We start from the raw sequence: 72,089 nt of genomic DNA, 5'->3' as shown, positions 1-72,089 counted from the left end.
GCCCCTTTGAATCACTATGTTTGTATCCTTTGGATAAATACCTGGTAGTGCAATTGCTGGGTCATAAGGTAATTCTATTTTTCATTTTTGGAGGCACCTCCATACTGTTTTCCAGAGTGCCTGCACCAGTTTGCACTCCCACCAACAGTGTAGGAGGGTTCCCCTTTCTCTGCATCCTCGCCAACACCTGTTGTTTCCTGTGTTCTTAATTTTAGTGATTCTGACAAGTATGAGGTGGTATCATGGTTTTGATTTGTATTTCCATGATGAGTGATGTTGAGCATCTTTCCATGTGTCTGTTAGCCATCTGGATGTCTTCTTTGGAAGAATGTCTATTCATGTCTTCTGCCCATTTCTTAACTGGATTATTTGTTTTTTGGGTGTTGAGTTTGATAAGTTCTTTGTAGATTTTGGACATTAACTCTATCTGATATGTCATTTGCAAATATCTTCTCCCATTCCATAGGCTGACCTTTAGTTTTGTTAATTGTTTCCTTCACTTTGTAGAACTTTTTATCTTAATGAATTCCCAATAATTCATTTTTGCTTTTGTTTCCCTTGCCTCCATAGATGTGTCTTGTAAGAAGTTGCTGCAGCCAAGGTAAAAGAGGTTGCTGCCTATGTTCTCCTCCAGGATTCTGATGGATTCTTGTCTCACATGTAGGTCTTTCAGCCGTTTTGGATTTATTTTTGTGTATGGTGTAAGAAAGTGGTTCAGTTTCATTCTTCTGCATGTTACTGTCCCATTTTCCCAACACCATATGTTGGAGAGATTGCTTTTTTTCCATTGGATATTCTTTCCTGCTTTGTTGAAGATTAGTTGACCATATAGTTATGGGTCCATTTCTGGATTCTGGATTCTATTTCATTGAAATATGTGTCTGTTTTTGTGTCAGTACCATAACATCTTGATGATTATGGCTTTGTAATAGAACTTGAAGTCTGGAATTGTGATGCCTCCAACTTTGGTTTTCCTTTTCAACATTACTTTGGCTATTTGGGGTCATTCCTGGTTCCATACAAATATTAGAACTGACTCACTTTATTTAGCATAATACTCCCTAGTTCCATCCATGTCACTGCATATAGCAAGATTTCATTCTTTTTGATGGTTGGGTAATATTCCATTGTATACACACACATATAAAATAAAATGATAAATAATAACAATAAGAATATTTCCATATCTGATATATAAACATACCACATCTTCTTTATGCTTTATCCATATATATAGATATATAATAGATATATATAATAATATATATACTTTATATATACACATATATAATAATGTATACACAAATTTATAATATATACACATTTATATATACACACACATATGTATATATATCTATATATATAGATGTAGATATCTATTCATGTCTGCTGCCCATTACTTAACTGGGTTATTTTGTTTTTTGGGTATTGAGTGTGGTAAGTTCTTTCTAGATTTTGGAAACTAGCCCTTTATCAGATATGTCATTTGTAAATATGTTCTCCCACCCTGAAGGTTGCCTTTTAGTTTTTTTGATTGTTTCCTTTGCTGTGCAGAAGTTTTTTATCTTGATGAAGTCCCAATAATTCATTTTTTAAAAAATTTGTATTTAAATTCAATTAGCTAACATATAGTACATCATTAGTTTCAGATGTAGTGTTCAATAATTTATCAGTTTCATTGTAACGCCCAGGGATTATCACATCATGTGCCCTCCTTAATTCCCATCACCCAATTACCCCATTCCCCCACCCATCTCCCCTCCAGCAACCTGTTTGTTTCCTATAAGAATCTCTCATGGTTTGTATCCCACTAATGACTTCCATTCAGTTTTCCTTCCCCTCCCCTATGAACCTCTGCATTATTTCTTCTTTCCACATATGAGTGAAACCATATGATAATTGTCATTCTCTATATGACTTATTTTGTTCAACATAATACCCTCCAGTTCCAACCACGTTGATGTAAATGGTAAATATTCATCCATTCGGATGGTGAGTAATAGTCCATTGTAAAAATGAACCACATCTTCTTTATCCATTCATCTGTTGATGGACATCTTGGCTTTTTCCACAGTTTGGCTCTTGTCAACATTGCTGCTATGAACATTGGAGTGCAGAGGCTCCTTCGAATTTTTTCATGTGTCTGTTGGCCATTTGTATGTCTTCTTTGGAGAAATGCCTGTTCATGTCTTCTGCCCATTTCTTGACTGGATTATTTGTTTTTTGGATGTTGAGTTTGGTAACTTCTTTATAGATCCTGGATACCAGCCCTTTATCTGTAACGTCATTTGCAAATATCTTCTCCCATTCCATGGATTGCCTCTTAGTTTTGTTGACTGTTTCCTTTGCTGTGCAGAAGCTTTTTATCTTGATGAAGTCCCAATGGTTCATTTTTGGTTTTGTTTCCCTTGCCTTTGGAGATGTATCTAGCAAGAAGTTGCTGCAGCTGAGGTTGAAGAGGTTGCTGCCTGTGTTTTCTTCAAGGATTTTGATGGATTCCTGTCTCACATTGAGAGCTTTCATCCATTTTGAGTCTATTTTTGTGTGTGGTGTAAGGAAATGGTCCAGTTTCATTCTTCTGCATGTGGCTGTCCAATTTTCCCAACACCATTTGTTGAAAAACCTGTCCTTTTTCCATTAGATATTCTTTCCTGCACAGTTGAAGATTAGTTGACAATACAGTTGAGGGTTCATTTCTGGGTTCTCTATTCTGTTCCATTGATCTATGTGTCTGTTGTTGTGCCAGGGCCATAGTGTCTTGATGATTACAGCTTTGTAATATAGCTTGGAGTCTGGCCTTGTGATGACACCAGCATTGTTTTTCTTTTTCAACTTTCCTTTGACCATTTGGGGTGTTTTCTGGTTCCATACAAATTTTAGGATTATTTGTTCTAGCTCTGTGAAAAATGTCCAATGGTATTTTGATTGGGATTCCATTGAATGTGTAGATTGCTCTAGGTAGCATAAACATTTTAACGATATTTATTCTTTCAATCCATGAGCATGGAATGTTTTTCCATTTCTTTGTGTCTTCCTCATTTTCTTTCATAAGTGTTCTATAGTTTTGTGAGTACAGATCCTTTACCTATTTGTTAGGTTTATTACTAGGTATGTTATGGAGAAAAGGAAATATAAATGAATCATGAGAAAAAAATCTTGAGTTCTATAAACTATTTTCCCCTAGAGCTAGAGTTTTGCAGTGCTGTTTGTTCCGTAAACTCGGTGTTCCCTGTTCTTCCAGCTGATCTTCTGGGGGAGGATTCTGTTGCATTGATTCTCAGGTGTCTTTGCCAGGGAGGAGTTGTATCACCCCTTGCCAGAGGGCTGCGCTCAGCCTAAGCTGTTTTTGACTTTTCTATGTGGAGTTTGTTCCCTGAAGGCTTTCTGGAACTCTTTAGAGGATGAAAATAAAAATGGCCGACCCAGATCTCCATCCCAGGAACTGAAAGACTGTGGTCCCCTCTCTTCAGTAAAATTCAGGGATACTGAGTTTTTACTTTTGTGTGTGCCACGCTGTGCAGACTCCTGTGGTGCTCGCCTGCACTGATCCTTCTGGGGAAAGGCGGAGGTTGTGCATTTCTGTTCTTTGCAGCAACCCCCCCCCCGCCCCGCCCCGAGAGTTACCAGGTCATGTGCGTGTCTGTGCCGCCCCTACTGCCCCTACTCGGGGAAGGCAGAGGGTCTCTGCATTTCTATCCTTTGCAGGACCCCCAAGGAAAGCGGTCATCTGGTCATGCCTGTACCCACAATGTCCCTACCTGGGGAAGGCAGAGGGCCGCCACTTTTTTGTCCTCTGCAAGACCCCACCCCCCCACAACGTGATGAGGGTGCAGAAGGCTAGCTGAAGACAAAGCCTAAGCTGACACCTGTAACCTACTCCTTCGGTGGGACATGTGTGACATTCTTCCAGGAAGCTCCCAACTATCTTAATGTTAATACCTTGCTAGAGGGGAAAACAACCTTAACTTGACAATGGCAAGGCCTCCAGTATCTTGTAGGTCAGTCCTCTTTAGCATATGAAAGTTCTTTTGAAACCTCCCTTTTCCTTACTTCCCCCACCTCCCGAGTATATAATCACTCCTCAAGCCCCCAGTGCAGTGCTCTTTCTGCTCACGGTTCCTGTCCCCTTGCTTTAATAAAACCACTGTTTTGCACCAAAGACTTCTCAAGAATTCATTCTTGGTCGTCAGCTCTGGACTGAACCTCAGCTACACTCTAAAAACCACATCACACGCACTGAGAGCTGTCACTGGATTGTGCAGGGTTTGCGGTTTATGGGCGAATTCAACTGAGAGCCCCCTCCCGGGCTCACAGGCTGTAACTGGTTTCCCTGCTCCAATGTTGTGGAAGAATAAAAATCAGACCTGTGAGAAACCAAGCGACGCTCGGAGAAGTAGAACTCAGGTTTATTTTATGCCAACAGACCCAGAGGAGCTCACGCTCGAAATTCTGGGCCCCGGGGCAGCGGGGATTATACAGCTTTTTTATAGGGGAGTGCAGGGGGTCAGGTTACAAGGACTGTGCTGACTGCTGATAGGTGGGTTTAAACTGGGGCGGGGGGTGGTGCTTTATGCAGGAACAGTGGTTAGAGCAGACAGGGAGCTTGTGGCGGGAAGCCTGTTCACCGAAGCAGAATCAGCTGGTTTACCTCTTGCTCCCAGTGGGGCTTCTGGTTATCTCAAGCCATTGTTAGTAACTTCCCGTTTTGGGGGGCCTGCCGGCCCAGGCCTGCTCTGGGTAATTTTCCTCTTCACTAATGCTTGGGAAATCTGCCACACTCAGGCACCTTGTTCTTTCTGTGACCCTGGGGATCCTGCAAAGTTATGTAGCCATTTGGGTATTGTGCTGCTTCCTGCAGATGGCTCTGTGTTCATGCTGAGGGGTGGCAGAGTAAAGGTGCTGGCCAGCTCCTTTGTTCCGGGTGAAGCATCTCTTGTGGATGCTGCCTCTCAGGGATGTGCTCCAAGAAGAGTGACTAATCTCCCTGCTGTGTGCCCCAGGTGTTCTTCCAATCATGCTGTCTATCTCTGGGTTGTTTACCTGCCTTCTCTCTAGGAGCAGGGCAGTGCCCTTTAGGGTTCTAACGCAGTCAAGCCCACAGACCATTAAAACTTCAGACTTAAGCCCCACTGGTTGCAAGAACTCACAAAAATCAGCCCTTCCCAGCCAATGGTTTTGGAGAAATGTTCTTATCCATTCCCCTGTGTGCTCCACTTTCTCCCACCCTTCTTTGCAACCACAGCTCCCTCCCCTTCAGGGCACTTATGACCTCTCCCCTAAAACATGTCTCCGCACTTCCTACCTTCTTTGATGTGGCCTCTTCTTTCCCTGTAGTTGTGGAGTTTTTCTGTCAGTCTTCAGATTGATTCCTGTGGTATTTAGAATGATTTGATAGTTATCTAGTGTCTGGGACAAGATGAGCCTAGGGTCCTCCTACTCTGCTGCATTCTTCTACACTCTCCACCCAAGCTTCTGTTCTTAGCTTACCTTGGAGATAGATCTCTTCCTGACAACCTTTCCTATCCTGTATGTGCACTTCAATGTACAACATGTCCCTTTAATAATCTGTCTTAATGCATTTTGTGCAAACTATTGTTGCTAAAGGACTTGCTGAATTCACCTCCAGTTTGCACTAACTTGCTTCCCATCCAAACTGGCAAAGTAATGAAGACAGAGTTCTTAGTGGCTGCTATATGTCAGGTTTCTTGAGGAATACTTATTTTATTAGCATAAAGATAGAGGATAAAATTGTCAATAATATGCATGTATGAATTATTGCTATTACTATCACTGCTTGATAGTTGAGTATACTTCCAGTAATAGAAAGAAATAGTGTTGTTTGTATTAATCCTAATGTGATCACTGAAATGAGCTCTCACCTTAGCGACTAATTACTCTCTTGTGCTAAGAAATGAGGGTGATTTTTGATTTGGTACCAAGGGATTTGTTACCGTCAGGACTCCTTTAGGAATAATTTTTGCTCCAAGGTTGATCTTCTTTTATTCAAATTATAGACTCAGGTATGGAACAAATAGTACAACTGAAGAGGAAAAAAATCTTCCTAAATGGTTGGGATGGGAGATGGTGTTTGGAGGGTTTGATTTCTATGTTGGAGAAGTATATTTATGGAGTTAAAAAAATCCCCGCTCCCTGCAATCCCATACTGATCTCTTACCACTTGCTTCCTTGCTTCCCCAAGAGGGAGGCAGCATGTATGTCTGTGTGGCCCAAGCCTGGCCTTTTGGGGAAAAGGAATGTTGGCAGAAGCCAAAGGACCATCATAATAAATGCTCATTAATCAGTGCCACTTGGGATCTTCCCTGGAGTGTTCAATAGGAAACTTTTTAAGAAAACAATGCTTACTTTTCTGTGATAATGAAGGCCATCAATAGGGAACTATAGTGGAAGAATCATAATTTTTCAAACAGTAGGCTAATAAAAAAATCTCAGGAGGGTAAAATGCAGTGGCTTCTTGCCGCCAATACACTCAACATAGATCATATTTACATATGTTTATGGGCATATATACATGTGTATGTATATACAACATACATGTTTATATTTATTTAAAAAATATTTTAGACATACAGAAAAATTACAAAAATAGCCAAAAGAATATAGCCCCTCCTAATGCTAATATTTCATGTAAGCATAGCACTGTTGTCAAAACCAGGAAGCTAACTAAACTGTTGGCCTTATTCACATTTCACAAGCTTTTTCACTAGCGTCCAACCAGAATCTTGTATTGCATGTGATTGGCATGTGCTCTTAGTCTCTTTCTAAATGTTTTACATTTGATATTTTTCATTTAATTCTTATGACATCATGAAGTAGGTACTGTCATTATGTCCCTAATTCTTGGATAAAAAAAAAAAATTGAGATCCAATGTGACCAAGAAATTCATCCAAGGTTACTAAGCTTCTAAGAGGCAGGGCCAAGATTCAAGTTCAGGCCTCCAGGTCCTCAAGTGTGACCCTTTACCACACATCACACTGTCTGCAACTAGCCTAAGGGCCATAGGAATGATCCATTTTGTGAGTGGACCCAGTTCACTCATGCATACAGCACATATCACACGCACACCACATGCAAACCACCCACTCTCACGTACATAAATACAATCACACACAGTTATACATACTCAGTCAAAACTGAAATAAAATTTGTGTAGAATTTATCTCTACCAGATGTGATGCTCTGAAATTTTGTCTTCTATTTCATTTTTTAAAATGCTGGACTTTGCCAGTTTCATTAATGGTCTATAAAGAGTGGGAAAACCCTGCCTGTCGTCTGTTTGCTTGAGAGATGCCCACAGGAGCCTCTCCTCCATGTCTTAACCGCAGGGCTAGATGGCAGTGGGCCCAGAGGTAAGGACAGAGTGTAACTGCAGGGCTAGATGGCAGTGGGCCCAGAGGTAAGGACAGCATGTACTGGTTATGCTGTAGGCATTTTTGAGAAAATCTTTAATTATGAGTGTGGAATATGGGTTACACTTTTTGAACTTTCCCATGCAAATTTTGCAGATGTTGGATTCAATGAGTTGTTATCTCTTTTATTCGATAAGAAATACATACTTTGATGGAGAGTCACAAGAAAATGGTTTAAAACACTTTTTAAAAATGTTTCAAAGAAAAGTCCAGTCCCTTGTAACCAAAGTCTGTATAGCTAATTTGTACTTTTCTAGGCAAAGTCCAAGAAAATGAAAACTCTTTGCGTGGTCTTTGCAGTAAAGAGTTGACTCAGAAGTGCCTAAACCTTGTACCTTCCAAAGAAGGCCTTGTGTGGCTCCTGGAAGTTAATCTGTAAGCCCTTGGAATATCCTGCCTGATAAAAGTGTCTTTGTTTCACTGGGGCGCGGGCCATCCAACATAGTCTGTGCCAACAACTTGACTTGTGTTGGGGCCCTTGAGACACGTGGTATCACTTGACCTTGGCAGGGGCTAGAGACAGGTCAGCTGCACAGGCAGGCAATCATGATGAACGTGACTAACTCCCACTAGAAACCCTGGACACCAAGGCTCAGGTAAGCTTCTCTGGTTGACAGTACTCTGTTGTGCTGTCATCTACCATTGCTAGGAGAACTAAGCACTGTCGATATGACTCAACCAGAAGAGGATAACTGGAAGCCTGCACCTGGTCTTTCCTGGACCCTATATGTTTTATCTTTGCCAACTTTAATCTGTTATTCTTTCACTGAATAAACTACAACCATGAATATAACAGCTTTTCTCAGTTCTATAAGTCCTTCTATTGAAACTGAGGGTGGTCTTGAGGATCCCCAAAGGTCTGGACACACACAGGGGTGGTGAGGGTGTGGGTGTGACCAGTGAGGGGTCTGCTGCTCAAGGGAGTGTGCTTGCGGCAAGGCTGACTTTTGAGGACATTTGTGACTGAGTGACTGACTCAGAAAGCAGCTGAGGGAGAGGCAGGAGCATGGGGACAAAAGTGGGGAGAGGTTCCTGTGTGCCTTTGGTGGACCAGGAGAAACAAAGTCAAGGTTCTCCTTTTCAGAGCCCCATTAATTGGAACGCTCATTTAATTGGAGAACTGCTTTTCTGATACTGCTTTAGATGAAAGGTAGTTAAACTATAAGAAATGGGTTCTCTTAGGGATTCGGGAACTGCAGCGTGGGACATCCTGGCTTCCACTTCCACTGGGGAGGTCCGAGTTCAGGGGGCCTGTTTTACTTAAAGTGAATGATTTGAAGTAAGAATAAAGAGAATGATTTGAGAGTCATTTAGTGATGGTCACCATACTGTGAGCAGATAAATACATTTCAGGAAGAGTTCAACCCAAAATTTCTGTTTTATCTCCACATAACTGAAACTTGAGTTGGATACAGAAATTTATGCTCCTTCCTTGGGAATTGTTTAAATTGCCTGGGCTTCCTGACTGGGTCTGGGGGGCCAGTGTCCTTTCCTTTCCACCTCGGCAGTGGAGATCTTGCCTACATGCATGGGCAAGCATTGAGACTGGCTCAGGGACCCAAGCTTACCCGGCTCAGCTTCCCTGGTCAGGAGGACAGATGGCCTGGAAGGGGCCCTGCTTCTACCCGGCATCCCCATTCACTCACTCTCATGACTGATGTTTTCACTCAGACTTGTGTAGCTTTATTTATTTATTTTTATTTATATTCAATTAGCCAACATATAGTACATCACTAGTTTTTGATGTAATGTTCAATGATTCATTAGTTGTATATAACACCCAGTGACTTGTAGCGTTACATACCATTCATACTCTCCAGCCAATTTATCTCTCCATCTGGGAGTTCCTCCTTGAACTGCAGATGTGTAACAGGCGGCTGACACGGAACAGGTCAAACTGAACTCCTGATCTCTGCCCACCCCAGGCCCAACCTGCTCCTCTCACTGCCATATTTCTGATCTTAACTAATGGCCCTTCCACACTTATAGCAGTTCAACACAAAACCTAGGAGGGGGGGTCAGCCCAGACTCCTCTCTTACACTCACATTAGCAAGTTCCATCCACTCCACCTTCAAATATAACCCACCATTTTGTAGCAACTTCGTTGCTTCCACTCTGGCCCCACTCAACTTCATCTCCTGTCTAGAAAACTCAGTAGTCTCCCAGCCTCCTTCCTTCCCTCCCTACATCTGCTGTGCCCCCCTTTGTCTAACTGTCAATACAGCAGCTGGAAACCTCAACTCCTTCATGTCTTTACTAAAGATAAGGGTGATACATACTATGAGTTGTAGGGCTCACAATTTTTTTCATAATTTTTTATTGTTATGTTAATCACCATACATTCCATCATTAGTTTTTGATGTAGTGTTCCATGATTCATTGTTTGTGCATAACACCCAGTGCTCCACGCAGAATGTGCCCTCTTTAATACCCGTCACCAGGCTAACCCATCCCCCCACCCCCCTCCCCTCTAGAACCCTCAGTTTGTTTTTCAGAGTCCATCGTCTCTCATGGTTCGTCTCCCCCTCCAACTTACTCCCCTTCATTTTTCCCCTCCTGCTATCTTCTTCTTCTTCTTTTTTTCTTAACATATATTGCATTATTTGTTTCAGAAGTACAGATCTGTGATTCATCAGTCTTGTACAATTCACAGTGCTCACCATAGCACATACCCTCCCCAATGTCCATCACCCAGTCACCCCATCCCTCCCACCCCCCACCACTCCAGCAACCCTCAGTTTGTTTCCTGAGATTAAGAATTCCTCATATAAGTGAGGTCATATGATACATGTCTTTCTCTGATTGACTTATTTCGTTCAGCATAACACTGTCCAGTTCCATCCACGTTGTTGAAAATGGCAAGATCTCATTCCTTTTTATGGCTGCATAATATTCCATTGTGTATATATACCACATCTTCTTTATCCATTCATCTGTCGATGGACATCTTGGCTCTTTCCACAGTTTGGCTATGGTGGACATTGCTGCTATAAACATTGGGGTGCACGTACCCCTTCGGATCCCTACATTTGTATCTTTGTGGTAAATACCCAATAGTGCAATTGCTGGATTGTATGGTAGCTCTATTTTCAACTGTTTGAGGAACAACCATACTGTTTTCCAGAGGGGCTGCACCAGCTTGCATTCCCACCAACAGTGTAGGAGGGTTCCCCTTTCTCCGCATCCCCGCCAACATCTGTCGTTTCCTGACTTGTTTAATTTTAGCCATTCTGACTGGTGTGAGGTGGTATCTCATGGAGGTTTTGATTTGGATTTCCCTGATGCCAAGCGATGTTGGACACTTTTTCATGTGTCTGTTGGCCATTTGGATGTCTTCTTTGGAAAAATGTCTGTTCAGGTCTTCTGCCCATTTCTTGATTGGATTATTTGTTCTTTGGGTGTTGAGTTTGATAAGTTCTTTATAGATTTTGGATACTAGCCCTTTATCGATATGTCATTTGCAAATATTTTCTCCCATTCTGTCGGTTGTCTTTTGGTTTTGTGGACTGTTTCTTCTGCTGTGCAAAAGCTTTTTATCTTGATGAAGTCCCAAGAGTTCATTTTTGCCCTTGCTTCCCTTGCCTTTGGCGACGTTTCTAGGAAGAAGTTGCTGCGGCTGAGGTCGAAGAGGTTGCTACCTGTGTTCTCCTTTAGGATTTTGATGGACTCCTGTCTCACGTTTAGGCCTTTCAACCATTTGCAGTCTACTTTTGTGTGTGGTGTAAGGAAATGGTCCAGTTTCATTCTTCTAAATGTGGCTGTCCAATTTTCCCAACACCATTTGTTGAAGAGACTGTCTTTTTTCCATTGGACATTCTTTCCTGCTTTGTCAAAGATGAGTTGACTGTAGAGTTGAGGGTCCATTTCTGGGCTCTCTATTTTGTTCCATTGATCTATGTGTCTGTTTTTGTGCCAGTACCATACTGTCTTGATGATGACAGCTTTGTAATAGAGCTGGAAGTCTGGAATTGTGATGCCACCAGCTTTGCTTTTCTTTTTCAATATTCCTCTGGCTATTCGGGGTCTCTTCTGGTTCCATACAAATTTTAGGATTATTTGTTCCATTTCTTTGAAAAAAGGGGATGGTATTTTGATGGGGATTGCATTGAATGTGTAGATTGCTCTAGGCAGCATTGACATCTTCACAATGTTTGTTCTTCCAATCCATGAACATGGAACGTTTTTCGATTTCTTTGTGTCTTCTTCAGTTTCTTTCATGAGTATTTTATAGTTTTCTGAGTACAGATCCTTTGCCTCTTTGGTTAAATTTATTCCTAGGTATCTTATGGTTTTGGGTGAAATTGTAAATGGGATCGACTCCTTGATTTGTCTCTCTTCTGTCTTGTTGTTGGTGTATAGGAATGCCACTGATTTCTATGCATTGATTTTATATCCTGCTACTTTACTGAATTCCTATATGAGTTCTAGCAGTTTTGGGGTGGAGTCTATTGGGTTTTCCACATACAGTATCATATCATCTGCAAAGAGTGAGAGTTTGACTTCCTCTTTGCCGATTTGGATGCCTTTGATTTCTTTTTGTTGTCTGATTGCTGTGGCTAGGACTTCTAATACTATGTTGAATAGCAGTGGTGATAGTGGACATCCCTGCCGCGTTCCTGACCTTAGGGGAAAAGCTCTCAGCTTTTCCCCATTGAGAATGATATTCACTATAGGTTTTTCATAGATGGCTTTTATGATATTGAGGTATGTACCCTCTATCCCTATACTCTGAAGAGTTTTGATCAAGAAAGGATGCTGTACTTGTAGGGCTCACAATTAAATTTGAATTTCAGATAAATAAATGCTTGTTTATTTATTTGTTCATGTATTAATACTCTTCTTAAGTTTTTATTTTCATTCCAGTTGCTAACATACAATGTTATATTAGTCCCCTTTATTTTAAATTGAAGCCCTCTCCCATCTTCCTAGCAGATTTATGATTAACATACCACATATTTTATTTGTTTCTACAAATTTTGTTAAGGTGAAGTTCACATTACATAAAATCATTCATTTTAAAGTGAACAATTCAGTGGCATTCAGTACATTTACAACGTCCTGCAACCACCACCTCTATCTAATTTCAAAACATTCCCACCACTTCAAAGTAAAACCCTATATTAAACAGTTTCTCCTTATTTCCAGCTTCTGCCCCCACCCCCATGCCCTTGGCTTTGGTCGCCACCAATATGCATTCTATTTCTATGGATTTACCTATTCTGTGTATTGCATATAAATGGAATAGAATAGAATACTTGGCCTTTTTGTATTTGGCTTCTTTCACTTAACATAATGTTTCCAAATGTATCAGTGGTAATATGTAACACTATTTCATTCCTTTTCATGGCTAACTAATATTTTTCACACACACACACACCAATATGTTCATCAATTTAACCATTAATTAACCTTTGAATTGTTTCTACATTCAGGCTATTGTAAATAGTGCTGCTATGAATATTTGTGTACAATATTTGTTTGAGCCCCTATTCTCAGTTCTATTGGGTATATACCTGAGAGTGGAATTGCTGACTCATATAGTAATTTTTTTTTAAAGATTTTATTTGTTTATTCATAAGAGACAGAGAGAGAGAGAGGCAGAGGGAGAAGCAGGCTCCCTGCTCAGCAGGGAGCCCGATGCAGGACTTGATCCCAGGACTCTGAGATCATGACCTGAGGTGAAGGCAGATGCTTAACGACTGAGCCACCCAGGCGCCCTCATATAGTAATTTTATGTGTAACATTTTGAGACTGCTATTTTCCACCGCAGCTTAGCCATTTCACCTTCCCAACAGATATATATTTTCCAGTTTCTCCAGGTCCTCACCAACACTTACTATTCTCCATTTTTTATTGGTTCGTTGGTTTATTACAGCCAATCTTAAAGGTGTGAAGTGGTATCTCATTGTGTTTTTGATTTTCATTTCCCTAATGATTAGTGGTGTTGAGCATCTTTTCACATGCTTATTGGCCATTTGTACATCGTCTTTGGAGAAATGGCTGCTCAAGTCCTTTGCCCATTTTTTTAAAAGTTTTTATTTAAATTATGGTTATTAAGGGTGCCTGGGTGGCTCAGTCAGTTAATTGTCTGCCTTTGGCTCAGGTCATGAATCCCAGGGTGCTGGGATCAAGCCGTGCACCTGTCTCACTGATCACTGGGGAGTCTGCTTCTCCCTCTCCCCGCCCCCCACTCATGCTCTCTTTGACTCTTTCTCTCAAATAAATAAATCAAACCTTGAAAAATAAATAAATAAATAAATAAATAAATAAATAAATAAATAATTATGGTTTTTTAACATACAGTGTAATATTAGCTTCAGGTGTACAATATACTGATTCAAAACTTCCATTCCTTCACCGATTTTTAAATTGTGTTGTTTGTTTCTTATGTTATAAGAGTTTTTTTAATTTATTCTGGAAATATAGATACTGAGACATATGATTTGAAAATATTTTCCCCTTTCTGTACGTTGCCTCTTTGCTCTCATGATAATGCTAAATGTAAGACAGGAATCTGTCAAAATCCTAGAGAACATAGTCAGTAACCTCTTCCACATCGGCCACAGCAACTTCTTGCAAGACACATCTCCAAAGACAAGGGAAACAAAAGCAAAAATGAACTTTTGGGACTTCATCAAGATAAAAAGCTTCTGCACAGCAAAGGAAAGAGTCAATAAAACTAAAAGGCAACACACGGAATGGGAGAAGATATTTGCAAATGACATATCAGATAAAGGGCTGGTATCTAAGATCTATAAAGAACTTAGCAAACTCAACACCCAAAAAAGAAAGAATCCAGTCAAGAAATGGGCAGAAGACTATGAACAGACACTTCTCCAAAGAAGACATACAAATGTCTAACAGACCCATAAAACAATGTTCCACATCCCTAGCCATCAGGGAAATACAAATCAAAACCACAATGAGTTACCACCTTACACCAGTTAGAATGACTAAAATTAACAAGACAGGGAGAAACAAATGTTGGCCAGGATGTGGAGAAAGGGGAACCCTCTTACACTATTGGTGGGGATGCAAGATGGTACAGTGACTCTGGAAAACAGTATGAAGGTGCCTCAAGATGTTAAAAATAGAGCTACTCTATGATCCAGCAATTGCACTACTGGGTATTTACCCCAAAGATACAGATGTAGTGAAAAGAAGGGGCACATCCACTCCAATGTTCATAGCAGCAAAGTCCACAATAGCCAGACTGGAAGGAGCCGAGATGTCCTTCAACAGATGAATGGATAAAGAAGATGTGGTTCAGAGGCACCTGGGTGGCTCAGTTGGTTAAGCGACTGCCTTTGGCTCAGGTCATGATCCTGGAGTCCCAGAATCGAGTCCTGGATCCAGCTCACTGCTCAGCAGGGAATCTGCTTCTCCCTCTGACCCTCCCTACTCTAATGCGCGTGCTCTCTCTCTCTCATTTTCTATCTCAAATAAATAAATAAAATCTTAAAAAAAAAATTTGGTTCATATATACAATGGAATATTACTCAGCCATCAAAAAGGATGAATACCCACCATTTGCATTGACATGGATGGAACTGGAGGGGGTTATGCTAAGTGAAATAAGTCAAGCAGAGAAAGACAATTATCATATGGTTTCACTCATATGTGGAATATAAGGAATAGTGCAGAGGACAATAGGGGAAGTGAGGGAAACTTGAATGGGAAGATATCAGAGAGGGAGACAAACCATGTGAGACTCACTATAGGAAACACTTCATTCATTTTTCTTCATAGCACTCTCTAATATATATTTTACTTGCTTGTTTATTGTTTTTCTCACTATAATGTAAACACCATGAAGACAAGAGGCTTTTTTGGTCTTTTTTTTCCCTCACTGTTCTAACAACAGTGCTTAGAGTAGAGCAGTGACTTACAGAGTAGGTATTCATTAGACATTTGTTGAATGAAGGAATAAATGAGACACAGGTTCTGGGGAACAAAGCAGTCTAAGAAACACTGCCTCTACCTTACTTAAAATAGCACCCCACCCTTCTAGGGCTCATCGTTTATCCCTTTAACTGGCTTTATTTTTCACAGTGCCTATCACATTTTGGCACATTACATATTACTTGATTCTTGAGTACCTCGTCTATTAGAAAGCGAGTTCCATGAGAGCAAGCACGTTTTGTCCTCTGCTGTTCCTGGTGTCTAGGGCCTCAGTGCATATATGTGGAATGAACAATGACAAACTTGAGTGCACCATTGGCTGCAGAATCTCACAAATTGGCATAACTTATTTTTCTGACCCGGGTGTTTTGGAACACACTTTACAATGTTAAATAACCAAAATTCAGACAAGTAAATTTTAAAGATCTCTTTGGCTTCATTAATTTATTCGTGAATCAGGCAGCATCCCATCTAGCAAATAGAGGTGAGCTCCAAAAGGCTGCAGAAAAAGGTTTTAAAGGTAGAGGAGTAGAAAAACTAAAATTATTACCAAAGAATTCATTGTTTTAGGCAAGGTTGCTCTCCTAAGGGGATTAGAGGGTGTCTATCATTAAATTTCCTAATGCTGACCAAGAAATCCCCACAGTGACTGGTTAAATATCTTGGGGGGGTCAAAACTGTACTCAAGTCCTCCAAGCATGCATTGTATATCTGCTTGGTAAATGAGTAGGAAAACTACCTTGTCCTTAGGACAATGCTTCTTATTCCTGCATTCTTTGATGTTACAACTTTTATTCCTGCCTATATGTTAATCTTTAATCTTTTGAGCTTTTACAAGAGGTAAAAAAGCATATAACCCTATAAAACCGGTTCATTCTCCAGAGCACTCCCTTCTTTGTGAAGATCATGTTTCCTGGGCAGCTGTCCTAACTTAGGCTCAAATAAAACCTTCTTTCTTTCTTTTAGAGATTCTAAAAGGTTTGTTCATTTTGCAGCTCACTTTTATGTCCTGTCTTATTCGGGGGCTCCCAACCTGATGGTTATCAACCCAAATTCCTCAGGACACAAAACAAGCTTAGTAAGATTTTGTTGTTTTTGCTAGATATCTGCAACTTTCAGGACTATAGTTCTTGGACATAAAATAAGAAAATGTGCTGGAAGGTGGCATGCTTGGCTCTAGAATTTAAGGATCCCATTAGCTAAGCCTTTGGGTTCTCAGACCTGAACTAATACCTGGAAGGGATGGGCCACAGGGTTGATGTTTGTGCATGTTTTACAGTGTACCTTGTTGCATGGAAGTTTTCTTGATGTTGGTGGGTGACCTAGTATCAATCTAACCCATTCCACGACCCACCTATCCTAACCCAGGAGTCTTCTTGAAGTGGCAAGTGCTCTAATAGCCTTTAAGTGCTCGACCTATGCCCACCAATTTTTGTAGCTTTTTGGCTTCTGAGATCCCCACTAGCAATAGCCCTTATCTACATCAAACAAGACAAACAAATACGTGCACCTTAGTGTATTGGCAGTAACCAAGAGATATTAGTGGTCACAAGAAGGCCTTGTTGCACACCATTGCCAATTCCCATGGAACCTGCTGAGATTGTCCATCCAGGGAATTGTGGTCTGAAAGGCTAGGTGCTTGGACCTGGGCTGACCCTCTGCCAGCTCAGTTGTGCTCCAGGCAAATATACAAGCTCAGTTGGCTCTGGGAATGACTGTCTAGCAACTCAAGTTGATGTTCCCTATAAAAGAATGCCAATTAGATTGGGAGCTCAAATGCAAAAGGAGTGGAACTCAGAACTCAGAAGAACTAACCTACAGCCCTTGCAAATGTGAGAAAGACAGTGACATCAAAGTGGTCATAGAGAGCATGCCCATTTTTCTTATTGTCCCTGAAAGCTGCCAGAGGCTTGCTTCGAATCCCACCGCTGCTACCAAATCTGTTAAATAACAAAAACTTAAGTAAATTTAAAAAATCTAATTGGCTTTATTAATTGATTTATGAACCAGGCAGCATCCCATCTAGCAAGCAGTGGGGAGCTCCAAAGGGCTACACAAAAGGAAATGTTTTTAAAGATAATGAGGGAATGGGGAAAAAAGGAAATTAGCCAAGAACCCATTGTTTTAAGCAAAGTTGTCCTTCTAAGGAGAATTGAAGGGATCTATCAGTATATTTCCTCTTGCTGACCAGGAAATCTCCATGTTGACTGGTTGAAGGCTATTATTTCTGTGTGGTTGAAACTGCAGTTAGGTTAGGCATTAAGCATTGCTTTACTGATTTGAGGTCTTAACCTAAGTGACACCATTTTGAGCCTGATTTTCTTTTTAACAACGATAAAAACAAAAAATAAACGCCTTGTGGAGAAAAGCAAATGCAAAAGCTCTTCTACTTAGCTGTCTTAGATGTTTAGCATAGTTTGTTCCCAAGAATATTTGTGTTTAGACAAACTCTTTGAAGCCAAGTCACCCTTTTCTGTGAAGTACACTGCCCCATGTATCTTATAAAGCAGTGATCCTCAAGGTGTGAAGGTAAGGGTGGGTTGGGGTGAAGGGGGTATTTTGCTTCTCCAATGTTAAAAAGAAAACCACAGCCCCAAAATGGTGTCACTTAGGTTGAATCCCTAAATTGAGGATTAACACTAATCTAATTGCAGTTTAGGGGCATCTCGCTAACTCAGGCAATAGAGAATGCGATTCTTGATATTAGGGTTGTGGGTTCAAGCCCTATGTTGGGTGTGGAGATTACTTTAAAAAATACAATCTTTTAAAAAAAGGAAAAAAAGAAATTGTAAACGAAAAAATACATAAAAAATATAATAATTGCAGTTTCAACCTCCCCCAGAAATGTAGTCTTTACCAGTAAATAATGTTTTTTGATCAGTGCCAGTCTTCCTCATGGGCCCTCTCCATCCCCCAAAGGCAGATGAGGTCAACTGCAGATAAGACTCCTTGCCTTTCCCCACAAGTGATAGAAGTATCTCCCAGAACAATCCTTTTCTTTTGCTAATAGCTTTCTTGTCCCACCTTCCTTCTATAAAAACTTTCCGTTTTGTATAATTCATCATAGCATTCTTCTGTTTGCTAGATGGGATGCTGCCTGATTTGTGAATTATTTAATAAAGCCAATTAGATCTTTAAAATTTACTCAGTTGAATTTTTTATTTAACATCGAAGACACTGGAGACATTTTTAGTTGTCATAACTGGAGGGACAAGGGTGTAGTGCTACTGACACCTAGTAGGTTGAGGCCAGGAATGTTCAAATATTCTACAATTAAAATTGCCAGATTTAGCAAATAAAATACACAAGGGGTAGTGTCTCCACATAAAATACAGAACTCTCAATTATATATGAATCTTAAATTAACACTGTTGTTTACCTGAAAATCAAATTTAACAGGTCACCATGTATTTTATCTGGTGATTTTACTCCTAATGCACAGGACAGGCCCCCAATACAAAGAATTATCCAGGCCAAAATGTCCCGACTGCGGAGGTTAAGAAATCACAGAACAGAGGCGCCTGGGTGGCTCAGTTGGTTAAGCAACTGCCTTTGGCTCAGGTCATGATCCTGGAGTCCCGGGATCGAGTCCCGCATTGGGCTCCCTGCTCGGCAGGGAGTCTGCTTCTCCCTCTGACCCTCCTCCCTCTCATGCTCTCTGTCTCTCATTCTCTCTCTCGCAAATAAATAAAAAAATCTTAAAAAAAAAAAAAAATCACAGAACAGTGGTTTTCAAAACCTAGTTTGCATCAGGATCGCCTCAAGGGACATAAAGACAGGGATTGCTGGGCCTGCCCTCAGTTTCTCATTCGACATTGCTCCAGGGACATTGCTCCAGGATTTGCTTTTTTACTAAGTTCCCAGGTGAAGCAGCTGTTGGTCTGGGGCCGCACTGGAGAACTGCTGGGTCCGCCTTTTGGTGGATGTGGAGCCAAAAGACACAACCACGCCAAAGAATAGGAAAATTAAGAGTTTTACTTGCAACTAGGAGAAAACCGGGGATCTTTCCCAAAACAGTGTCTCCTCCTTTGAACAAAATTGGGTAAGTTTCAAGCTAAGGGAGCATACAGATTCCTGAAGGGGTTTTCACAAGGGGAATCCATAATGGCAGTGGGGTAGAAGTCATCCTAAGTTGACTGAGTCCAGGTCAAACTCAATGCCAGCCACGGTCGGCCCCATCAATTCTGTGGCTCCATTTGGTCTTGTATCTGGGTGCTCGGAGAGGTTTAGATCCTGCAAAAGTAACCGAAGTATGCGTGTCAGGTAGTCTTCACTCCTGAGTCAGCCCTGGGAGTTTTGCCGCTGATTTGTTGTACCTTACATAATTATGTGGCTGTTGGCTCTTATATTCTTTGGCAAGATGGCCGGAGGGCCTGGAATGACTTTTCTTATGTCGAGAAAGCGATGACTGTCTTTTCCCAGAGACCCCCTACATCTTCCTGTTTACAGAACCACCATCATAGAGCGAAAAATGGCTTCGTGCCTTTGCGAGTACGAGCGACAAACGTGTCTCAGCTACTTCGGGAGTGAGCTGGGTGAGAGGAGCCGGCGTGCAATTCCGCGGACACTTCTGCCGCTCTTACCAACCCGCGGAGGTACTTCCCAGTTCCCTCTAGGTTCCGCGGAGGCCCGGGCCTCTCGGTGGTTGCTCGGGTCGGGGGCGTGGCCGGGGCGTGGTCGGGGCGGGACACAGAAGGCGAGCCCGGGCGCCGCGAGCGCTCTGGTGCCGGACGTTGCGCGGCCGCGACGCCCCACCTCTCGCGGTCGGGCACTTGGGGTTCGTTGCGCCGCGCTGCGTCGCGCGCAGCTCGCCCAGACTTCGGCCGCCCGGAGCGCGGAGGTAGGCGTCGGCCCGCTCGAGTCGCTGACCTGCCCTGGTTTGGGTGTGTGAGAGGCAGGGCCTGGCGTTGCGTTTTCTCAACGGTGCCCGAGGCGGGGGCCCTCCGTGCCGTGCGCGGATGGTGGGCGGGAGGGACTGGTTCAGGGACAATGGGCTCCTGGGCACCAAGCTGCTAGGGGCCGGCAGTGGCGCTCCTGCAGCGGGGCGGGGAGGCGGGCCGGGCGCTGCGGACTCAGCCAGGGCGACCTGAGAACCTTTGGGCAGCCAGGGTGCTCTGACGCAGGATGCCCTGGGGAACAGGGGCCGGGACCTGTGGGCGGAGTCGGGGCTGCGGTGGGGCCTGGTGGGGCGCAGATCGCGTGCCACGCACCCTCAGGGAAGGGGTGGCTCTGCGACGTGCGGATGCAGCGGGTCTCGGGCGCTTCTGTCGCTCCTGCCTGCCCCTGCGATTGCGGAGTGTCTTTTGTTTTCCTCTCCCTTTTTCCGTTTGATGTTGTGATTGGGGCAGGGGGGAAGGGGGCCGCTGTCTCACAAAGGCTTTTCCGGAGCCGTTTTGCACGTGGCTCAACTTTGAGGCGTTTACATTTATAAAATGTCTTTTTTTTATTCTTTTTGAAATAATTTCAGAATTTAAAAAAATGTTTAGAAACTAGTACAAAGTATTCTCACCTTTTATTCCTTTAGGCTCCCCAAATGTTAACATCTAATTTAACAGAACAGGAAAACTAGGACACTTTATCTACAGATTTTATTCGGATTGGCCTGCTCCTCTCACCCATTTCCTTTCTGTGGGATAGGATCCAAGTCAGGATTTAGTTGCATTTAGTTGTGTTGTCTCACTGGAAAAATTTACATTTTAAACAGTGGAGGCCCCCCGTCTCTCCCCGCCAAGATCCTTCAGAGTGGCCTTGGAAGCACCCGGTCTCAAGTCAAAGGGTCTTTCCTTCCTCTGTGCCAGGCCCAATAGAGAATGTGCAGCAGGGCCTCGGGCAGCTTTGGCGCTCGTGGTCCCCCTCTGTGCCTTGACCCACCTAGTCCTAGCCGGTCAGCCTCACCTGGTTCTCCTCCTGCTTCTCAGGCCTACCTTCTTCTGTCCTGATATCTCTGAAGATGCCCTCCTTGGCCATCTTCTCTTTCAGTCTGGGTATTTTCCCTGGGTGATCTCTTGTGGCTTCAAGGATTCTTGTGGTTTTGAGCATACCCCAAATCCTCAGAAAACTCACTCGGTGATGATTCCAGCCCAGGCCATTTCTCTGTTCCAGACTCACATAGCCTGTGGCGTACACAATACCTTTATGGGCTATCTCAAAAGCATTTCTGTCTCAATATGAGTATATCTCAGCTCACTCACATCTGGTCCTCTTCTAGTGCCCCCAGATTCTGTGAATGATACCACCCTACCCTAGCCACTCAGCCACTCCTGGGGAAGGCCTCCCTGATGAGCTCTTTCCCTACCCCTAGTCAATCCAGACTTGGTTTCCTTTTTGAACCCTCCCTGGGCTGCCCCACTTTTCTCCATGGGAACCACCATCCTACATTTTGTCTCCCTGTGCTTGCTTTGGTGCCCTCACTCAGTTGTCCACACCACAGTCAGACTAAGCTTATTAAAATGTACAAGTGATTGTGTCATACTCTGTCTGTAATCTTTTAAAATTTCCCTTTACTAAAAAAAAAAGGGGGGAGATAAGATATAGACCATTAACTATAGAGAACAAACTGATGGTTACTGGAGGGGATGGGAGTGGGGGCATGGGTTAAATAGGTGATGGCGATTAAGGAGAGCACTTTTGGTGAGCATCAGGTGATACATAGAATTATTGAATCACTCTGTACGTGAAACTAATATAACACTGTATGTTGACTAGGATTAAAATAAAAACTTAAGGGGCGCCTGGGTGGCTCAGGTTAAGTGTCTGCCTTCGGCTCAGGTTATGGTCCCAGGGTCCTGGGATCGAGCCTTACATTGGGCTCCTGGCTCAGCGGGGTGCCTGCTTCTCCCTCTCCCTCTGCCTCTCTCCCTGCTCATGCTCTCTTTCTCCCTCTATCTCTGTGTCTCAAATGAATAAATAAAATCTTTAAAAAAATAAAAACTTAAAATTAAAGATGCAAAAATAAATAAATAAAACTTCCCTGTGCTGTAGGACAAAGGGGAGTCTTCTTAGTGGTGCCCTCAAAGCCCTGAAATGGCTGGTCCAGCCTCTTCTTGTACCCTCTCCCTCAGGTTCCCTGCTCTGCTCTAACGGCTTTGCTTTTCTCCTTGTTTGCTGTTTCCCCTACAGGGATTCTGTTCCCTGTCTACTCAGGGAATTCTTAACTCTTCTTGCACATCTCCATCTAGTCATCTTTTCCTGAGGGAAGTTTTCTGTGACCTCCCTAACTAGGTCCATGTCCTGTTTTGCAGATCCTAATCTCTACCATCTCTGCTTGGTAGCCCTGTTAAAGTGGCAATTTTATACATACATGGTTAGCACCTGGTAGACACTTTTGATGTTTTCCAAATGAATGAGGAAGTGTTGGGGTACTTAATACGGTTGCTTAACAGCCTCTATCTGAATGTTATTGTTGTTGGGAATTTGCTTAGCATATAGGGGCACTGCATACTCTTGTTCCATTTCTCTGTTGGTGCTGTCAGGCAGGGCAAGAGGGAGCCACACAGGAGGGGATGGAGAACCTAGAGAGAACAGCCAGAGGAGCATTGAAAGGGAGAAGTAGCTTCTGCTGTTCTTGCTGCTTAGCTTCTCTTTCTGTCCTGGTTGAATCCACTGTGTTAACTGACTTCATTGACAGGCTCTCTCCTACTCTCCATTTCCTGTGCATGGTTTCAGAGAATCTTTACAAATATATTTTGGTTAGGGTCAAGCAAATATCAGTAGTTCCTAGTTCTATTCTAAATAGCTGACTCAAAGTCTGTAGGTGAAATGGAAATGAAGGCCTGATGGAGGAGGAGGTAGATTGGGTTCCCTGAACTATGGCCACTTGCTCTGTGGTGTGAGTTGTTCAGTTCAGCAGGTATTCACTGGGGGCATGTGAGGAGCTGTGTTGGCTTCTGGGGATATAAAGGTGAATAAATTCTGCAACTGCCTGGCCATGGGGCACATGGTGAGGTCAGCATGTGGTAATCAAGGTGAAAGCCGTATGAGAGGAACCCTTGACTTGGAGAAGGACGAGCAGAGGCAGGGTCTGGGTGGGGGAGCCCTGGGGACCAGGCTGGTTGGTGGCCTTGACCTAATTCCAGGACTCTTGCAATTGTGACCTGGAGAGGTTCTCAGCTGGGTGTAAGGATGGGCCCATGTCACAATGACTGGGTGGGGGCTGTCACTGAGTGCTGGTGAATGGAAGAGGAGGGCCTGGGGCACAACAGAGAAAAAGGGGATGAGGTGGGCCTGGCTGAAATGGTAGCACAGGAGGTCACACTCTCTGACCCCAAACTGGCCAGACGTGTTTGTTATTTTTATGTTTATCAAAGTCATACTAAAGCACTCCTAATCAAACACAGAATTTCTGTAGCAAAATGTATGGATATCTACAGTTAAGAATAGAAATAGACATTGCAAAGAGCCTCCCATCATTTTAGATTTTGCTACCAGAGTTTGTTGCTGAATTTTGAAGAAGTATTCAGTTTTCCCAGCACTTTTGACTTGTGAGAATTGTGGGTGAGGGGTTGTGGATCTGAAATGATAGCTAATGCTTATAGAGCTTCACATGCACTGATTCTTGTACTCACAACAACCCTACTAGGATTGGTACCTCGAAGATCCCATTTTATAGGTGAGACAAGGTCAGTGATCTGCCTGTAGTCACAGAGCTCACCACTGGTGGCCCTGTCATCTACATTCTTACCAGGCTGCTGACTTGTGAATGGGAAGTGGGGAGAGAGTTTGAAGGACCAGGTCTTTCTCCCACTCTTTAGACACCTAGCATCTACAGCCAGCCTGCCTGAGTACTCAGGAAGGTCTGCAGGGAAGGGAGGTGGGAGACCCAAAGAGGTCATAGTCACATACTCAGATTCCCTGAGGGCCCGTGGGGGTTCATTTCCAGGATGCTGCATCTTGTGGTCTGGTTGGACAGTGAGCTTTTCTCAAAAGCTGTAGGGGAAGTTACATGCAGCATCAAGCAGAGCAGAGGAGGAGGTAAGGTGGTGACAGACGCTGGTGTACAAGCTGCGATGTGGGCAGGCTGGGCTTTGGGAAATAAGGGTTCTGTAAGCAGGTTCTTCGTGAGACTGTAGAGTGGGGACATGACTGTTTTCTAATTTTCTTCCACCCGCTGTGCAAGATACATGTGTTCTGGAACACCCCAGATGAACACTTTCTGCTTGCCACTCCCTTATCACTGCAGACCGCTGCCCACCTGAGGGGCACTGAGCAGGTTACCCCAGTAGTGTTTGCTCACGTGTGTGCAAGTATCCCAGTGCCTTTGTGTGTGCATGTTTGAGTGTGCAAAAATACATATAAAATGCATATGAGCCGGAATAATGAAACAACTCTGACTATCCCACTCAGTTTAAGAAATAGAACTTTACTAAAACCTTAGAAATCCTCTGTGTGTCTGCTCCAATTGCATCTTTTCTCTTCAGAGGTAACCACTATCTTGAAGTTCCTTTTAATCATTTCCTTGCTTTTCTTTATAGTTTTACCATGTGTATGTGTTTGCAGATTATATATATATATGTTTTGTTTTAACTTTTTGGTCCTTATAAAATGAAGCATGTAGCAAGCTTTCTGGGGTGTTTTGCTCAGTGTATTTTTGCGATTCATTCAGTGGGATGTGTGGCTGAAGTTCTTCATTTCAGTTTTTCTGTTGGATGGTACTGCATCCGTTCCAGTGGTGGCCATTGGGGCTGTCTCTGGTTTCTGCTACTGTAAATAAACAGTGTTGGAGTGGGCATTCTTATTCTGGTCTCGGGTGCACAGGTACAGTAGTTCCATTAGAGCAGTGGTGATCGAATAGGGTGGTGTGGCATGGGGAGGGGAAAAATGGGTGTGGAGGAGACAGGGAGACACTTTTGGTTGTCATACCTGGCAAGTGGGGAGCTACTGTATCTAACCGGTAGAGTCTACCCGTGCTGCTAAACATTCTGTGATGCACAGGACAGCCTTCCCCATGTCCTCCATCCCTCTCACACACTAAAGAATTGTTGAGCTCCAGGTACCAGTGCTAAGGCTGAGAATGCCTGCTCCAGGGTAAATACCTGGGGTGGATTTCTGGGTAGGTAGGTTTGGGTGTGTTCAACTTTAGTAGATACGAATGCATTATTTACACTCCCTTCAGCAGTATGGGGCTTCTAATATTACTCATTGACTTTTCCAACACCTGATAATGTGTGTCTTAAAATTTTTCCTAACCTAGAATGCAAGCTGGTGCAGCCACTCTGGAAAATAGTATGGATATTCCTCAAAAAGTGAAAAATAGAGCTACCCTATGACCCAGCAATTACACTACTAGGTATTTATCCAAAGGATACACACATAGTGATTTGAAGGGGCACATGCACCCCAGTGTTTATAGCAGCAATGTCCACAATAGCCGAAGTATGGAAAGAGCCCAGAAGTCCATCGACAGGTGAAAGGATAAAGAAGATGTGGTATATAACCCCCCCACAAAATGGAATATTATGCAGCCATCAAAAAGAATGAAATCTTACCATTTGTGATGATATGGATGGAACTAGAGGGTATTATACTAAGTGAAATAAGTCAGTCAGAGAAAGTCAATTATATGTGGAATTTAAGAAGCAAAACAGGATCATAGGGGAAGGGAGGGAAAAATAAAATAAGACAAAATCAGAGAGGGAGACAAACCATAAGAGACTCTTAACTCTAGGAAACAAACTGAGGGTTGCTGGAGGGGAGGGGGGTGGGGGGATGGGGTAACTGGGGTGATGGGCATTAAGGAGGGCACTTGATGTAATCAGCACTGGGTGTTTTATGCAACTGATGAATCACTAAACTCTACCTCTGAAACTAAAAAAAAAAAAAAAAAATTGCCAAACTAGTATATGCAAAGTGATATCTCAATTGTGGTTAAAATTTTTATTTCCTGAATAGTAATGAGATTGACTGTCTTTGCATGTTTGTGTGCTGTTTGTATTTCCTTTGAGAAGTGCCTCCTGATATCCTTTCGCCCATTTCCCTGTTGTGTTAATTATGTTTTTCTTAATTGTTCCTGTGATATCTTTATATGTCTTAAATTCTTTATATCTCCTAGATACTAATCCCTTGTATCTGTTACAGATAGCTTTTTCTATTTATGAGTTTCTCCTGATGAACCAAGAAGTTCTTAGTTTAAACGTGGCGTAATTGATCAATCATTTTCGTTATGTTTAATACTTTCTGCAGACAGATGTGGTTCCCCAGGTAGATGTGACTCCCTTTACGAGCACATCTAAGCAAGGCTGGAGCTGGATCACAGTTCTGCTTCAGGGTCCACAGCTGGGACTAAGGTGAGCAGGTCCGCCTCCCAGGTCTTGGATAGGTGTGTCTCCTCCTGGTCCCCTGGGCTTTCCCTAGACTGGCAGAGAGAGGCTGAAACCAAGTCTCCGGGCCGCTTAAGGGTCCATAGCTGACACTGACATTGGCAGGCCCAATACCAGAGGCATGGATGGGGATTGCTGGGTTCCTGAGTGAGCAGGACTAAGGGCAGGGCTAGAGCTTGGACACAGAGCTTCACTGGGATCCATAGTCTGGTCCAAGGCTGGCAGGCCTGTTACAGGGATGTGTACAGTGTGGCTCTTCCGGAGTTTCTTGGCACATGGCACTGGTTGCAAGAAGAGGACCAAGTAGACCTAGAGCTGAGTCCCTAGCGAGTTGGGGCTACTTGTGGATGAGAGGACAGGTCACATTTGGTGAGCTTGCAACCAGAGTGTTGGCCTATCTTTTCAAAGAAGAGACCCTTGGTCTTGGGGTTCATCTGGGTTTTGAAGCCTTCTATCTGGATCCCAAAGCGCCTACAAAAGCACTTTTTCCACAGTTGGCTGCTAGATCTTTGTGTAGGGAGACACAAGCTGGGGACTTTCTGTTCTGCCATCTTGCTGACATCATTGCTGTTTATATAAGATCGACTCAAAATGTCGGTTCTGCTGTTCAAGTCTCAGGAATTTTGTCTGCTTGATCATTAATCTCTGAAAGAGATACATTGAAATCTGTCATTATTGGTGATAGATTTGTTAGTGTCAGTTACTTTTTATTATTATTATTATTATTATTATGTTAATTACCATACATTATTTCATTAGTTTTTGATGTAGTGTTCCATGATTCATTGTTTGCGTATAACACCCAGTGCTCCATGCAGAACGTGCCCTCTTTAATACCCATCACCAGGTCCATCCCCCCACCCCCCTCCCCTCTAGAACCCACAGATTATTTTTCAGAGTCCATAGTCTCCCCCTCCAGTTTCCTCCCCTTCATTCTTCCCCTGCTGCTATCTTCTTTTTTTTTTTTTATAACATATAATGTATTACTTGTTTCAGAGGTACAGGTCTGTGATTCAACAATCTTACACAATTCACAGCGCTCACCATAGCACATACCCTCCCCAATGTCTATCACCCCGTCACCCCATCCCTTCCACCACCCACCACTCCAGCAACCCTCAGTTTGTTTCCTAAGATTAAGAATTCCTCATATCAGTGAGGTCATATGATACATGTCTTTCTCTGATTGACTTATTTTGCTCAGCATAACACCCTCCAGTTCCATCCACATCCTCGCAAATGGCAAGATCTCATTCCTTTTGATGGCTGCGTAATATTCCATTTGTGTGTGTCTGTGTGTGTGTGTGTGTGTAATAAATAATATATATAGTATACAATATATATATAATACAATATATAATATTCCACTGTATGTGTATATATATATATACATATATGTGTGTATATACCACATACATATATATATATATATACCGTATCTTCTATATCCATTCATCTGTCGATGGCCATCTTGGCTATTTCCACAGTTTGGCTATTGTGGACATTGCTGCTATAAACATTGGGGTGCACGTACCCCTTCGGATCCCTACATTTGTATCTTTGGGTAAATACCCAATAGTGCAATTGCTGGGTCATATGGTAGCTCTATTTTGAACTTTTTGAGGAACCCCCATACTGTTTTCCAGAGTGGCTGCCCCAGCTAGCATTCCCACCAACAGTAGGAGGGTTCCCCTTTCTCCGCATCCCCGCCAACATCTGTCGTTTCCTGACTTGTTAATTTTAGTCATTTTGACTGGTGTGAGGTGGTATCTCATGGAGGTTTTGATTTGGATTTCCCTGATGCCGAGCGATGTTGGACACTTTTTCATGTGTCTGTTGGCCATTTGGATGTCTTCTTTGGAAAAATGTCTGTTCATGCCTTCTGCCCATTTCTTGATTTGATTATTTGTTCTTTGGGTGTTGAGTTTGATAAGTTCTTTATAGATTTTGGATACTAGCCCTTTATCGATATGTCATTTGCAAATATCTTCTCCCATTCTGTCGGTTGTCTTTTGGTTTTGTGGACTGTTTCTTTGCTGTGCAAAAACTTTTTATCTTGATGAAATCCCAATAGTTCATTTTGCCCTGGCTTCCCTTGCCTTTGGTGCTGTTTCTAGGAAGAAGTTGCCGTGGCTGAGGTCGAAGAGGTTGCTACCTGTGTTCTCCTTTAGGATTTTGATGGACTCCTGTCTCACGTTTAGGTCTTTCAACCATGTGGAGTCTATTTTTGTGTGTGGTGTAAGGAAATGGTCCAGTTTCATTCTTCTAAATGTGGCTGTCCAATTTTCCCAACACCATTTGTTGAAGAGACTGTCTTTTTTCCATTGGACATTCGTTCCTGCTTTGTCAAAGATGAGTTGACTGTAGAGTTGAGGGTCCATTTCTGGGCTCTCTATTTTGTTCCATTGATCTATGTGTCTGTTTTTGTGCCAGTACCATACTGTCTTGATGATGACAGCTTTGTAATAGAGCTGGAAGTCTGGAATTGTGATGCCACCAGCTTTGCTTTTCTTTTTCAACATTCCTCTGGCTATTCGGGGTCTCTTCTGGTTTCATACAAATTTTAGGATTATTTGTTCCATTTCTTTGAAAAAAGTGGATGGTATTTTGATGGGGATTGCATTGAATGTGTAGATTGCTCTAGGTAGCATTGACATCTTCACAATGTTTGTTCTTCCAATCCATGAGCATGGAACGTTTTTCCATTTCTTTGTGTCTTCTTCAATTTCTTTCATGAGTATTTTATAGTTTTCTGAGTACAGATCCTTTGCCTCTTTGGTTAAATTTATTCCTAGGTATCTTACAGTTTTGGGTGCAATTGTAAATGCGATCGACTCCTTGATTTGTCTCTCTTCTGTCTTGTTGTTGGTGTGTAGGAATGCCACTGATTTCTGTGCATTGATTTTATGTCCTGCTACTTTACTGAATTCCTGTATGAGTTCTAGCAGTTTTGGGGTGGAGTCTTTTGGGTTTTCCACATACAGTATCATATCATCTGCAAAGAGTGAGAGTTTGACTTCCTCTTTGCCGATTTGGATGCCTTTGATTTCTTTGTGTTGTCTGATTGCTGTGGCTAGGACTTCTAATACTATGTTGAATAGCAGTGGTGAAAGTGGACATCCCTGCCATGTTCCTGACCTGGGGGGAAAAGCTCTCAGCTTTTTCCCATTGAGAATGATATTCGCTCTAGGTTTTTCATAAGTGGCTTTTATGATGTTGAGGTATGTACCCTCTATCCCTATACTCTGAAGAGTTTTGATCAAGAAAGGATGCTGTACTTTGTCAAATGCTTTTTCTGCATCTACTGAGAGGATCATATGATTCTTTTTTTTTTTTTAAGATTTTATTTATTAGAGAGAGAGAGAGAGAGCACATGAGAGGGGGGAGGGTCAGAGGGAGAAGCAGACTCCCCGCCGAGCAGGGAGCCTGATGTGGGACTCAATCCCAGGACTCCAGGATCATGACCCGAGCCGAAGGCAGTCGCTTAACCAACTGAGCCACCCATGCGCCCGAGAGGATCATATGATTCTTGTTCTTTCTTTTGTTAATGTATTGTATCAAGTGATTGATTTGTGGATGTTGAACCAACATTGCAGCCCAGGGATAAATCCCACTTGGTCGTGGTGAATAATCCTTTTAATTTACTGTTGTATCCTATTGGCTAGTATTTTGGTGAGAATTTTTGCATCCATTTCATCAAGGATATTGGTCTGTATTTCTCCTTTTTGATGGGGTCTTCGTCTGGTTTTGGGATCAAGGTAATGGTGGCCTCATAAAATGAGTTTGGAAGTTTTCCTTCCATTTCTATTTTTTGGAACAGTTTCAGGAGAATAGGTATTAATTCTTCTTTAAATGTTTGGTAGAATTCCCCTGGCAAGCCATCTGGCCCTGGGCTTTTGTTTGTTGGGAGATTTTTGATGACTGCTTCAGTTTCCTTAGTGGTTATAGGTCTGTTCAGGATATCTATTTCTTCCTGCTTCAATTTTGGTAGTTGATACATCTCTAGGAATGCACCCATTTCTTCCAGGTTATCTAATTTGCTGGCATAGAGTTGCTCATAATATGTTCTTAGAATTCTTTGTATTTCTTTGGTGTTGGTTGTGATCTCTCCTCTTTCATTCATGATTTTGTTGATTGGGGTCATTTCTCTTTTCTTTTGGATAAGGCTGGCCAGGGGTTTATCAATCTTGTTAATTCTTTCAAAGGACCAAGGTCCTAGTTTCGTTGATCTGTTCTACTGTTCTTTTGGTTTCCATTTCATTGATTTCTGCTCTGATCTTTATTTCTCTTCTCCTGCTGGGTTTAGGCTTTATTTGCTGTTCTTTCTCCAGCTTCTTTAGGTGTAGGGTTAGGTTGTGTATTTGAGACCTTTCTTGTTTCTTGAGAAAGGCTTGTATTGCTATATACTTTCCTCTTAGGACTGCCTTTGCTGTATCCCAAAGATTCTGAACAGTTGTGTTTTCATTTTCATTGGTTTCCATGAATTTTTTTAATTCTTCTTTAATTTCCTGGTTGACCCATTCATTCTTTAGTAGGATTCTCTTTAGCCTTCATGTATTTGAGTTCTTTCTGACTTTCTTCCTGTGATTGAGTTCTAGTTTCAAAGCATTGTGGTCTGAAAATATGCAGGGAATAATCCCAATCTTTTGGTACCGGTTGAGACCTTGATTTGTGACCTAGGATGTGATCAATTCTGAAGAATGTTCCATGGGCACTAGAGAAGAATGTGTATTGCGTTGCTTTGGGATGGAATGTTCTGAACATGTTGTGAAGTCCATTTGGTTCAGGGTGTCATTTAAAGTCTTTATTTCCTTGTGGATCTTTTGCTTCGATGATCTGTCCATTCCAGTCAGGGGTGTGTTAAAGTCCCCCACTATTATTGTATTGTTGTCAATGTGTTTCTTTGCTTTTGTTATTAATTGCCTTATATAATTGGCTGCTCCCATGTTAGGGGCATAGATATTTACAGTTGTTAGATCTTCTTGTTGGATGGACCCTTTAAGTAGGATATAGTGTCCTTCTTCATCTCTAATTACAGCCTTTGTTTTACAATCTAATTTGTCTGATATAAGGATTGCCACCCAGCTTCCTTTTGGTGTCCATTAGCATGGTAAATGGTTTTACACCCCCTCACTTTCAATGTGGGGGTGTCTTTGGGTCTAAAATGAGTCTCTTGCAGACAGCATATTGATGGGTCTTGTTTTTTAATCCAATCTGATAGCCTGTGTTTTTTGATTGGGGCATTTAGCCCATTTACATTCAGGGTAACTATTGAAAGATGTGAATTTAGTGCCATTGTATTGCCTGTAAGGTGACTGTTACTGTATATTGTCTGTGTTCCTTTCTGATCTATGCTGCTTTTAGGCTCTCTCTTTATTTAGAGGACCCCTTTCAATATTGCTTCTAGGACTGGTTTCATGTTTGCAAATTCCTTTAGTTTTTGTTTTGTCCTGGAAGCTTTTTATCTCTCCTCCTATTTTCAGTGACAGCCTAGCTGGGTATAGTATTCTTGGCTGCATATTTTTCTCGTTTAGTGCTCTGAAGATATCATGCCAGTCCTTTCTGGCCTGCCAGGTCTCTGTGGATAGGTCTGTTGCCAATCTAATGTTTCTACCATTGTTGGTTACATATCTCTTCTCCCGAGCTGCTTTCAGGATTTTCTCTTTGTCTCTGAGCCTTGTTAGTTTTACTATTAGATGTCGGGGTGTTGACCTGTTTTTATTGATTTTGAGAGGGGTTCTCTGCGCCTCCTGGATTTTGATGCCTGTTTCCTTCCCCACATTAGGGAAGTTCTCTGCTATAATTTGCTCCAACATACGTTCTGCCCCTCTCTCTCTTTCTTCTTCTCGGATCTCAATTATTCTAATGTTGTTTCATCTTATCGTGTAGTTTATCTCTCGAATTCTGCCCTCGTGATCCTGTAGTTGTTTCTCTCTCTTTTTCTCAGCCTCTTTATTTTCCATCATTTTGTCTTCTATATCGCTGATTCTCTCGTCTGCTTCATTTATGCTAGCAATTAGTGCCCCCATTTTTGATTGCACCTCATCAATAGCCTTTTTGATTTCGACTTGGTTAGATTTTAGTTCTTTTATTTCTCCAGAAAGGGTTTCTCTAATAACTTCCACGCTTTTTTCAAGCCCAGCTAGTATCTTTAAAATCATGATTCTGAACGCTAGGTCCGACAACGTACTAATGTCCGTATTGAGTAGGTCCCTGGCAGACGGTACTACCTCTTGTTCTTTTGCTGAGGTGATTTTTTTTGTCTTGTCTTTTTGTCCAGAGGAGAATAAATGAATGAGAGAACAAAATGCTAACAGGTTAATGACGTCCCCAGCAAATATACTCTATGCAAATCAGAAAAGACCTGAAACCAGGGAAAAGAAAGGGAAAGAAAGAGGAAAAAGATCAAAACAAAACAAAAAACACAGAATATGATCAAATATGATCAGGCTAGTGCATCAATCAGTGCCACAGACTAGATTTTGGGCGTATTTTGGTCTATTAGAAGAAAGTGCCTCCTAAAATTTTAAGGGAAGAAAGACTTATATATGTACAAAATAAGGGTTGATACAATGAAGGGATGGAAGATGACTGTAAAGATGAAAATTATAAAGGATTTTATAAAAGGAATTGATAAGATAAGTTGTTTGAAAAAAGAAAGAAGATTTAAAAAAGAAAAAGAAAAAAAAAGGGAGAGAATGTTATCAGGCAGGAGACTAGAACAAAGCCATATACTAGTGATTTAGGGTATATTTTGATCTGTTAGAAGAAACTGTATCTCAAAATTTTAAAGAGAGAACAACTTATATATATATATATATATATATATATATGCCAAAAATAAGGGTAACTACTATGAAGGAATAAAATATGATTCTAAAAATGAAAAATAAAAAAATTTTTTAAAAAAGGGATTGATAAGATGTTGGTTGAAAAAGGGAAAAAGAAAAATTCACAAAAAAAAACAGTTAAAAAAATTAACTTTGAAAAACTAATGAAAAACTAATGAATAAAAAAGCCATGAAATCTATGTACAGTATTCCCCTAGTGCTGGAGTTCTTCTGTTCTCCTTGATTGGTAAACTTGGTCTTGGCTTGCTGGCTGTTCTGCTGATCTTCAGGGGCCTGTTGCCGTGGTTCCCAAATGTCTTTGCTGGAGGTGGAATTGCCCCGCCCTTGTGGTCCGGGGTAAGCAATCTGCTTGGGTTTGCTCTCAGCTTTTTTCCCTGCAAGCTCTTGGCACAGCTTTGGCGGACCGGAGTGAAAATGGTGGCCTCCCAATCTCCACCTGGAGGAGCTGAGAACTCGGGGACCCGCTCCTCAGTGCGTCCCCAGAGAAAAGCAGTCACTCCCATCTCCCCTGTCTCCGGCCGCACTCCGTGCTCACCTGGCCTGTGACGGAGTGTTTCTATCTCTGGCACCCGACCCCGTGTGGAGTCTCCAAACCCAGCAGATCCCTGCGGTGCGCTCCCGCGCCGCTCCTCCTGGGGGAGGAAGGGGAGTCTCCCCGGCTCTGCCACTTGTTAGGTTCCTCCTGCAGGAGCAGTGGCCCGACTGGGCCGTGGATCACAGTTTATGGCAACCCTGAGCTGAGAGCCCGCGCCTCGGCTCCATCTCTGCACCCAGCTTCCCTGCTCCGATACCTGGGAGCTCTGCCGCACTCAGGCACCCCCAGTCTTTCTGTGACCCCAAGGGTCCTGAGACCACACTGTCCCGCGAGGGTTCCACCCCCTGCTTAGCCACTGGAGCGACGTCCCTCAGTGGAGCTGACTTCTAAAAGTTCCGATTTTGGGCTCCGCGGCTCTATCACTTGCCAGAAACGGCGGACGGAGGCCCCCTCCCCCGCCGTCTATCCTCCCGAATATCACCTCGGGTTCACTTCTCCACACGTCCTACCTTCCAGAAGGTGGTCGCTTTTCTGTTCAGAGCGTTGTTGCTATTCTTCTCTTCGATCTCCTGTTGAGTTTGTAGGTGTTCAGAATGGTTTGATCCCTATTCAACTGAATTCTTGAGACCAGACGAAATCCAGGTCTCCTACTCCTCCGCCATCTTGCTCCCTCCAATGCTTCTGTATTTTTAATTATAAAAATTAACATAAAATAAAATTTACTATTTTAACCACTTTTCAGTAGTGTTAAGCGTGCTCATCTTGCTGTGCTGCCAATCTTCAACACTTTTTATCTTGGCAACATTGAAACTCTGTGCCCCTTCCCATTTCCCCCTCCTCCCTCCCCTGGTAACCATCATTCTACTTTCTATTTCTGTGAATTTAAGTACCGTAGATTCCTCATATAAATAGACTCTTACTGTATTTATTTTTTCATGACTGGTTTATTTCATTTAGCATAACGTTTTTAAGTTTCAGCCATGCTATAACATGTGACTAGATTTCCTTCCTTTTTAAGGCTGAATCATATTCCATTCTAAGTATATACCACATTTTCTTTAGCCATTCATCTTTGGTGGACATTTGATTTGCTCCCACCTCTTGGCTGTGATGAACAGTGCTGCTACGAAGATGGATGTCTCTTGGAGACCTTTCTTTCAATTCTTTTGACTGTATGCCCAGAAGTAAGATTGCTAGATCATGTGGTCGTTCTATTTTTAATTTTTGGAGGAACTACCATACTGTTTACGTAGTGGTTGCACCATTTTACATTCCTATCAGCAATTCACAGGCGTTCTAACTTCTCCATATCCTCACCAATATTTCTTATTTTCGTTTTGTTTTTGTTTTTTTATAGTGGTCATCCTAATGGGTATGAGGTGATACCTCATTGTGGTAGTGATTTGCATTTTTCTAATGATTAGTGATACTCAGCATCATTTCATATGCTTATTTTCATTTTGTTTTTGTTTTTTTATAGTGGTCATCCTAATGGGTATGAGGTGATACCTCATTGTGGTAGTGATTTGCATTTTTCTAATGATTAGTGATACTCAGCATCATTTCATATGCTTATTAGCCATTTGTATATCTTCTTTGGAGAAATGTCTACACAGGTTCTTTGTGCATTTTTTTATTGGGTTACTTGTTTTTTTGCTGTGAAGTTGTAGGAGTTATTTGTATATTAACTTCTTGTCAAATAATATAGTTTGCAAATATTTTTTATATTCTGTTAGTTGTCCCTTCACTCTCTTGATTGTATCCTTTCATGCATGCTTAAGTTTTATGTAGCCCCATTTGTCTATATTTGCTTTTTTGCCGGTGCTTTGGTATCATAGTCAAGAAATCATTGTCAGATCCAGGAGTGCCTGGGTGGCTCAGTTGTTTAAGTGTCCGATTCTTGATCTCAGCTTAGATCTTGATCTCAGGGTCATGAATTCAGGCCCCGCATTGGGCTGCACACTGGGTATGGAGCCTACTTAAAAAGGAAAGGGAGAGAGGGAGGGAGAAAGGAGAGAAATAAAGAAATCATTGTCAGATCCAGTATTGTGAATCTTTTCCATATGTTTTCTTTGAAGAATTTTATAATTTTAACTCTTACGTTTAGGTCTTTGATACATTTTGAGTTAATTTTTGTATATGATGTAAGGTAAGAGCCCACCTTTATTCTTTTGCATGTAGATACCCAGTTTTTTCACCACCATTTGTTAAAGCGACTGTCCTTTCCCTATTGGGTAGTTTTTACATCCATTTTGAAGATTATCTGACCATATACATGAGGGTTTATTTCTGGCTCTGTTATAATTCACTGGTCTCTCTGTCTTTATACCAGTGCCACACTGTTTCTATTTCTTTAGCTTTGTAATATCTATTGAAATGAGGAAATTTCAAAGTTTCCAACTTTGTTCTTCCTTTCCAAAATTATTTTGGCTATTTGGGGTATTTTGATACCAAATGATTTTAGGATGGATTTTCTATTTCTGCAAGAAAAAACATGCTGTTGGGATTTTGATAGAGATTGCATTGAATCCATAGATTACTTTGGGTAGTATTGACATTTTAGCAATATTAAGTCTACCAACCCATGAACACAAGATATCTATTTTTTGTGTGTGTTTTTTAAAAAATTACTTTATGTTTTGTCATTTTCAGTGTAAAATTCTTTCACCTCTTTGGTTAGGATTCTTCCTAAATATTTATTCTTTTCAGTGCTGTGGTAAATGGAGTTGTGTTCCTAATTTCCACTTCAAATTGTTAATGTATAGAAATGCAACTGATTTTTGATGTGTTGATTTTGATTTCTGCAACTTTGCTGATCTTGTTTATTCTAACCTTTTTTTTTTTTTTTACTGCTCCAGTCAATGAAAGGGAAACTTTATTTAGGCCCCAGGCCCTTGGGGCTCGGGCAGGAGGCTACCCTGCGGGCAAAGGAAGAGCTGGTGGAGGGGCCTTATTTGACCTTCTTTTTGGGGCGCAGGTTGTTGGTGTGGCCGCACTTCTTCTTGCGGCAGTTGACAGCACGGGGTGCAGGCAAGCGTAACACTTGCGGCAGATCATCTTGCCACAGTTGTATTTCTGGGCCAGCTGGCGGAGGGAAGGCTCAATGATGCCACCCCGGAGGCAAAGCATCAAGTGCAGGGTGGACTCTTTTTGGATATTATAGTCTGATGGAGTACGGCCATCTTCCAGCTGTTTGCCTGCAAAAATCAGACGCTGCTGGTCAGGCGGGATGCCCTCCTTGTCTTGGATTTTGGCTTTGACATTCTCAGTAGTGTCACTGGGCTCGACCTCGAGGGTGATGGTCTTGCCCGTCAGGGTCTTCACAAAGATCTGCATCTCTGTGTCTGCTGGCGCGAATCCGCAAGGCCGCCGCTACCAAACCACTCGACCACCTCGTTGAAGAGAAAGAGCTATTCTAACTTTTTTTTTTTAATCTTTAGGCTTTCTATATAAGATCATGCTATCTGCAAATAGATAATTCTACTTCTTTCTTTCCAGTTTGGATGCCTTTTATTTCTTTTTCTTGCCTAATTGCTCTGACTAAGACTTCTAGTACTATGTTTAATAGAAAGACCAGAAGAAGCAACTTTATCTCGATCCTGTTTCTAGAGGAAAAGCTTTCAGTCTTTCACTGTTTTGTATATTAGCTGTGATTTTTTTTTCATATCTGGTCTTTATTATGTTGAGTTGGTTTCCTTTTATTCATAGTTTATTAAGATTTTTTATCATGAAAGATTTTTTTCATATTTGTTCTATTGAGTTGTTTCCTTTTATTTGTAGTTTATTAAGATTTTTTTATCATAAAAGTGTTGAATCTTGTTAAATGTTTTTCTGCATTATTTGATGTGAACATATGGGTTTTTGCCTTTCATTCTCTTCATATGGTATATTACATTGATTTTTTTTCTCATGTTGAACTATCCTTCCATTACAGAAATAAATCCCACTTTGTTGTGGTATATAATCCTTTCAATGTACTATTGAATTTACTTTGCTAATAATATTTTCTTGAGGATCAGTATTCATCAATATTGGTCTTTAGTTTTCTTCTAGTATCTTTGGCTCCATTATTGTATTTTTCAGCTCCAGAATTTGTTTGCTTCTTTTTAATGGTTTCTATCTTTTTGTCAATATTCTTATTTTGTTCATTCATTTCCTGATTTTGTGTCTCTCTGTGTTCTCTTTTAGCTCATTGAATATCGTTAACAAATTGTTTTGAATTCTTCACCAAGAAATTCAGCAGTCTACCTTTCTTTAGGACCCATTTCTGGAGTTTTATTTTGTTTCTGTCATTGGACCATGTTTCCCAGTTTCTTTGTATGCTCGTGATATGTTGTTGAGATTTGGCCATTCATACAAAACAAAACAGAACAAAAAACAGCCTCCTCTCTCAGTCTTTATGGACTGGCTTTGTTCCGGGGAATACTTTGCCAGTCAGCTCACCTAGAAGTTTGGAACCTCACCAACATTTTCTGGTGATATAGTTTCTGGACTTGAGTATGTACTTTTAATTGTCTCAATTTCCATGAGCAGCTTGTCCTGAATTTCTTCTCAGAAGTGTATAATCTTATCTCTCCCTGGCATCTTCATGTAAAACTGAAGAATTTCTGCAGCTCTGGTGTACTGTGACACCTGCCTACATTTTCAGTAACCTCCAAACTGCTGCCATTCCCATCAGTGCTCCACATCTGATGACACAGAAATCTATCCCTCAGGCAGCCCCCAGACAAGCCAGAATGTTGGACTCATAGTCTACTCTGATTTCCATCCCAAGGGAGGAGTCACTGTATTTACCCTAGTTGTACCTTACTGATCTGACTAGGGAGAGAGCCATCTGTGCACAAAATGCCATGAACTTTTCTACCCTTTTCAGTGGAATCCCATCTTATTTTTCTGTTGGCCTGGGTCCTACACCATTTCAAGTGGTCTCTAGAGTTCTCACAAAGGTGTTCAGGTTCATATATTGTTGTTAACTTGCATTTCCATGGGGGAATGAGGGCCTGGAGCTTAGTAGTCCACCATCTGCTGACATCACCTCCTCTATATTTGTCTTTTGAACCATCCTCACATTCCATTCTTTTCTTTTAATATCCTTATCAGGCTTTGGTATTGGAGTAATGCCATCTTAGGAGTTTGAGGTGTTCCTTCTCTGTGGTTTTTTTTCTTTTTTGGATGAGTTTGAGAAGAACTGGCATTAATTGTTCTTTATTTATTTTTAAAGATTTTATTTATTTATTTGAGAGAGAGAATGAGATAGAGCATGAGACGGGGGAGGATCTGAGGGAGAAGCAGACTCACTGCTGAGCAGGGAGCCTGATGTGGGCCTCAGTCCCAGGACTCCAGGATCATGACCTGAGCCGAAGGCAGTCGCTTAACCAACTGAGCCACCCAGGAGCCCCTAATTGTTCTTTAAATGTTTGGTAAAATTCACCAGTGAGTGCATTTGGTGTTGGGATTTTGCTTTTCATTTTTGTTTTCTCGTTTGTTTTTTGGTTGGGAGAGTTTGCATTACTGATTCAGTCTTTCTGCTAGTAATTGGACTGTTCAAATTTTCTGTTTCTCCTGGTTCAGTCTTGGTAGATTGTGTGTTTCTGAGAGTTTATCAACTTTTTCTAGGTTGTCTGGTTTGTTGGCATATAATCAGTAACCATTCATAGTAGCCTCTATGATCTTTTGTTTCTGTGGTATCAGTTATAGTTTCTCCTCTTTCATTTATAATTTTGTTGATTTGGGTTCTCTATTTCTTGGATACTGTAGCTAGAAATTTGTCAGTTTTGTTCATCTTTTCAAAAAACTAATTCATAGTTTTGTCAATCTCGCCTATTATTTTTCTGTTCTCTGTTATTTTTGCTCCAGTCTTCTATTTCCTTTCTGCTGCTAACTTTGGGCTTAGGTTATTCTTTTTTAAAAATTTTAATTTAATTTTAAATTCCAGTATAGTTAATATACAGTGTTATATTAGTTTCAGGTGTACAATATAGTGATTCAGTACTTCATACATCACCCTGTGCTCATCATAAGTGGCCTGCCGTCCTTAATCCCCATCACCTATTTGACCCATCTTCCCACCCACCTCCCTTCTGGTAGCCATCAGTTTGTTCTCTGTAGTTAAGAGTCATTTCTTGGTTTCTCTCTCTCTCTCTTTTTCTTCCTTTGCTCATTTTTTTTCTTAAATTACACATGAATGAAATCATATAGTATTTGTCTTTCTCTGACTCACTTATTTCACTTAGCGTTATACTCTAGCTCCATCCATGTTGTTGTAAATGGCAAGATTTCATTATTTTTTTATGGCTGACGTGTGTGTGTGTGTGTGTGTGTGTGTGTGTGTGTGTGTGTGTGTGTGTGTGTGTGTATGTACATATATATACATATATATATATAATCACTTCTTTATCCATTCATCTATTCTTTTTATAGTTCCTTGAGGTGTAAAGTTAAGTTTTTTATTTCAGATCATTCTGTTTTCTTTACAGACGTGTTTATAGCATTAAGCGTCTCTCCTAGAAATCTTTTGCTGCTACTTAAATGTTTTGGTATGTTGTGTTTCTTTTTTCATTTGTTTCAAGATACTATTATTTATTTGAGAAAGAGAGCACACTAGTTGGGGGGGGGGCAGAGGGAAAGGGAGAGAGAGAACCTTAAGCAGGCTCCATACTCAGTGCAGAGCCTGCTGTGGGTCTCAGTCTCACAGTTCTGAGATCATGACCTGAGTCAAAATCAGGAGTTGAATGCTTAACCAACTGAGCCACCCAGGTGCCCCTCAAGATACTTTTTAATTTCCCCTTTAATTTTTTCTTTGATCCACTGGTTGTTAAGAGAATGTTGTTTCATAGTTAGTTAGTTCTTTATACATCTAGGACTTCACTATCTAACACAGTGGCCACTGGCCAAGCACACGTGACTATTTTCATTAAAATTACATAAAATTAAAAGCTCACTTTCTCAGGCATGCTAGCCATATATATCAGATGTTTAATAACCACATGTGGCTCATGGCTACCATATTGGGCAGCATTGTTAGAAAATACTTAAATTATTACAATAGGTTCTATTGAGTCAACCAGGTGCAGTTTTGTCCCCCATGGGACACATGGCAATGTCGAGAAACATTTTTGATTTCCACAATTAGGGGATCGATGTTCTACTGGTATCTAGTGGGTAGAGACCTGGAAAGCTAACATTCCATAATACACAGAACAGCCCCACAGAGCAAAGGCTCATCCAGCCCACATGCCAATAGCTCTGATGGTGAAAAACTTTGCCCTACAATATATTTTGGTGTGAGGTAGAGAATTCATTGTTTTTCCCTCTGATTAGCCAGTTGACTAGACACTGTCTCCTGTGTGTACTCAATCCATCCCCTTCTGGTTGCTGGTGAACCCTAAGCTAGAGATGTCTTTTCCCTTAAATGGTAGAGAGGGTCCTATTGCCTTGCTAATTAAGATACAGTTTTTTTAAAAAATAAACTTCTATTGTCTTACAGATTCTTTGACTCTGCACATATAGACAACTTTATGTTCCCAGTTCATCATGGCTTCAACTTCAAGGTAAGTGTGTTTGAAGAAAGGCTTTATGCAAGTAATTACTCCTCTCTTTTTGAAAGGCCAAGCCCATGACATTTTTAGCCCTTAGTCCAGCTGGCCTCACTAAACATTTGGTGTCTAGGAAGGAAAAAGGAAGAAGAGGAGAAAAGAGAGATTGGAGAAAAGATGAGGCAGGTAAGGTAGTGTATGTGGTATGGGTGTGGTTCTGTAGCTCCAGTGTCTACACTGTATTTAAAAATGTGATGTACTGTCCTCATCTTTTTTTTTTTTTTAAAGATTTATGTATTTATTGAGAGAGAGAGAGCACAAGTGGGAGGGGCAGAGAGAGAAGGAGAGCACACTCCAGGCTGAGCAGAGCCTGATGTGGGGCCCAATCTCACGACCCTGAGATCAGGACCCAAGCTAAAACCAACAGTTCGTCACTTAACTGACTGTGCCACCCAGGCTCCCCTTCCTCATCTTTTAATGCACAAGATGGTTGCTGTTGGGCTGCCTTAGTCCCTGCAAGCTTTGCCACTCAATGAGTCTTTTTTTTTTAAGTTTTTATTTAAATTCTAGTTAGTTAACATATACTGTAGTATCGGTTCAGGACTAGAATTTAGTGATTCATCACTTACCTGTAATACCCAGTGCTCATCACAACAAGTACCCTCCTTAATACCCATTACCTATTTAGCCTGTCCCCTGCCCATCTCCCCTCCAGCAAGCCTGTTTGTTCTCTATAATAAAGAATCTCTTGTGGTATACCTCCCCCTCTTTTTTTTAGTTCCTTCCCCTGTATTCATCTGTTTCTTTTTTTTCTCTTAAAATCCATATATGAGTGAAATCATATGGTATTTGTCTTTCTCTGACTGACTTACTTTGCTTAGCATACATAATACCCTCTAGTTCCATTCACATCAATGCAAATGAGAAGATATCATTCTCTTTGATGGCTGAGTAAAATTCCATTGCATTCACCGCATCTTCTTTGTGGATCTGTCAGTCTGTGGGCATTTGGACTCTTTTCATAGTTTTGCTATTGTTGATAGTGCTGCTGTAAACATTGGGGTGCATGTGCCCCTTCAATCAGTATTTTTGTATCCGTTGGGTAAATACCTAGTAGTACAATTGCTGGATCATAGGGTATTACTATTTTTACTATTTGAGGAACCTCCATACTGTTTTCCAGAGTGACTACACCAGTTTGCAGTCCCACCAACAGTTTAAGAGGGCTCCCCTTTCTCTGCATCCTTGCCAACAGTTGTTGTTCCTGGTGTTGTTAATTTTAGCCATTCTGACAGGTGTGAGGTAGTATCTCATCCTGATTTTGAATTGTATTTTCTTGATGATGAGTGATGTTGAGCATCTTTTCATGTGTCTGTTAGCCATCTGGATGCCTTCTTTGGAAGAATGTCTATTCATGTCTTCTGCCCATTTCTTAATTGGATTATTTGGTTTGTGGGTATTGCGTTTGATAAGTTCTTTTTAGATTTTGGATACTAACCCTTTATCAGATATGTCATTTGTAGATATCTTCTCCCATTCCGTAGATTGCCTTTTAGTTTTATGGATTGTTTCCTTCACTGTGCAAAAGTCCCAATAGTACAGTTTTGCTCTTCTTTCCCTTGCCTCTAACAACATATCTAGTAAGAAGTTGGTAAGGCAACTTCAAAGAGGTTGGTGCCTGTGTTTTCCTCTAAGATTTTGATGGATTCCTGTCACATTTTGGTTCTTTATCCATTGTGAGTTTATTTTTGTGTATGATATAAGAAAGTGGTTCAGTTTCTTCTCCATGTGACTGTCCAATTTTCCCAACACCATTTGTTGAAGAGACTTTCTTTTTCCCATTGGATATTCTTTCCTGCTTTGTTGAAGATTAGTTGACCATATAGGGCTGCATCCATTTCTGGGTTCTCTATTTTGTTCCATTGATCTGTGTGTCTGTTTTTGTGCTAGTACCATAATGTCTTGATGATTACTGTTTTGTGATATAGTTTAAAGTCCAGAATTGTGATGCCTCCAGCTTTGGTTTTGTTTTTTGAGATTGCTTTGGTTATTTGGGATCTATTGTGGTTCCATACAAATTTAACTGTTGTTTGTTCTAGCTCTGTGGCAAATACCTCTGGTATTTTGATAGGGATTGCATTAAATATATGGTTTGCTTTAGGTAGTGTAGACATTTTCCCATTTGTTCTTTCAATCCATGAGCATGGAATGTTTTCCCATTTCTTTCTGTCTTCCTCAATTTCTTTCATAAGTGTTCTATAGTTTTCAGAGTACAGATCTTTTACCTCTTTGGTTAGGTTTATTCCTAGGTATCTGTTTTGGTGCAACTGTAAATGGGATCAATTCCTTGATTTCTCTTTCTGCTGCTTCATTATTGGTGTATAGAAATGCAAGAGATTTCTACATTGATTTTGTATCCTGCAACTTTACTGAATTTGTGTATCAGTTCTAGCAATTTTTTGCTGGAGTCTTTTGGGTTCTCTAGAGTATCATGTTGTCTGCAAATAGTGAAAGTTTGACTTCTTTGTGGATTTGAATGCCTTTTGTTTCTTTTTGTTGTCTGATTGCTGAGGCTAGGACTTCTGGTACTATTTTAAATAACAGTGGTGAGAGTGGACAATCCCTATTTTGTTCTTGACTCTGGAGGAAAAGCTCTATTTGTCCCCATTGAGGATGATATTAGTGAGTCTTTCATACATGGCCTTTATGATGTTGAGGTATGTTCCCTCTATCCCAACTTTGTGGAAGGTTTTTATCAAGAACGGATGTTGTACTTTGTCAAATGCTTTTTCTGCATCTATTGAGAGGATCATATGGTTCTTACCTTTCTTTCATTAATGTGGTGTATCATGTTGATTGATTTGCAAATGTCAAACAATTCTTGGAGCCCAAGAATAAATCTCATTTGATTGTGCTGAATGATTCTTTTAGTGTAGTGTTGGATTTAATTTGCTAGTATGTTGTTGAGTATTTTTGCATCCATGTTCATCAGGGATACTGGCCTCATCGGGATCTCTCTCTGGTTTTGGAATCAAGGTGATGCTGGCCTCATAGAATGAGTTTGGAAGGTTTTCTTCCATTTTTATTTTTTGGAACAATTTGAGAAGAATAGGTATTAACTCTTCCTTAAATGTTTGGTAGAATTTCCCTGAGAAACCATCTAGCCCTGACTTTCATTTGTTGGGAGATTTTTGATTACTGATTTAATTTATTTGCTGGTTATGGGTCTGTTCACATTTTCTATTTCTTTCTGATTCACTTTTGGTAGTTTATATGTTTTTAGGAATTGATCCATTTCTTCCAGATTGCCCAATTTGTTGGCATATTAGTTTTCATAATATTCTCATAATTGTTTGTACTTCTGTGGTATTGGTTGCAATCTCTCCTCTTGCATTTGTGATTTTATTTATTTGGGTCCTTTCTCTCTCTCTCTCTCTCTCTCTCTCTCTCTCTCTTTCTCTTTTTTTTGGTAAGTCTGGCTAGGGGATTATCAATCTTATTAATTCTTTGAAAGAACCAGCTCCTAGTTTCACTGATCTGTTCTGGGCTTTTTTGTCTTTGTATCATTTATTTCTGCTCTAATCTTTATTATTTCCCTTCTGCTTGCTTTAGTCATTATTTACTGTTCCTTTTCTAGCTCCTTTAGGTATAAGGTTAGGTTGTATATTTGAGACTTTTCTTGCTTCTTGAGGTAGGCCTGTGTTGCAGTAGACTTCTCTCTTAGGACTGCTTATGCTGTATGCCACAAATTTTTGGCCTGTCCTATTTTCATTTTCATTTGCCTCCATGTGTTTTTTTTTATTTCTTCTTTAATATGAATTAAAAATATGAATTTGTGTTTGTGTTACTTGTAAAGTCACTGTTCCTGTAGATTTTCTCTGTTCCTTTCCTGTCTTCGTTGGCTTGTTGTCTTTCTTTCCCTCTCAAAGGGTCCCCTTTAATTTCTTGCAGGGCTGATTTAGTCGTCATGAACTCGTTTAGTTTTTGTTTGTCTAAGAAACTCTTCATCTCTTCTCCTATTCTGAATGAGAGCCTTGCTGGATCAAGTATTTTTGGCTGCAGATTTTTCCCATCCAACATGTTGAATATATCATGCATCACCCTTCTGGCCTGTTAAGTTTCTGTGGAGAGATCTGCTGCTAAACTTATTTGTCTTCCCTTGTAATTTAGGGATTTCTTTTCCCTTGATGTTCTCAGCATGTTTTCCTTCTCTCTATATCTTGCAAATTTTACTACAATATGTCTTGGTGTTGCCCTATTTTTGTCGATTTTGGTCAGAGTTCTCTGTGCCTCTTGGATTTGGATGTCTGTTTCCTTCACCAGATTAGGGAGGTTTTTCAGCTATAATTTCCTTAAGTAAACCTTCTGCCCCATTTCTCTCTTCTTCTTCTGGGACTCCTATGATATGAATGTTGTTATGCTTTATGATGTCACTGAGTTCCTTAAGTCTACATTTGTGATCTAATATTTTTCTTTCTCTCTTCTTTTCAGCTTCATTATTTTCCATAATTCTATTTTTTATATCACTTATTTATTCTTCTGTTTCTTCCATCCTTGTGGTCATTACATCCAATCGGTTTTGCCTCTCGGTTATAGCACTTTTTATTTCACACTGACTAGTTTTTAGGTCTTATCCCCATGGTAAGGGACTCTCTGGTGTCTTCTATACTTTTTTCAAGCCCAGTTAGTATCCTTATGATTGTTGTTTTAAAATCTGGGTCAGGTATATTACTTATATCTGTTTTGAATAGATCCCTGGCTTGGACCTTTTCTTGTTCTTTCTTTTGGATGAATTCTTCCCTCTTGGCATTTTGCCTAAGTCTCTGCCTTCCATGTGTTAGGAAAGCCTTTATGTTGCCACCTCATTAGAGTAAGGGGCTTATTAAGAAGAGGTCATTAAAAAAAAAAAGAAAAAGAAGAAGAAGAGGAGGACATATACTGACCAGGGCCTGGAACTGCGGGAAGTGTTTCTGATATATGCTGTGTGCACTCTGCTGCTGTGTTTTGACTGCTCTTTCCCTCAGGTCGGTCCTCTGCAGAGTTTCACCCTACCTTCAGTGAGGAGTGTTTGACCCTTGTGCAGTATGTGGTGAGGCTTAAGTAGGTGTGCTGTAGTCTCCTTGTTAAAAAGGCTAGATCCAGGGGCCCCCTGGGTGGCTCAGTCAGTTAAGCATCTGCCTTCGGCTCAGGTCGTGATCCTGGGGTCCTGGGATCAAGCCCTGCACTGGGCTCTCTGCTCGGTGGGGAGTTTGTTTCTCCCTCTGCCCCTCCCCCTGCTTGTGCTCCCCTCCCCCTCAAATAAATAAGCAACCTTTAAAAAACAAAAAAAGGCCGGATTTAGTATCTACTAGAGCTGGTTTTGGTATCACTCTATGGTTGGTAGACGTGGGTGTGGGGAGTTTGAGCTGGTTTTCTGGGGGAGAGGCCCAACTGCTGCTCTGGCTCTCCGTCACACTTGCCCTAGTGAAAAAGGACCTGCACAGTTTAAGAGGGTGGGGCTTGGTGTAAGTGTCTGAAGCCCCCACTGTGTGCACTGTACTGCTCACTGGAGCCCGTCAGTGCTGACTGGGGCGGGTGGGGGAGGCAGATTAAAATGGCATCACCCACTCTCTGTTCCCTGGAGAGGGGAGTTCGTGCCCACTGCTATCCAGGAAGCCCTCACAGAAGAGGGAGCCGTCTCCCCTCACTTGTCCCCAGCTTCCTTCAGATCCCTACCTTCACCCCATGTCTGAGCTGCCCACCCAGTGGCACAGTGCTCCTGTTTTATTTCATGCATGCTGGCTGGGTTTCAGAACTGCAGATTTTAGGGATCCGGCGCATCATGGACCTGCACTAATCCTCTGGGGGAGTGTCTAGCCACACTGTGGCTGGTGCCACCTTGTCCCTGAAGGGCAGTCACCCGAACACGGGGGCTTGCGGTTCCTGGTAAAGCACAGTATCCGATGTCCAGGTTAGCTGTACTCAGCAGCTGCCTGTGCTCCTATGGTAATGGGCAGGGCAGCTCAGTGGTGTCTGCTGGCTGTTTTGTCCCTGGAGGGGCAGTGCCACCTCTCCAAAAAGAGCATCTGTCTCTCCCAGTGGGACCCACGGGATCATCAGACCACTCTGTCTGCTCCTGGGCTTCTGCCCCCCTTCTCCACAGGGGCACCTCTGTGCTGGCCAGGCTCCACCCATGGTGATGGTGTGCACTTCCAGAACTTCAGACTTTGAGCTCTACTGCTTCTAAGAGCTTGCTATAATCAGCCCCTCTTGTTTCCTTCCCTCAGTGGTTTTGGGGAAATGTTTTTCTTGTGCAGTACCCTCTGCATGTACTCCCTCACGTACTCTTTCTCTCCTCACTCCCTGATCAGGGCTCCCTCCCCTCCCCACCACCCACGATTCTTTCCTCCCCCAAATCCTGTCTCCACACCCCCTACCTTCCACAATGTAGCCTCTTTTCTCTGTCTAGGTGTGCACTTTACTCTTTCAGTCCTCAGATTGATTTCCTGGGTGTTCAGAATGATTTGCTATTTATCGAGCTGCGTTCAAGGCACGAGGAAAGCATAGGGTCCCCCTACTCCTCCTTCATCTTAACCCCTCCTACCCTTCTCCAGGACTCTGAACAGCCATGTACAGAAGGTGTTTGGAGGCCGCGGTACAAACAGCAGCTTAGGTAGTGAGACTGGTGTGCCAGCCTGAGCCTGTGCCAGCCCGGATCTGCTGCTACAAACCAGGAGAGGCTAGGGGGCTTGTGAAGATGGCTACTCTCCCCCGCAAACCACTCAGTCTGAGGTCCGTGGGAAAGGCTGCAAGTTTTTTCTCCCTTCCTGGCCCACACAGAGCATGAGAAATACCTTACTTCTGCTGAGGTCAGACCTGTGCTCTAGCTTCTGCCACAGAGGTTGATGGAGTCAGTGTCCAGGACGTGAGGTTGGAGTGGGTGCATAGTGCAGTCTGGACTCCAAAGTCCAAGGGCAGGTCTGCAGAGAAATCAGCTCTGTGGTAAAGCCTGTGTCCTCCCTCCGGTTTGAAATTCTTCTCATGAGGAGGTTGGGCTGGAGTGGCACAGGGCAGCTGGAATACCCACCTTCCCCGCCCCATCCATCCTCACAACCAGATAGGCCTCAGCGCCGTGTTCCATCCACTCTAGAGGGCTTCCTGGGACAGCTGAACACAACTGAGTGTCCTGACGAGGGCTTCTAGAGCCCTGGGGGCCTGGGCTCTGCTCTCCTCCTTTTATTACCTCGAAAGCCTCCTTGCTGTTTACAGATAGCAAGTCCCTTCAGGCTCAGGGCCTTGTACCTGCAGCTCTTTCTCTCTGCCTGGGACACCCTGTCTCTAGCCTTATTCTCTTTTTCAGGCCAGCCACGTTGTGAGCCTTCACTCATTATCCATGTAAAAATAGCGACTCCAGTGCTACTCTTTCACCATATTCTCTGTCCCTTATCCAGGATGGCGCCTTTCACAGCCTGATGCCATCCTGCATAGCTACTTGTTTCTTGAACTGTCCTCTCCCTCCAGTTAGAAGCGTTGCTGTGCAGGTCAGGAGTGGAGTGTGTGCCCACTGCCAGTCCCTGGGAAGTGCCTCCTTGTGGTTGGTGCTCATGAAATACAAGTGTCTCCTGACATCCAGTTAGTTCCCCTCTGTGCAGGGAGAGTTAGGATAGCAGGGGTTTCCATGTTTCTGGAGTCTGTTTGGCTTCTGACTTGCAGCTAGGATATAGTAAGATGTCTGATATTGAGGGAACCATCTGAAAATCTGTCTGAATCTGTTCGGTTCCTGAATTGGGGTAGAGAGAGTTCAACTAGGGAGAGTTTGAGAACTTGGGAAAGAGGAAACTTCTAATTGATAAATTAATAAGGGAAAGGGAAGACCCAGATAAGACTGAGGGATGAAAGTAGAGCTGCTGGGGCCACTGAGTCAGGAGACATCCATGGGTGTGACTTCAGCAGCCCAGGCTCCCTGGCAGTGGTTACTGGTAGCTGGGGGATGACAGTGGCACCTGGATTTATCCCTACAGGTGATCCTCTATTCAAAACACTTTAAGAAGGAAGGAAGAATGGAATGTCTCCTTAGAATCCCTCCCCTTAAAATACTTTTGCACTTTGAAAGAGCAATCTGTGCTGGCCTGCCAAACTCCCTCACCTGGCCCTGGGCCTGGTGGTGCTGCGTCTGAGATGCTGTTTAGGCTCAGGTGCTCTGCAGTGGGAGTGCCTCCTCGCAGGCAGTCCTTTAACAGAGTTTTCTGCTGACACACCGTCCCCTGTGTGGCCTCTTCACATTTTGCTTCCTGTCTTTGCAGCACCTTCATTGTTGGGAGAGGTGCCGGTTCAAAGCCAAAGTCTACGAAGCTGCTGGAGGTTCTGAATGCACTGGAGGAGGAGGAGTCCAGCCACAGCAGGGAGGAGATCTTCATTGCGCCGCCCGACAATGCCTCAGGGGACTTCACTGATGAGGACTCAGGTGATGAAGATGGCCGGCGAGGCTCCCACCTGCCCGGCAGTGTCCTACACGCCTCTGTGGTGCCCGAGGACTCTGGCACCGAGGAGGAAGAGGAAGATGAGCTGCAGCTGCAGCCAGCCATGAAGAGGCAGAAGGCAGTAGCGGAACCTCAGCGTATTTGGACCAAAAGAGATATCCGACCCAACTTCAGCAGTTGGACTGCATCAGATCCTCATATAGAGGATCTCAAAAGCCAGGAACTGAGTCCTGTAGGCCTCTTCGAGCTGTTTTTTGATGGAGGAACAATTAATTTCATAGTTAATGAAACCAATCGTTATGCCTGGCAGAAAAATGTCAACCTCGGGCTCACAGCCCAGGAATTAAAGTGTGTTTTGGGCATTTTGATTTTAAGTGGGTATATATCCTATCCGAGGAGAAGGATGTTTTGGGAAACATCCCCTGATTCACATCACCATCTTGTGGCTGATGCAATTAGAAGGGACAGATTTGAACTGATCTTCTCGTACCTGCATTTCGCAGATAACACAGAGCTGGATGAAAGTGATAGGTTTGCCAAAGTGAGGCCTCTCATTGTCCGGATGAATTGCAATTTCCAGAAGCACGCACCCTTGGAAGAGTTCTACAGCTTTGGTGAGTCCATGTGTGAGTACTTTGGGCACCGGGGATCCAAGCAGCTGCGTGCAGGGAAGCCCATGCGGCTGGGCTACAAGATCTGGTGTGGGACAACCAGCAGGGGCTACCTGGTGTGGTTTGAGCCCTCCCAGGGCACGCTGTTCACCAAATCACATGGGGGCCTGGACCTAGGAGGCAGTATGGTAGTCAAGTTTGTGGATGCGCTTCAGGAGCGTGGCTGTCTGCCATACCACATATTCTTTGACAAGGTTTTTACGAGTGTCAAACTCATGTCCATTTTGAGGAAAAAGGGAGTGAAGGCCACAGGAACTGTTCGTGAGTACAGGACTGAGCGATGTCCCCTCAAAGATCCCAAAGAGCTTAAGAAAATGAAGAGGGGCTCATTTGATTATAAAGTGGATGAGAGTGAGGAGGTTATTGTGTGCCGCTGGTATGACGGCAGTGCGGTCACCGTCTGCTCCAATGCTGTGGGCATAGAGCCAGTGAGGCTGGCCAGCCATCATTCCGGAACCACCAAGACACGGGCCCAGGTCCATCAGCCATCCCTGGTGAAGCTGTACCAGGAGAAGGGGGGCGGTGTCCGTCGGATGGACCAGAACATGGCTAAGTACAAGGTGAAGATCCGGGGCATGAAGTGGTACTCCAGCTTCATTGGCTACGTCGTTGATGCCGCCCTCAATAATGCCTGGCAGCTGCACAGGACCTGCAGCCACGATGCCCAGGTGGATCTCCTGGCCTTCCGGAGGTATGTGGCCTGCGTGTACCTGGAGAGCAACGCTGACGTGTCCTCCCAAGGGAGGCGAAGCAGGCGGCTAGAAACTGAGAGCCGCTTTGATATGGTCGGGCACTGGATAGTCCACCAGGACAAGAGGACCCGGTGTGCCCTCTGCCACTCACAGACCAACACCCGCTGTGAGAAATGCCAGAAGGGCGTCCATGCCAAGTGTTTCAGGGAGTACCATATCCGGTGATGCACAGATAACTTGGTTTCTGAGATGTTAACAGCTAATTACATACAGTACGTGGAAGACTTGGTTTTGTATCCGGAAAAAGAGACCTGAATCTCTAACGATTTGCTTTTGTATTCCCCCCATCTCCATTACAGTTATCTTTTTGTTGTCTTCTGTGATGTCTGCATGTAATATAAATTAATATTTATATTGGTAATTACAGATGTTTATAAATCTCTAGATTATACTGTTATTTATTTCAATGATGAGCCCCTTTTTGTATAAGTAAAAATCTTGCTTTGGGTTTTACCTGAGTCCTAGTAAAGAAAATCAAACAGAGCCAAAAACTTAGAGAAACTTTCATGAATACTAAGAAAAGTTTTATAATTGTATGCTATTGTTTATAATCTAAGGGCAATAGTATATAAGAATGGTATTAATATGATGAAAGATATTTTATCATATTTATTTCACTTTAACACTAGCAGTCTGTCCAAGGATAGATAATCTGCCTTGTATTTACCCAAAGGGCTACATTTGTAGAGTTCCTATTTTCTTGATAAAAATATTTTCCTAATTCAAGTATATCCTTATGGAATCCATTTTTATAACTAGTGTGAGATAGGAATCTGTCCCCCTGCCCCCAAAATAGTGGTTTGCATCATTTGTAAAAATATGTGTATTTCCCCACTGATTTAAATTCTATCTATATGAATTCCTGAAATTTGGGGTTAAGTATTGAAACATAGAAAATAATTTATGTTGGAAAATAGTGGGATATATTCCAGAAGAATAAAAGAAATATATGTAAAAATTTGGACCTAACAAAAATCAAAGAAAGCATGTTGAGTGTCTTCTCTTTATTTGGGAAAGAACTTTCTACAACAGCACATATTTAAGAGGGGGCACATCAGTATATTCAGTTGTACAAAACTAACATTGACATTCATTACCGAAGTTAAAAAGCAAATAGAGAAAATATATTCTAAATTATTACATTTAGGGGCACCTGAGTGGCCCAGTCAGTTAAGCATCTGCCTTCGGCTCAGGTCATGATCCCAAGGTACTGAGATGGAGCACCGCATTGGGCTCCCTGCTCAGTGGGGAGCATGTTTCTCCTCTCCCTCTGCCTCCTGCTTGTGCTCTCTCTCAAATAAATAATCTTTAAAAAAAATAAATTATTACATGTATGGTAATATGGTCAGGAAATAAAAGATTACATACACACAGATGGCAAGGGTAAAATGTACAATGCTATTGAAAAATGATGGAAGATAAAAACAAATGAATAGTCAGTATATGTAAGAGGCTCCACTCTGTTGACAATAAAATTCAAATAAAAGCAATACTAGATATCTTTTTTTTTTCTTTTTACCAAATACATTTGTTATTTATACACCATTGCTGTTGGTGTGGGTGTAGGAAGGTGGCAAACTCATGCAGTACCTGAGGGGGTGTAAATCTGTACATCATTTCTGAAGGCAATCTGATAAGATCTATCAAAAATCTTCAAACCCGTTCATTACTATAAAGTAAAGCAGATATTTTATAGTCCATAGTCCATAGTGATGTAAGTTTTTAAAAGGAGGGAGGGAGGACAGGTCCTTTCTTCAGTAGAATCCCAGTTAGTGTTCCTCTTCTGGACTACATTTGGAAGAGGGTATATTGCCTCTCCAAGGACAAAAGACCTTGCAGGTGCCAGCAAATGGCCTTATCAGCAGGGGACAGAGGTACGTGCAGAGGGTGGATAACCTGGCCGCTGCTTTTCGCTTTTTGTTTTTTAAAGATTTTATTTGGGGCACCTGGGTGGCTCAGTTGGTTAAGTGTCTGCCTTCGGCTCAGGTCATGATCCCAGTGTCCTGGGATTGAGCCCCGTATCAGGCTTCCTGCTCAGCAGGGAGTCTGCTGCTGCCTCTGCCTCTGCCTGCCTGCCTGCTTGTGGTCACTCTCTCTCAAATAAATAAAACTAAGAAAAAAGATTTTCTTTGAGAGCAGGGGGAGGGGCAGATGGAGAGGGAGAAGCAGAGTCCCTGCTGAACAGAGAGCCGGATGCAGGACTTGATCCCAGGACCCTGAGATCATGACCTGAGCAGAAGGCAGACACTTAATGACTGAGCCACCCAGGTGCTCCTGCTTTTCTGCTTCTACACCATACATCTGCACGCCGAGCAGGTGTGGGGCTATTTTTCTGGGACAAAGGACACCAGATGGTGCAGTGAGGCTCTACTCGAGAGGGTGTGGGTCCATGGGGTGGTGGGTCCTTTAAGATTTGGAGTTTTAGATCCCAGCCATGTGCCAAAGATAAAATGCAGAAGAGCTGTTGTGCTGGGGTGGTGCCAATTTCCCCTTTGCCACCAAAACAGTCGGACATTTTTTTTTTTTTTGGACCAGGCATTTTTTCTTCTTTTTTCCCAGCCTTATTTTCACAAGCAAAACAAAGCACACCGATATAAACACTCCCCACTGCAAGCAAGAAGGAACTCTTGAGACAACTGACCTGTGGGAAAGAGCAGCCACACAAGAACAGAATGCGCACAGCACACACCAGAAACACTTCCTGAAATGCCAGGCGCTGGACAGTGTATGACCCCTTTTTAATATAGCATTACACTCAGGTGCAGGAACCATAACAAGCTTTCAAAACACACAAAGAAACTTAGCCAAAATGAGAAGATGGAGGAATTCACCCTGAAAGAAACGTCAAGAAGAAATCACAGCAAGGGACTAGCTCAAAATAGATATAACCTGAATAAGAGTGTAGAACAACAGTCATAAGACTACTAGCTGGGCTTTGAAAAGCATAGAAGACACAAGAGAAACTTTAGCTGCAGAGATAAAAGACCTAAAAACTAGCCAGGCCGAAAAAAAAAAAAAGCTATACCTAGAAAGCAAAACCGACTGGGTATAATCACTACAGTGATTAAAAAAGCAGCACAGAGAATAAGTAATATAGAAGACAAAATAATGTAAAATAAGCTGAAAAAAGGGAAAGAAAACTAGTAGATAACTAAGGTAGACTTAGGGAACTCAACAATTCCATAAAACAATAATGTCCGTATCATAGTCCCAGAGGAAGAGTGGGGGAAAAGGGCAGAAGGTTTATTTGCACAAATTATAGCTGAGAACTTACCTAATTTGGGGAGGGAAATTGGCATTCAAGTCCAAGGAGCACAGAGAACTTCCTTTAAAGTCAAGAAAAACAGGTCAACATCATGATATATCATGGTGAAACTTACAAAATACAAAGATAAAGAGAATGCTGAAAGAAGCTAGGGACAAAAGGTCTTTAACCTATGAGGGTAGAAACATAAGCAGCAGACCTGTCCACTGAAACTTGAAGAGAGAGTGGCAGGAAATACTCAACGTGCTGAATGGGAAAAATATGCAGCCAAGAATACTTTATCCAGCAAGACTCATTCAGAATAGAAGGAGAGATAAAGTATTTCCCAGACAGACAAAAACTAAAGGAGTTCGTAAACACTAAACCAGCCCTGCAAGAAATGTGAAAGGGGACCCTGAGCAGAAATAGCGATCAAAGGCAACAAAGACTAGAAAGAAACCATCTAAAGGACCAGCGAATTTACAGGTATTACAATGTCCCTTAATTCTTATATATCAATAAATACTCTCAATGTAAATGGATTAAATGCAATCAAAAGGCATAGGGTGTCAGAATGGATTAAAAAAAAAAACAAGACATCGCTGCTTACAAGAGACTCGTTTTAGATCCAAAGACACCTCCACATTGAAAGTGAGGGGGTGGAAAATAATTATTATGCTAATAGACATCAAACAAAAGCTGGACTAGATTTTAAACCAAAGACTTCTCTTATTACAAGATGAAGAAGGACACTATATCATAATAAAGGGGTCTATCCAAGAAGATCTAACAATTGTAAATATTTATGCCCCTAACTTAGGAGCATCCAATTATATAAACCAATTAACAAAATTAGAGAAACACATTGATAATAATAATACAAAATAGTAGGGGACTTTAACACTCCACTCAAAGCAATGGACAAATCATCTAAGCAGAAGATCAACAAGGAAACAAGGGCTTTGAATGACACACTGGACCAGATGGACTTAACAAATACATACAAACATTTCATCCCAAAGCAGCAGAATACACATTCTTCTTGAGTGCACTTGGAATACTTTCCAGAATCGATCACACACCCGGTTACAAATCAGGTCTCAACAGGTACAAAATGATGGAGATCATACCATGCATAGGTTCAGACCACAATGTTATAAAACTTGAAGTCAACCCCAAGAAAAAAATCGGAAGGACCACAAATACATGGAGGTTAAGAACATCCTACTAAAGAAAGAATGGGTTAACCAAGAAATTAAGAAGAAATACATGGAAACAAGTGAAAATGAAAGTAACACTAAACCTTTGGGAGGCAGCAATTAAGAGGGAAGTATTTAGCAATACAGGCTTTCCTCTAGGAGCAAGGAAAGACTCAAATATACAACCTAACCTTACACCTAAAGGAGCTAGAAAAAGAAAAGCAAATGCTAAATCCAGCAGGAGAAGGCAAATAATAAAGATCAGAGCAGAAATAAATGTACAAAATTAAAAACCAGAACAGATAAGTGAAACTAGGAGCTAGTTCTTTGAAAGAATTAATAAAATTGGTAAAACCCTGGCCAGATTTATCAAAAAGAATAGAGAAAGGAGCCAAATAAATAAAATTATGAATGCAAGAGATCACAACCAATATAAAAGAAATACAAAAAATTATAAGAGAATATTATGAGCAATTATATGCCGGCAATCTGGAAGAAATTGATAAATTCCTAAAAACATATAAACTACCAAAACTGAAACAGGAAGAAATAAAAAACAAACAAGCAAAAAAACCAACCTCAACAGACCCATAACCAGCAATGAAATTGAATCAGTAATCAAAAATCTCCCAACAAAAGAGTCCAGGGCCAGAAGGCTTCCCAGGGGAATTCTACCAAACATTTAAAGAAGAACTAATATCTATTCTTCTGACGCTCTTTCAAAAAATAGAAATCTAAGGAAAACATCTAAACTCGTTCTATGAGGCCAGCATTACCTTGATACCCAAAGCAGACAAAGACACCATCAAAAAAGAGAATTACAGACCAATATCCCTGATGAACATGGATGCCAAAATTCTCATCAAGATCCTAGCCAATAGGACCCAACAGTACATTAAAAGGATTATTCACCACAGCCACATGGGATTTATTCCTGGGATGCAAGGGTGGTTCAACATTTGCAAATCAATCATCATGATAGAGCACATTAATAAAAGACCGTATGATCCTCTCAATTGATGCAGAAAAAGCATTTGACAAAATACAGCATCCTTTCTTGATTAAAACTCTTCAAAGTGTAGGCATAAATGGAACATTCCTCAATATCTTAAAAGCCACCTACGAAAAGCCCACAGTGAATATCATTCTCAATGGGGAAAAACAGCTTTTCCCTTAAGGTCAGGAACACAACGGGGATGCCCACTCTCACCACTTTTGTTCAACATAGTACTAGAAGTCCTAGCTTCAGCAATCAGACAACAAAAAGAAATAAAAGGCATTCAAACTGGCAAAGAAGAAGTCAAACACTCTCTCTTCGCAGATGACATGATACTTTATGTGGAAAACCCAAAAGACTCCACCCCAAAATTGCTAGAAATCAAAGAGCAATTCAGCAACATGGCAGGATACAAAATCAATGCACAAAAATCAGTGGCATTTCTATACACTAACAACGTGACAGAAGAAAGAGAAATTAAGGAATCGACCCTGTTTACAATTGCACCAAAAATCATAAGATGCCTAGGAAGAAACCTAACCAGAGGTAAGGGATCTGTACTCTAAAAACTACAGAACACTTTTGAAAGAAACTGAGGAAGTCACAAAGAGATGGAAAAACATTCCATGCTCATGGATTGGAAAAACAAACATTGTTAAAATATCTATGCTTCCCAGCACAATCTACACATTTAAAGCAATCCCTATCAAAATACCATTGACCCTTTTCAGAGAGCTAGAACTAAATAATCCTAAAATTTGTATGGAACCAGAAAAGACCCCAAATAGCCAGAGGAATGTTGAGAAAGAAAACCAAAGCTGGGGGCATCACAATGCCTGACTTCATGCTATATTACAAAGCTCTAATCATCAGGATAGCATGGTACCAAAACAAAAACAGACACACAGATCAATGGAAGAGAATAGAGAACCCAGAAATGGACCATCAACTCTATAGTCAACTAATCTTCGACAAAGCAGAAAGAATATCCAATGGAAAAAAGAGCCTTTTCAATATATGGTGCTGGAAAAATTGGACAGCCATATGTAGAAGAATGAAACTGGACCATTTTCTTACACGATACAGAAAGATAAACTCAAAATGGATGAAAGACCTCAATGTGAGACAGGAATCCATCAAAGTCCTAGAGGAGAACACAGGCATCAACCTATTTGACCTTGGCCACAGCAACTTCTTGCTAGACACGTCTCCAAAGGCAAGGAAAACAAAAGCAAAAATGAATTATTTGGGATTTCATCAAGACAAAAGCTTCTGCACAGCAACAGGACAGTGAACAAAATTAAAAGGCAACCTACAGAATGGGAGAAGATATTTGCAAATGACATATCAGATAAAGGGCTGGTATCCAAGATCTATAAAGAACTTATCAAACCCAACACCCAAAAAACAAAGAATCCCGTCAAGAAATGGGCAGAAGACATGAACAGACATTTCTCCAAAGAAGACAGACAAATGGCTAACAGACACATGAAAAAGTGTTCAGCATCACTCAGCATCAGGGAAATACAAATCAAAACCACAATGAGATTCCACCTCACACCAGTGAGAATGGCAAAAATTAACAAGCAAGAAACAACAGATGTTGGTGAGGATGTGGAGAAAGGGGAACCCTCTTACACTGTTGGTGGGAACGCAAACTGGTGCAGCCACTCTGGAAAACGGTGTGGAGATTCCTCAAGACATTAAAAATAGTTACCCTGCAACCCAGCAATTGCACTACTGGGTGTTTACCCCAACAATACAGATTTAGTGATCCAAAGGGGCACCTGTACCCCAATGTTCATAGCAGCAATGTCTACAATATCCAAACTGTGACGAGGACTGAGATGTCCACTGACAGACAAATGGATAAAGAAGATGTGGTATATGTATATATAGAATGGAATATTACTCAGACATCAAGAATGAATACTTACCATTTACATTGACGTGAATGGACCCGGAGGGTATTATGCTGAGTGAAATAAGTCAAGCAGAGAAAGACAATTATCATATGGTTTCACCCATATGAGGAACATAAGAATCTGCACATTGGATCATATGGTAAGGGAAGGAAAACTGAATGGGAAGTTTTCAGAGAGGGAGAAAAAACTATGAGAGACTCTTAAGTATAGGAAACAAACTGAGGGTTGCTTCAGGTGAGGTGGGTAGGGAATGGGGTAATTTGGTGATCATCAGGAAACGACGTGAGGGCACGTGATGTGATGAGCACTGGGTGTTATATGCCACTGATAAATTATTGAACACTACATCTGAAACTATGTGTTATATGTTGGCTAATCAAATTTAAATTTAAAAAAAGAAAATGAAAAATATATATGTAAAAAAGTAATATGTAAAAATAAAAATTAAAAAAATTAATAGTAAAAGATATTGGAAAATATATGAAAATAAATGAAAAAATAATAAAAATAAAATAAAAGAATAAAAGTAGAAAGGAGGCAGATCCTATTTCCGTTAGAGATGAAGCTGTGCAGCACTTTATGATCAATAAACTTGGTGGAAGCTAGTTTGTGCTGGTTTCTGGGGAAGGGGCCTGATGTACTGATTCTCAGGTTGACTTGTTTTTTGGAAATGTATCTCCAGGGTGCAGCGGGAGCAGGGCTCGTTGTATGCGGCTCTAGCCTCCACTAGGTGGCACCTGTTTTGCTCCCTGAATGCTTTCAGTACTGATGGGTGGGATGAAAATTGCTGTGCCCTGCTCTAGCCTCGGAGAACTGAAAGTTTGAGCCCCCTACTCTTCAGTGAGCCCTCACAGAAGAGCAATCAATCACCCTATTTGTGTCCCTTGTTTCTGTCTGAACCCTATGTTCACCCTGCCTGTGTCTGAGCCTTTTTATTTTGGACATGTGACCAAGTTGCAAAACTCCAAATTCCAGGGACTTCCAAGGAGGAGACCCACACTGTTCTTCTGGGGGAGGGTCTTGCCATGCTTGCTGGCCAGGAAAACAGTTGCATGACCATGTGGCTGTTTGTAGCTTATAGCAGAAAGCTGGCACCAAGACCCACTGCTCTCCTCTGGCTTCCTGGTTCCTATGCCTGGGAACCTCCAGCTTGTTGGCACCACCCATTTTCCTGCAACCCAGGGGATCCTCAGACCACCCTGTCACTCCTGGGATTCCACCCCTCTTTGCCACCTGAGCACCTTTAACATATCAGACAGTAGTGAACTTCCAAAAGTTCAGATTTTGTGCTCTCTCCCTGCCACTGAATCCACAGCTATGTCTCCCCCCAAGTGAACTTACACACCTGCTACCTATCAAAAGGTGGTCACTTTTCTACTTAGAGACTTGCAGATTTTGTTCTCTCAGAACTCTGATTTCTTAGATTTTTCAGAATGATTTGATAATTATCTAGCTGTGTTCAAGGGACAAGTTCATAGTCCCCCTGCTCTTTCACCATCTTAACTCCTCCTCTCCTCTGTAACCCAAAGAGTCCCTTTTAATATTTCTTGCAGAGCTGGTTTAGTGGTCATGAACTCCTTTAGTTTTTGTTTTTCTGGGAACCTCGTTATGGCTCCTTCTATTCTGAATGACAGCCTTGGTGATTAGAGTATCTTTGTAGTAGGGTTTCCCATTCAGCACTGAATATATCGTGCCTCTCCCTTCTGGCTTTTTAAAAGTTTCTGTTGAAAAATCTCCTGCTAGCCTTATGCATTTTGTCTTGTGCATTGCTGACTTATTTTGTCTTTCTACTTAAACATTTTTTATCACTCTGTTATGTCACTTTAATTGTAATATGTCTAGGTGTGGGTCTCTTTTATTGATTTTGTTGGGAGTTCTCTATGCCTTCTAGATCTGGATATCTGTTTCTTTCCCTAGATTAGGGAAGTTTCAGCTACTAGTTTTCCAAATAAATTTTCTGTCCCCTTTTCTCCCTCTTCTTCTTCTGGGACTCCTATAATATGAATGTTATTACATTTGATGGAATCACTGAGTTCCCTAAGTCTACTCTCATTTTGCATGATTCCTTTTTCTCTTTTGCTCAAACTATGTTCCATTAGTCTGTCGTCCAGGTCACTAATTCATTCCTCTGCTTCTACTATCCTGTTCATTTCATTAAACATTCTCATTTTTGTGTGTGTGTGTGTACTTTGTTATGTTATTCCTTATCTGTGTTGAGGGCCTCACTCACATCTTCTTCCATTTTCTCATATGCAGTGAGTATCCTTATGATCATTGCTTTAAATTCTCTATCAGGCATGTTATTTATATTTGTTTTGCTTAGCTGTCTGGCTGTGGCCTTGTCTTGTTCTCTCATTTGGAATAATTTTCTCTTGTCTCCTCATTTTGTCTGCCTCTCTGCATCTGTTTCTGTGTAGAGGAAGTTAGCTATGTCTTCTGTTCTTGAATGTGGTGATCTTATGAAGAAGAGATCCTGAAGTGTGCATGCCCTGCCCTTGTGTCTGAGTCATTTTTCCTTTCAGTGCAGTTATCTGTACTGACTCTCTGCTTGTTATGGGCTGTGTTTGCTCCTGTGGTGTTAGTGGGACACAGGAGGGGCAGCTCTCAGGGGGCATGCCCAATGAATAACTTGGGAGTAGGACAGCAGTGTTAGCAAAATTTGTGTTGGGTCTCTAGTCCTATGCCAGTTGCCCTGAAGTGCTATGTGGCTGGGGCCATGAGGCTTAGTGCAATATGCAAGGATGCCTGGGTGAGGGTAGGTCCATGCATGAGTGGTTGAGGGCATGTGGCTAGGCTCAGTCCTGCCGCTGTGTGCTGCACATGGTAACAGCTGTGCATCCAGCAGCTGGGCAGGGGGCATGATGCTGGCTGGTGCATGGCTGGGTGGCAGCAGCAGCTGTGCACTTGGAGGCTGGGTGGCACGTACAGCAGCTTTAACAAAATTTGCCCCAAGCCCTGGTTGGAGGCTGCAACTGTTTGTGTAGTTCTGCCTCTTGCAGGTGGCTCTGTGTTTAAGCTGAGTGGCAGGGCAGGAAAATGGCATCTCCAACCTCCCTCATTTTCTTTCTTTTTTCTTTTTTTTATCATTAGGTTATGTTAATCACCATACATTACATCATTAGTTTTTGATGTTGTGTTCCATGATTCATTGTTTGTGTATAACACTCAGTGCTCCATGCAGTACGTGCCCTCTTTAGTACCCATCACCAGGCTGACCTATCCCCCTACACCCCTCCCCTCTAAAACCCTCAGTTTGTTTCTCAGAGTCCACAGTCTCTCATGGTTTGTCTCCCCCTCTGATTTCCTGCCCTTCATTCTTCCCCTCCTACTATCTTCTTCTTCTTCTTCTTTTTTTAAACATATAATGTATTATTTGTTTCAGAGGTACAGGTCTGTGATTCAACAGTCTCACACAATTCACAGTGCTCACCATAGCACATACCCTCCCCAATGTCTTTCACCCAGCCGTCCCATCACTCCCCACCGCCCACCACTCCAGCAACCCTCAGTTTGTTTCCTGAGATTAAGAATTCCTCATATCAGTGAGATCATATGATACATGTCTTTCTCTGATTGACTTATTTCGCTCAGCATAACACCCTCCAGTTCCATCCACATCATCGCAAATGGCAAGATCTCATTCCTTTTGATGGCTCATAATATTCCATTGTATATATATATCATAAAAGCCATCTGTGAAAAACCCACAGCAAATATCATTCTCAATGGGGAAAAACTGAGAGCCTTTCCCCTAAGGTCAGGAACACGTCAGGGATGTCTACTAACACCACTGCTATTCAACATAGAACTAGAAGTCCTAGCCACAGCAATCAGAAAACAAAAGGAAATCAAAGGCATCCAAATCAGCAAGGAAGAAGTCAAACTCTCATTCTTTGCAGATGATATGATACTTTGTGTGGAAAACCCAAAAGACTCCACCCTAAAACTGCTAGAACTCATACAGGAATTCAGTAAAGTGACAGGATATAAAATCAATGCACAGAAATCAGTGGCATTCCTATACACCAACAAGACAGAAGAAAGAGAAATTAAGGCTTGGATCCCATTTACAATTTCACCCAAAACCATAAGATACCTAGGAATAAATTTAACCAAAGAGGCAAAGGATCTGTACTCAGAAAAATATAAAATACTCATGAAAGAAATTGAAGAAGACACAAAGAAATGGAAAACATTCCATGCTCATGGATTGGAAGAACAAATATTGTGAAGATGTCAATGCTACCTAGAGCAATCTACACATTCAATGCAATCTCCATCAAAATACCATCCACTTTTTTCAAAGAAATGGAACAAATAATCCTAAAATTTGCGTGGAACCAGAAGAGACCCCGAATAGCCAGAGGAATGTTGAAAAAGAAAAACAAACTTGGTGGCATCACAATTCCAGACTTCCAGCTCTATTACAAAGCTGTCATCATCAAGACAGTATGGTATTGGCACAAAAACAGACATATAGATCAATGGAACAGAATAGAGAGCCCAGAAATGGACCCTCAACCCTATGGTCAACTAATCTTTGACAAAGCAGGAAAGAATGTCCAATGGAAAAAAGACAGTCTCTTCAACAAATGGTGTTGGGAAAATTGGACAGTCACATGCAGAAGAATGAAACTGGACCATTTCCTTACACCACACACAAAAATAGACTCAAAATGGTTGAAAGACCTAAATGTGAGACAGGAGTCCATCAAAATCCTAAAGGAGAATACAGACAGCAACTTCTTCAACCTCCCTCATTTTCAAAGAATTCCCTCAATATGCTCCAAAATCAGTATGAACAATCTGTCTCCTATTTGCCCCCAGCATTGTGTAAACTGCCACTTTTATGTTGCCTCTCTGCAATTTGTTGTCTTTTTGAGGGCAGCAACCTAGCTCTCACTGGGCCTCCCAGCTCACCCAGCGCTGGGTGACTTTTAAAGCTCCAGGCTCCATGACCCACAGTTTTGCAAACCCATGGAATTCAGCCCCTCTGTTTTTTAAAGCCAAATGTTATGGGGATTAGTCTCTGTGTGAGCTTCCTGGTGCAAGGGCACATTTTCTTCTGCCCTTTCCATAAGTATGGCTCCCTCCCTCCTATGGGCAGCCTCCTTCCCCCCTTTCTGACCTTCCAAAACATTTAGATGCAGCATCTTCTTTATATTTAGTTGTGTACTTTGTTCTGTCATTCTTCAGTCACTCTCCCTTTTATTGACTTGTATGTGGATGATATCTTGTATACATGTGGACCAGGTGAGTCAGGGTCCTTCTACTCCACCATTGTCCCAAGCTCTAATTGAAGCTGGTCCATTTTCTTACATCATACACAAAATGAAATAGATTAGTGACCTAAATTTAAGTTCTGAAGCCATAAAACTCCTTAAAAATTCCCTAGGCAGTAATTTCTTTGACATCAATCTTAGCAATATTTTTTCTGGATATGTCCTCTCAGGCAAGGGAAACAAAAGCAAAATTAAACTATTAAGACTATATCAAACTGGGAGGAGTAGGAGAACTGGATTTCGTCTGGTCTCAGGAATTCAGCTGAATAGGAATCAAACCATTCTGAACACCTACGAACTCAACAGGAGATCAAAGAAGAGAGTAGCAACAACTCTCTGAACAGAAAAGCGACCACTTACTGGAAGGTAGGACGTGCGGAGAAGTGAATCCGAGGCAATATTTGGGAGGATAGGCGGTGGGGGAGGGGGCCTCTGTCAGCCGCTTCTGGCAAGTGATAGAGCCGCGGAGCCCAAAATCGGAACTTTTAGAAGCCGGCTCCGCTGAGGGACGTCGCTCCAGTGGCTAAGCGGGGGGTGGAACCCTCATGGGACAGTGTGGTCTCAGGACCCTTGGGGTCACAGAAAGACCGGGGGTGCCTGAGTGCAGCAGAGCTCCCAGGGATCGGAACGGGGAAGCCGGCTGCAGAGACGGAGCCGAGGCGTGGGCTCTCAGCTCGGGGTTGCCATAAACTGTGATCTGTGGCCCAGTCGGGCCACTGCTCTTCCAGCAGGGACCCAACAAGCAGCAGAGCTGGGAAGACTCCCCTTTCTCCCCCAGGAGGAGCGGCATGGGAACACACCACAGGGATCTGCTGGGTTTGGAGACTTCACATGGGGTTGGGTGCCAGAGAAAGAAACGCTCGGTCACAGACTGGGTGAGCACGCAGTGTGGCCAGAGGCCCCGGAGATGGGAGTGACTGCTTTTCTCTGGGGGCTCACTGGGGAGCGGGGGCCCGAGTTCTCAGCTCCTCCGTGTGGAGATTGGGAGGTCACCATTTTCACCCTGTCCTGCAAAGCTGTACCAGAGAAGACAGGGAACAAAAGCACCTGAGAGCAAACCCCAGCAGCTTGCTTAGTCCGGACCGTCAAGGGTGGGGCAATTCCGCCTCCTGCAAAGACATTTGGGAACCACGGCAACAGGCCCCTCCCCCAGAAGATCAGCAGGAACAGCCAGCAAGCCAAGACCAAGTTTACCAATCAAGGAGAATGGGAAAACTCCAGGATTAGGGGAATACTGCACATAGAATTCATGGCTTTTTTTTTTTTTACCATGATTCATTAGTTTTTCAAAGTTAATTTTTTAAACGTTTTTTTAATTTTTCTTTTCCCCCTTTTCAACCAACATCTTATCAATCCCTTTTTCAAAAAAAATTTTTTTATTTTTCATTTTTAGAGTCATATTTTATCCCTTCATAGTAGTTACCCTTATTTTTGGCATATATATAAGTTGTTCTCTCTTTAAAATTTTGAGATACAGTTTCTTCTAACAGATCAAACTATACCCTAAATCACTAGTGTATGGCTTTGTTCTAGTCTTCTGCCTGATCACATTCTCTCCCTTTTTTTTTCTTTTTCTTTCTTTCTTTTTTTTAAATCTTATTTTTTCAAACAACTTCTTATCATATCAATTCCTTTTATAAAATCTTTTATAATTTTCATCTTTACAGTCATCTTCCATCCCTTCATTGTATCAACCCTTATTTTGTACATATATAAGTCTTTATTCCTTTAAAATTTTGGGAGGCATTTTTTTCTAACAGACCAAAATACACCCAAAATCTAGTGTGTGGCACTGATCTATGCACTAGCCTGATCATCTTTGATCATATTCGGTTTTTTTGTATTGTTCTGTTATTGTATTTATCTTTTTCTTTTTGTTTTTGTTTTTCTTTTCTTTCTTTTCTCTTTTTTTTCTTTCTTTCCCTTTCTTTCCCCCTGGTTTCAGGTCTTTTCTGATTTGTATAGAGTACATTTGCTGGGGACGTGGTTAGCCTGTTAGCATTTTGTTCTCTCATTCATCTATTCTCCTCTGGACAAAATGACAAGACGAAAAAAATCACCTCAGCAAAAAGAACAAGAGATAGTACCATCAGCCAGGGACGTACTCAGTACGGATATTAGTACAATGTCGGACCAAGAATTCAGAATCATGACTTTAAAGATACTAGCTGGGCTTGAAAAAAGCGTGGAAGTTATTAGAGAAACCCTTTCTGGAGGAAAAAAAAGAACTAAAATCTAACCAAGTCAAAATCAAAAAGGCTATTAATGAGGTGCAATCAAAAATGGGGGCACTAACTGCTAGGATAAATGAGGCAGAAGAGAGAATCAGCGATATAGAAGACTAAATGATGGAAAATAAAGAGACTGAGAAAAAGAGAGAGAAACAACTACAGGATCACGAGGGCAGAATTCGAGAGATAAGCAATACAAGACGAAACAACATTAGAATAATTGGGATCCCAGAAGAAGAAGAAAGAAAGAGAGGGGCAGAAGGTATGTTGGAGCAAATTATAGCAGAGAACTTCCCTAATGTGGGGAAGGAAACAGGCATCAAAATCCAGGAGGCGCAGAGAACCCCTCTCAAAATCAATAGAAACAGGTCAACACCCCGACATCTAATAGTAAAACTTACGAGTCTCAGAGACAAAGAGAAAATCCTGAAAGCAGCTCGGGAGAAGAGATATGTAACCTACAATAGTAGAAACATTAGATTGGCAACAGACCTAACCACAGACACCTGGCAGGCCAGAAAGGACTGGCATGATATCTTCAGAGCACTAAACGAGAAAAATATGCAGCCAAGAATACTGTATCCAGCTAGGCTGTCATTGAAAATAGAAGGAGAGATAAAAAGCTTCCAGGACAAACAAAAACTAAAGGAATTTTCAAACACGAAACCAGCCCTCCAAGAAATATTGAAAGGGGTCTTCTAAGCAAAGAGAGAGCCTAAAAGCAGCATAGATCAGAAAGGAACAGAGACAATATACAGTAACAGTCACCTTACAGGCAATACGATGGCACTAAATTCATATCTTTCACTAGTTACCTGAATGTAAATGGGCTACATGCCCCAATCAAAACACACAGGCTATCAGATTGGATTAAAAAACAAGACCCATCAATATGCTGTCTGCAAGAGACTCATTTTAGACCCAAAGACACCCCCAGATTGAAAGTGAGGGGGTGGAAAACCATTTATCATGCTAATGGACACCAAAGGAAAGCTGGGGTGGCAATCCTATATCAGACAAATTAGATTTTAAAGCAAAGACTGTAGTAAGAGATGAGGAAGGACACTATATCCTACTTAAAGGGTCTATCCAAAAAGAAGATCTAACAATTGTAAATATCTATGCCCCTAACATGGGAGCAGCCAATTATATAAGGCAATTAATAACAAAAGCAAAGAAACACATTGACAACAATACTATAACAGTGGGGGACTTTAACATCTCCCTGACTGAAATGGACAGATCATCTAAGCAAAAGATCAACAAGGAAATAAAACTTTAAATGACACCCTGGACCAAATGGACTTCACAGATATATTCAGAACATTCCATTCCAAAGCAATGGAATACACATTTTTCTCTAGTGCCCATGGAACATTCTCCAGAATTGATCACATCCTAGGTCACAAATCAGGTCCCAACTGGTACCAAAAGATTGGGACTATTCCCTGCATATTTTCAGACCACAATGCTTTGAAACTAGAACTCAATCACAAGAGGAAAGTCGGAAAGAACTCAAATACATGGAGGCTAAAGAGCATCCTACTAAAGAATGAATGGGTCAACCAGGAAATTAAAGAAGAATTTAAAAAATTCATGGAAACCAATGAATATGAAAACACAACTGTTCAGAATCTTTGGGATACAGCAAAGGCAGTCCTAAGAGGAAAGTATAGAGCAATACAAGCCTTTCTCAAGAAACAAGAAAGTTCTCAAATACACAACCTAACCCTCCACCTAAAGAAGCTGGAGAAAGAACAGCAAATAAAGCCTAAACCCAGCAGGAGAAGAGAAATAATAAAGATCAGAGCAGAATTCAATGAAATGGAAACCAAAAGAACAGTAGAACAGATCAACGAAACTAGAAGCTGGTTCTTTGAAAGAATTAACAAGATTGATAAACCCCTGACCAGCCTTATCCAAAAGAAAAGAGAAATGACCCAAATCAACAAAACCATGAATGAAAGAGGAGAGATCACAACCAACACCAAAGAAATACAAAGAATTCTAAGAACATATTATGAGCAACTCTATGCCAGCAAATTAGGTAACCTGGAAGAAATGGGTGCATTCCTAGAGATGTATCAACTAGCAAAATTGAACCGGGAAGAAATAGAAAACCTGAACAGACCTATAACCACTAAGGAAATTGAAGCAGTCATCAAAAATCTCCCAACAGACAAAAGCCCAGGGCCAGATGGCTTCCCAGGGGAATTCTATCAGACATTTAAAGAAGAATTAATACCTATGCTTCTGAAACTGTTCCAAAAAATAGAAATGGAAGGAAAACTTCCAAACTCATTTTATGAGGCCACCATTACTTTGATCCCAAAACCAGACAAAGACCCCATCAAAAAGGAGAATTACAGACCAATATCCTTGATGAACATGGATGCAAAAATTCTCACCAAAATACTAGCCAATAGGATCCAACAGTACATTAAAAGGATTATTCACCATGACCAAGTGGGAATTATCCCTGGCCTGCAAGGCTGGTTCAACATCCGCAAATCAATCAACGTGATACAATACATTAACAAAAGAAAGAACAAGAATCATATGATCCTCTCAATAGATGCAGAAAAAGCATTTGACAAAGTACAGCATGCTTTCTTGATCAAAACTCTTCAGACTATAGGGATAGAGGGTATATACCTCAACATCATAAAAGCCATCTATGAAAAACCTATAGCGAATATCATTCTCAATGGGAAAAGCTGAGAGCTTTCCCCTAAGGTCAGGAACGCAGCAGGGATGTCCACTATCACCACTGTTATTCAACATAGTATTAGAAGTCCTAGCCACAGCAATCAGACAACACAAAGAAATCAAAGGCATCCAAATCGGCAAAGAGGAAGTCAAACTCTCACTCTTTGCAGATGATATGATACTGTATGTGGAAAACCCAAAAGACTCCACCCCAAAACTGCTAGAACTCATACAGGAATTCAGTAAAGCAGCAGGATATAAAATCAATGCAGAGGGCACCTGGGTGGCTCAGTTGGTTAAGCGACTGCCTTCGGCTCAGGTCATGATCCTGGAGTCCTAGGATCGAGTCCTGCATCGAGCTTCGTGCTCAGTGGGGGAGTCTGTTCTCCCTCTAACCCTCCCCCTTCTCATGCTCTCTTTCTCATTCTCTCTCTCATATAAATAAATAAATAAAGTCTTTAAAAAAAAATCAATGCACAGAAATCAGTGGCACCCAAAACCATAAGATACCTAGGAATAAATTTAACCAAAGAGGCAAAGGATCTGTACTCAGAAAACTATAAAATACTCATGAAATAAATTGAAGAAGACAGAAAGAAATCGAAAAACGTTCCATGCTCATGGACTGGAAGAACAAACGTTGTGAAGATGTCAATGCTACCTAGAGCAATCTACACATTCAATGCAATCCCCATCAAAATTCCATCCACTTTTTTCAAAGAAATGGAACAAATAATCCTAAAATTTGTATGGAACCAGAAGAGACCCCGAATAGCCAGAGGAATGTTGAAAAAGAAAAGCAACGCTGGCGGCATCAGAATTCCGGACTTCCAGCTCTATTACAAAGCTGTCATCTTCAAGACAGTATGGTAGTGGCACAAATACAGACACATAGATCAATGGAACAGAATTGAGAGCCCAGAAATGGACCCTCAACTCTAAGGTCAACTCATCTTCGACAAAGCAGGAAAGAATGTCCAATGGAAAAAAGACAGTGTCTTCAACAAATGCTGTTGGGAAAATTGGACAGCCACATTTAGAAGAATGAAACTGGACCATTTCCTTACACCATACACAAAAATAGACTCAAAATGGTTGAAAGACCTAAACGTGAGACAGGAGTCCATCAAAATCCTAAAGGAGAACACAGGTAACAACCTCTTCAACCTCAGCCGCAGCAATTTCTTCCTAGAAACATCGCCAAAGGTAAGGGAAGCGAGGGCAAAAATGAACTATTGGGATTTCATCAAGATAAAAAGCTTTTGCACAGCAAAAGAAATAGTCCACAAAACCAAAAGACATCCAACAGAATGGGAGAAAATATTTGCAAATGACATATCAGATAAAGGGCTAGTATCCAAAATCTATAAAGAACTTAATCAAACTCAACACCCAAAGAACAAATAATCCAGTCAAGAAATAGGCAGAAGACACGAACAGACATTTTTCCAAAGAAGAAATCCAAATGGCCAACAGACACATGAAAAAGTGCTCAACATTGCTCGGCACAGGGAAATCCAAATCAAAACCTCAATGAGATACCACCTCACACCAGTCAGAATGGCTAAAATTAACATGTCAGGAAACGACAGATGTTGGTGGGGATGCGGAGAAAGGGGAACCCTCCTACACTGTTGGTGGGAATGCAAGCTGGTGCAGCCACTCTGGAAAACAGTATGGAGGTTCCTCAAACAGTTGAAAATAGAGCTACCATACGATCCAACAATTGCACTACTGGGTATTTACCACAAAGATACAAATGTAGGGATCTGAAGGGGTACGTGAACCCCAATGTTTATAGCAGCAATGTCCACAATAGCCAAACTGTGGAAAGACACAATGGAATACTATGCAGCCATCAAAAGGAATGAGATCTTGCCATTTTCAATGATGTGGATGGTACTGGAGGGTGTTATGCTGAGCGAAAGAAGTCAATCAGAGAAAGACATGTATCATATGACCTCACTGATATGAGAAATTCTTAATCTCAGGAAACAAACTGAGGGTTGTTGGAGTGGTGGGGAGTGGGAGGGATGGGGTGGCTGGGTGATAGACATTGGGGAGGGTATGTGCTATGGTGAGCGCTGTGAATTGTGCAAGACCGTGGAATCACAGATCTGTACTTCTGAAACAAATAATGCAACATATGTTAAGAAAAAAGAAAAAGAAGAAGATAGTAGGAGGGGAAGAATGAAGGGGAGTAAGTCGGAGGGGGAGACGAACCATGAGAGACGATGGACTCTGAAAAACAAACTGAGGGTTCTAGAGGGAAGGGGGTGGTGGGATGGGTTAGCCTGGTGATGGGTATTAAAGAGGGCACTTTCTGCGTGGAGCACTGGGTGTTATGCACAAACAATGAATCATGGAATACTACATCAAATCTAATGATGTAATGTATGGTGATTAACATAACAATAAAAAATTTTAAAAAAAGAATTCACACACACACAAAAAAGACTATATCAAATTAAAAAGTTTTGCACAGTGAAGCCAACTCACTGAATGGGAGAAGATATATATAAATTATATGTTCCATAGGATGTTAATATCAAAAATATGTAAAGAACTCATACAACCCAATGCCAGAAAAAAATCCAGTTAAATAATAAGCTGAGGACCCAAATAGACATTTTTCTGAGGAAGACATTCAGGTGGCCAACAGACATATAAAAGGATGCTCAACATCACTAACCATCAGGGAAATGCAAATAAAAACCACTATGAGATATCACCTCACATCATTCAAAATGGCTGGTAATAAAAAAGACAAGAAGTGTTAGTGAGGATGAGGAAAGGAAACACTTGTACACTGTTGGTGGGAATGTAAATTGGTTTAGCCACTATGGAAAACAGTATGGAGGCTCTTCAAAAAATTCAAAATATAATTACCATATATGATCCTGTAAATTCCATTGCTGGGTATTTCTCCCCCAGAATGAAAACACACACTCAAAGAGATATATGCACTTCTATGTTTATTTCAGCATTATTTACAATATCCAAAATAAGTAAGCAACCTAAATGTTCATTGATAAATGAATGGGTAAGGAAGT

The 72,089-nt window shown here is 41.7% G+C and overlaps 1 protein-coding gene and 1 pseudogene across 2 annotated transcripts; one reads left to right on the top strand and one right to left on the bottom strand.

The window, feature by feature from the left end:
- The first annotated feature begins 20,041 nt into the window (after positions 1-20,041).
- PGBD2 (piggyBac transposable element derived 2) lies at positions 20,042-52,929 on the top strand. Of its 2 annotated transcripts, none has more exons than XM_027606922.1 (3): positions 20,042-20,171; positions 41,519-41,582; positions 49,850-52,929. In XM_027606922.1, exons 2-3 carry the CDS (start codon positions 41,566-41,568, stop codon positions 51,612-51,614), a joined length of 1,782 nt encoding a protein of 593 aa, XP_027462723.1. In that variant the 5' UTR covers positions 20,042-20,171; positions 41,519-41,565; the 3' UTR covers positions 51,615-52,929. The 2 variants fall into 2 exon arrangements, with proteins under 2 accessions (XP_027462723.1, XP_027462724.1); XM_027606923.1 differs by lacking the exon at positions 20,042-20,171 and adding an exon at positions 40,473-40,568.
- LOC113929782 lies at positions 36,866-37,399 on the bottom strand (annotated as a pseudogene).
- Positions 52,930-72,089: the final 19,160 nt, after the last annotated feature.

This window comes from Zalophus californianus, chromosome 5, assembly GCF_009762305.2.
Source record: "Zalophus californianus isolate mZalCal1 chromosome 5, mZalCal1.pri.v2, whole genome shotgun sequence".
NCBI classification, from domain to species: Eukaryota; Metazoa; Chordata; class Mammalia; order Carnivora; family Otariidae; genus Zalophus; species Zalophus californianus.
The sequence above is the reverse complement of the archived record's forward strand: the minus strand, read 5'-3'. Positions and strand labels throughout refer to the sequence as shown.